The 72,089-nt window shown below is 39.1% G+C and overlaps 1 protein-coding gene across 1 annotated transcript; it reads left to right on the forward strand.

Annotated features, from left to right (window-relative positions):
- The first annotated feature begins 15,951 nt into the window (after positions 1–15,951).
- Positions 15,952–21,145, forward strand: LOC107830800 (F-box protein PP2-A15-like). The gene is made up of 3 exons (XM_016658451.2): positions 15,952–16,435; positions 18,185–18,303; positions 20,146–21,145. Exons 1-3 carry the CDS (start codon positions 16,127–16,129, stop codon positions 20,612–20,614), a joined length of 897 nt encoding a protein of 298 aa, XP_016513937.1. The 5' UTR covers positions 15,952–16,126; the 3' UTR covers positions 20,615–21,145.
- Positions 21,146–72,089: the final 50,944 nt, after the last annotated feature.

The following is a 72,089-nucleotide window of genomic DNA, read 5'->3' on the forward strand; positions in this document are numbered from 1 at the left end:
TCTACCAAGGTCGGATCCACAACCAATAGTCCACAACAACATAAAGCAAATAATATCAGATGTAATTCAGAGATAAAATGCTCAGGCAAATCAAATAATAGTTCTTCATTTCAAATACATCAGTGAAAACTCAAATCGTTTGCCGAAGTTGCCAAAAAAAATATGAATAGTTTGAAAACAATAATGTCTCCTAAAAATCTTTTCAATAATAAATAAGATATTTCATTTTTATTCCGGATAACCCGTGTAAAACAAATGCATCACTATGCCCATCTGTAAAAATGTGTGAGAAATCATGAATGATGTGATGTTGTACAACATGAAGAAAATACATCTCTATGCCTGTATGTCATGTGTGCATGCCAATGCGATGCAACTCAGTGATAAAATCATAAACAGCCCCTCGGGCAAACCTCACATTCACTCATTCCACTCGGGCATACCTCACAATCTCTCTTGCCACTCGGGCATACCTCACAACCACTCTTGCCACTCGGGCATACCTCACAATCACTCATGCCTCCCAGTCACTCAGCACTCGGCACTCGGTACTCGCACTCAGTAGGTAACTGCGCTCACTAGGGGTGTGTACAGACTCCGGAGGGGCTTCTTTAGCCCAAGTACTATAATCTGCACGGACAACTCACGTGCTATAATAATAAAGTATGCTGCAGGCTGGCAGCCTCGATCCACACTCATCTTCACAATCAGGCCCTCGCCCGATATGCAACATGTCGCGGCGTGCAGCCCGATCCCATAAATATCCTCACAAATCAGGCCATCGGCCTCACTCAGTCATCAATCTCTCCAGTCTCTCGGGCTCACAATATCATGAAAAATAGCCCAAAATGATGATACGATGTATCAATAAATAACAACAGAGACTAAGATATGACATGAAATGAAATGAATATGACTGAGTATGAATTTTTAATTTAACACAATAATTCACAGTAATATGACCTCTGTGGGTCCCAATAATACTGGCACATAGCCTCAACATGATTTTTAATATATTTTTCAGCTCAATTTTTTTAACACATAAAATCGCATGGAAAATGCCAAGATTATTTAACTATAAAATTCAACAGAAACAATTATGTCACAATTTTTATAGGGCACGCCCACACGCCCGTCACCTAGCATGTGCGTCACCTCCCAACAATTTCACAAAATACATATATTCAGGGTTCATACCCTCAACTCCAAGATTAGAAGAGTTACTTACCTCGAACAAGCCGAATCCAATGTCGAGCAAGCTAAACAATTCTCCAAAAATCCCATTATGCGCGTATTAACTCCCGAACGGCTCGAATCTAGTAACAATTAATTTGATTTAGTCCACACAATTTATAGGAATTAATTCCATATCAAAATGCTAATATTTTCCAAAATCCGAAATTACGCCCCAAAAATTACCCTTGGGGCCCACGTCTCGAAATCTATTGAAACTCACAAAATACGACAACCCATTCAATTATAAGTTCAACCATACTAATTTCACTCAAATCCGACTCCAAATCGGTATTCAAACTTAAAAAATTTATTTTGTGACATTATAGAAATTTCCTTCTATTTCTCTTGAAGATTCAACAATCTTACACCAAACATGAAGATTAATTCATGGAATATAATCACAAGGGAGTTAAGAACACTTACCCCAAGTTGTGTGGAAAATTATTTCTCCAAAATCGCCCAACCCGAGCTCCAAAATCCGAAAAATGGGTGAAAATGTCGAACCCTCAAATTTAAGGTTCTGCTCCAGCGATTTTCGCATATGCGGACAAGATTTGCGCACCTGCGCATCCGCTTGTGCGAGCAAAATGTCGCATTTGCGGACTCCACTCGCCTGCCCAGTTTCCTCTTCTGCGCGCATCCGTCCGCATCTGTGCTCACGCAGGTGCAGAATTTTCCCTCGCACCTGCGACCAATGCCTCACAACCCTCTGCCCGCATCTGCTCTCCTTCAAGCGCAGGTGTGATTCCACACCTGCGAAGCACCCTCCGCACCTGCGCATCTTGCTTCAGCGCACCCTTTCTCGCACTTGCGAGCTCGCACCTGCGACTACTTTTCCGCAGGTGCGATTACACCAGAAGGCTTCAGTTCCATTAGTCTTCCAAATTCAAAAACCAATCCGTTAACCATCCGAAACTCACCTGAGGCCCTCGGGTCCCCGTCCGAACATATCAACAAGTTCCATAACATATCACGGACCTACTCGAGGCCTCAAATCATACCTAACAACCTCAAAAATACGAACTACACACGGATTCAAGCCTAATAAATTTCCAAATTTCCAAATTCTACAAACGACACCGAAACCTATCAAATCACGTCCGATTGACCTCAAAATTTGCACACAAGCCAAATTTCACATTACAAACCTATTCAAATTTTCGGAATCAGATTTCGACCCCGATATCAAAAAGTCAAACCCCCGGTCAAACTTTCCAAAAATTCAACTTTCGGCAATTCAAGCCAAATACTATTACGGACCTCCAAAAAAAATTTCGGACATGCTCCGAAGTCCAAAATCACCATATAGAGTTATTGGAATCATCAAAATTCGAATCCGAGGTCGTTTACACATAAGTCTGCATCCGGTCACTATTTTAACTCAAACTTTAAACCTTGGAACTAAGTATTCCAATTCCTTCCAAAACCTCACTGGACCCCGAACCAATTACCCCGGCAATTCACACAACAACTATAAAGTACAATTTGAGAAGTAAATGGGGAAACGGGGTTGTAATACTCAAAATGACCGGTCGGGTCGTAACATTCTCCCCAACCATCAAATCACTGTTCCATCTTACCACACACGTACCCGGGGGTGAACCCACGTCACCCTATCCCACACAGGCTTGAGTACACAAAGCAACTGAAAATCATTAATTTAACCTTAGCGCATAAACCTTGGATTTTAATTTCCAACCTTTAAAATTTCTTTCAAGACACAAATCTTACATTTACACACCGTATAAGTCCGAACAAGTTGCATCGAGCTATAACTATAACCACAGATATAATCAACCAACATATTACACAACTCGCATGCTCGTAGCACTATTCCTGATCATAGTGACTACTCCAAAACCAACCGCATACTAGTATTAAACCCATATCGAACCAAACCCCATCCCTAAACCTTCGTACACTATTGATACTAAAAGAAACACGTGAAATTTCATGACCACTTACCAGATCAACAAGTCATGGAGCCCTCTCGCCCTAACCAGAACCATAATCCCTTTCTGAGCCGACTTTCAATATTATACTCCCGAATATACCAAAATCAAACCTAATAGTACACATTCTAGGTCCAATGACCTTATATTACTAAGCACAACTATTCTATAGACATGCCTCACCAATATAACTCAGAGCCAAAACCCGTGCCATCCGTGCACCAATACGCAACAATTCAAATGTGCCCAATCATGGAAAATGACTCAAATGAGAGAACTGCCCTGCCAGATTAACAAGTACCTCCACAACGAAATGCTAAAAATTCATCATACACTGTAGAACCATCACCCGATTCTAACACGAGGTTCATGTTATATACTCCGAGCCACCCTGCTCCAAATTAATAACGACGGAGAGGCAAATGACAAAACAATACCGCACAAAACCTGAAAGGACATAACCATTACGCTATCGATCATGCAATACCCAAGTACTCATCACACTCAAATTTCGCTATAAAGCTAAATAGAACCGCACCATCTGTGCACATAACCAATGAATCACAACTCCTCGTAGCATAAAGGAGTAACTCACAGATCATTTAAGAATACGAATAAGTTCAACATCAACCGAATGATACATCCCTCAATAATAGCAGTATGGAGCCAACCATTCCGGCTCGGTGTAGAATACACATCTTAATTGGGCCTACCTATAGACCCCCAAATCAACTCGGGTTACCCACAAATAGATTTAAAAAAAGCCCTCTGAAAATCCATAATGACTAAATCATAATACATTTTATCATCTGGCTAGCTCCGGCCACAACTTCACAGTCCACAACCATGAAATAATCTGCTCCTAGGAACTCCCAATCTCCAAATCCATAGAACACGTGAATCATCATATTTGATTCCATCTCCACCGCCCGAATGCCTAACACCTCTCTTATACACGATTATCCCATGAGAAATACTTTAAAAGTTCTTCCGTGCCACTTGACAAAATTTAAATATCAACAGTCTATCAACCATGTGAGTACCACAATACTAATTTATATATCCGTAAGTCAAAATACAATGTGCCTTCTGAAGTCCGCCCCTTTCTCATACAACACCAAGTAGTAATAGTATTCATCTAGTTATTTGAAACCGTCCATGTTGTCCAACATTCGTTACCTTCTTTTCAAGACTGTACTACCACCTTGTACATGAAAATCTAGCTTTCGTACAACACGTAACATCTATCTTGCCATCATGTTAAAAGCACAAGAATCTTATTATCAACTTTGAATCACCAATAATTTACATACCATTTTAGTTAGAAACCTTTCTCTTGCTTCTTTCTAGGAGGAAACCACAATTCACAACACGTTCTCCACACCGGTAGAAACCATCAAGAATACTTTGGAATCCATTTTCACATAATCAAGCCCTTAAAACTAAATTCCTCTAACTCGACCAAGCCACGCAGGTCGCCAAGTCCAAGTGTATTGCCACAAAGTACCTGTAGAAAACCCCCCACATCATAAGCACCCAAAGAACCGATCATATCCATTACCATACTGATCCAACCTACTACCCAGTTGTCCTATTTTCTCCGAGTCCCTTCCGAATTAGTCTTCAGATTGATATTTCTTCTTGCTAAAATACCATGATTTTGAACCACAACTCACCCTACAAACCTTAGCATAGAACCACAATGCCCTACGGCCCATAAGCAACTGTATTCTTCTTAAGCACCTTCAAAAATACCACAACTATAACACTCACTCTGAGAATACCTTATGTGAATTTGAAATTGTTCTTCTTACCTTCCTTATACAAAAATGTAGAATCCATAGTCATATAGAATTTCTGCAAGTCCAAGCACCATCAAACGCAAATCTCGGATTTTATCCGTACACATGTCCGGAAACATTCTCAATTGCTATATATAATTCTCAAACCCACTGAAATTGTTTTCGGGAGTCACCCACTTTGCTCAAATCTAATTGCACCGCCCAAATGGGCCAAAAGACACGTGCCCCATTAGCACCACAACACTCAAAGAAGTAACTCTACTTTAACATCACATATCAAATTCATACTCCGTGCGTACTACATCATTCACCGATCACAACTCACTCATCCCGCAAATTTCATTTACTCATACGTGCAATATAATCCTTAACCAGGAATTTTCTTATTCGAGTCATCCTCGATCTCAACTTTTGCAAGTCATAGCTAACCCACAAGTATGCCTATTACCAAAATTAAAATTTAACACCTAACCATGAAATCAAATTGTTAATAGCAGACTCCCCCACTTGGCTTAAAGTCATAGATTAAAACATTCCATAACTCACAATACCAATACTCTCTTACTGCCATAATGCCACAGTCAGTCCAATGAAACTTCTTCCCAAGTCCATACAACGCCAACCATAAAAATACCTCAATCATCCGCTAAGCTTGTATTCATCCTCTTAACACATAAGTCAACTTTCTCAACTAAATTTAGATTCAAACCTCCACCCATACACCCCGTCGGCAGAAAAGAAACTCTCTACTCACATCATAAGGAATACTCCTACGTAGATTACTCCGCAGGGAATAATCCACCTGCTTAGCCTCAATCTGGTATCTTGCTATACCCTTTCGCATTCACAATTACTATGCAATCACTTAGTCTATATGAGTCCAAATTCATTAACCAGACATGAGAATTTAGTTTTTACCCCAAAATTTAACAATGTGAAAGATCCTTCAAAACATTCATACTGGAGACTGTACGCCACATTAATTCGAAAATCAAGCACCCAATGGCCTTTCCTTTACATTTCAAGGAAACACTTCTCGTCATATTCAAATCGTCTTAATACATCCCGCATTTACATTATACTCATCACAAAGCCATTCCACCGCTCATCTAGCCACAACTTCCACTCATAGGGATATTATCAGACATATGAGTCCAAATGTACAGGTTAAAACTGAAGCTACCGAGCCTAAGTTGCGGTCTAAACCTGGCTTCAAGTCCTCTAGACTGGCCCATCACCAAAACACAGAATACACATCTTGAACCTCGTTCATAAAATCATAAGCCAACAATGCACAGCTGATACCGAGCGCTCATGTGCGCATACGAATACGTGGAAGGAATTCAAAAAGTTATATTTCAAGTTGATTCAATTCCACACAATAAGGAAGGAAAGATGGGAAGTATATATCCTAAATGCCCTGTAGCCTCTCGAAGAAAAGTATGGACGTCATCATACCGATCCGCAAGACTCTACTAGACACTTGCTCATGATTTGTAGAACCTATGAACCTAGTGCTCTGATACCACCTTGTCACGACCCACAATCAAACTAGTCGTGATGGCACCTAACCCAACCCGCTAGGTAAGCCAACTTCCAACTATCCAATTCCAATAATAATTATTAAAGTAATTTAAGTGAATAAACATCTTAATCTTATACATCCCCCAAGAACTGGTAGTACAAATCATGAGCTTCTAAGAATAGAGTATACAAAGCGGAAATGAAATAAATACATAGTCTATTTGAATAATACATAAACAGAGCTTTTATAAATCTAAGACTACCCTGAACAAGAGGCAGCTACAACAGGAACGTAGGTACATCTTCAAGTCCCGCAACCATCAAGCACAACAATAACATCAGCCAACATCTGTACGCAATGTGCAGAAGTGTAGTATCAGTACAACCGACCCCATGTACTAAGTAAGTAACAAACCTAGTCGCAGGTTGAAAGTAGTGAGGAGCTTCTACCAAGGTTGGATCCACAACCAATAGTCCACAACAACATAAAGCAAATAATATCAGATGTAATTCAAAGATAAAATGCTCAAGCAAATCATGATTTCAAAAATAATAGTTCTTCATTTCAAATACATCAGTGAAAACCCAAATCGTTTGCCGAAGTTGCCAAAAAAAATATGAATAGTTTGAAAACAATAATGTCTCCCAAAAATCTTTTCAATAATAAATAAGATATTTTATTTTCCTTCCGGATAACCCGTGTAAAATAAATGCATCACTATGCCCATCTGTAAAAATGTGTGAGAAATCATGAATGATGTGATGTTGTACAACATGAGGAAAATATATCTATATGCCTGTATGTCATGTGTGCATGTCAATGCGATGCAACTCAGTGATAAAATTATTAACAGCCCATCGGGCAGAACATCACTCATATACATCCCCTCGGGAAAACCTCACAGTCACTCATGCTACTCGGGCATACCTCACAATCACTCTTGCCACTCGGGCATACCTCACAATCACTCTTGCCACTCGGGCATACTTCACAATCACTCATGCCTCCCAGTCACTCAGCACTCGGCACTCGCACTCAGTAGGTACCTGCGCCCACTGGGGGTGTGTATAGACTCCGGAGGGGTTCCTCCAGCCCAAGCGCTATAATCTGCACGGACAACTCACGTGCTGCATGGACAACTCACATGCTATAATAATAAAGTATGCTGCAGGAGGGCAGCTCCGATCCACACTCATCCTCACAATCAGGCCCTTGGCCAATATCAAACATGCTGCGGCGTGCAGCCCGATCCCATAAATATGCAACATGCTGCGGCATGCAGCCCGATCCCATAAATATACAACATGCTGCGACATGTAGCCCGATCCCATAAATATCCTCACAAATCAGGCCCTCGGCCTCACTCAGTCATCAATCTTTCTAGTCTCTCGGGCTCACAATGTCATGAAAAATAACCCAAAATGATGATATGATGTATCAATAAATAACAACAGAGACTGAGATATGATATGAAATGAAATAAATATAACTGAGTATGAATTTTCAATTTAACACAATAATTCACAGCAATATGACCTTTGTGGGTCCCAATAATACTGGCACATAGCCTCAACATGAGTTTTAATATGCTTTTCAGCTCAATTTCTTTAACACATAAAACCACATGGAAAATGCCAAAATTATTTAACTATAAAATTCCATAGAAACAATTATGTCACAATTTCTATAGTGCACGCCCACACGCCCGTCACCTAGCATGTGTGTCACCTCCCAACAATTCACAAAATACATATATTCAGGGTTCATACCCTCAACTCCAAGATTAAAAGAGTTACTTACCTCGAACAAGCTGAATCCAGTGTCGAGCAAGCTAAACAATGCTCTAGAAATCCCATTATGCACGTATTAACTCGCGAACGGCTCGAATCTAGTAACAATTAATTTGATTCAGTCCACACAATTTATAGGAATTAATTCCATATCAAAATGCTAATATTTTTCACAAAATCCGAAATTATGCCCCAAAAATTACCCGTGGGGCCCACATCTCGAAATCCGACGAAACTAACAAAATACGACAACCCATCCAATTACAAGTTCAACCATACTAATTTCACTCAAATTCGACTCCAAATCGGTATTCAAACTTGAAAAATTCATTTTGTGACATTATAGAAATTTCCTTCTATTTCTCTTGAAGATTCAATAATCTTACACGAAAAATGAAGATTAATTCATGGAATATAATCACAAGGGAGTTAAGAACACTTACCCCAAGTTATGTGGAAAATTTTCTCTCCAAAATCGCCCAATCTGAGCTCCAATATCTGAAAAATGGGTGAAAATGTCGAACGCTCGAATTTAAGGTTCTGCCCCAACGATTTCTGCATCTGCGGACAAGATTTGCGCACCTGCGCATCCACTTGTGCGAGCAAAACATCGCATTTGCGGACTCCACCCACCTGTCCAGTTTCCGCTTCTGCGCGCATCCGTCTGCATATGCGCTCACGCAGGTGCGGAATTTTCCCTCGCACCTGCGACTAATGCCTCACAGCTCTCTGCCCGCATCTGCGCTCCTACTCGCGCAGGTGCGATTCCGCACTTGTGAAGCACCTTCCGTACCTGCGCATCTTGCTTCAGCGCATCCCTGCTCGCACTTGCGAGCTCGCACCTGCGACTACTTTTCCGCAGGTGCAATTACACCAGAAGGCTTCAGTTCCAACAGTCTTCCAAATTCAAAAAAAATCAATCCGTTAACCATCCGAAACTCACCCGAGGCCCTCGGGTCCCCGTCCGAACATTCCAACAAATTCCATAACATAACACGGACCTACTCGAGGCCTCAAATCATACCTAACAACCTCAAAAATACGAACTACACACGAATTCAAGCCTAATAAATTTCTAAATTTCCAAATTCTACAAACGACGCCGAAACCTATCAAATCACGTCCGATTGACCTCAAATTTTGCACACAAGTCACATTTCACATTACATACCTATTCCAATTTCCGGAATCGAATTCCGATTCCGATATCAAAAAGTCAAACCCCCGGTCAAACTTCCCAAAAATTCAACTTTCGGCAATTCAAGCTAAAGTCCACTACGGACCTCTAAAAATTTTTTCGTACACGCTCCTAAGTCCAAAATCACCATACAGTACTATTGGAATCATCAAAATTTGAATCCGAGGTCGTTTACATATAAGTCCGCGTCCGGTCACTATTTTAACTTAAACTTTAAACCTTGAAAATAAGTGTTCCAATTCCTTCCAAAACCTCACTGGACCTGAACCAATTACCCTGACAATTCACACAACAACTGTAAAGTATAATTTGAGAAGTAAATGGGGAAACTGGGTTGTAATACTCAAAATAATCGACCGGGTCATTACACGCGCTCGGGGGAAAAGACTTTTGTACGAATATTTTGGAATCCAAGCCCTTCAATACCGATGGTGCCCCCGGGATTTGATCAAACCTGGAGTTATAAATTTTTACTTTTTTGTTGTTTGCTTCAATCCTCTTTTCTCATGACTCAATTCGTTTTGTTAGTTCCTCGAGCATCCTAATGATTTCGGGATTAGTCCCCGATTCTTGTTCATTTGATCTTACTATAGCTGGTCCCGTTTTGTGGGTGACTTCTCGGGGTGGATCGGGCTCGGCCCTGCTTGGTGCCTGGGTTTGGCTCTGCAACTAAGCTATTGCTACCTGTTAAGCTTGCAACATTTCAAAAATCATACGCAGGCTGATCCCGTCTTCTCCAACATTTTGGGTATTTCGAACTACAAGTCGAGTTCCACATGAATGCTATTTTCGGGGTCAGAACGTTGGTTCGCCTCGATGGCTACATGTGAATTAACGTCGATTGGATCTGCGGCCCGAGTTGTAATGGGATCGACAAGTGGCCTTTCATCCCCGGTCGTCAGGTTGTTGTTCTTATCTTGAATGCCAGATTCGTTGTCGATAGGTAGGACCATTAATTGAGAGTTCGTCGTTTTTAACCTGAAATCAAAGACACTTTCAAGAGCAAGTGTAAAATGGTATGTTTTGCAGAGATTCGTACCAAATAACCATTGTTATCCTCGGCCCCACGGTGGGTGCCAAACTGTTTACCCAAAAAACGGATAGAGTTGAATTTATACGTGGTTCTAAGGATACGTAGCATAACTTGGTACAAATCGAAAAAATAAGTAGAAATATATCGAATATTGACCGTAAAAAGGAACGAATACAAACCCAAATTGAGTAGAGAATGGTTTATAAATGAACAAGATAAATCTATATCACAAGCCCAAAAAGGATATTTTTTGCTAGATGCTATGTAAATCTCAATAATGTCTGAATATGAGAGTGTATGAATATATGAATGAATATGTGAATGAATGTAATTCAGTCCCCTGAATCAATGATAACATACTCTTAATATAGTCGAGGAATCCTACTTTGGATATAATTAAAAATACATAGTGGGGATCCCATGATAGATTAATTAATTGGCTTTTTCTTGATTTCTGCCAAGATTCTCTCCCCAAATGCGATTATAACGGTTCTTTTGTCCCTTGGCTCGAGCCCCAACTCGGCCGCTCTCGACCGTGATCGGCCTCTATTCGCCCGACCTCTATCTGGGCTCGATCTCGGTCTCGGCTGATTTCGGTCTCGATCGGTCTCTATTTGCTCGACCTCTATCTAGGCTCGATATCGATCTAGGCTGATCCCGACCTTGGTCGGTTTCTAGGGCTCGAACTCAGCAGCCCGACTTCACATCAGCTCGATATTACAATGACGAATCTCGGTCCATCATGCCCCAATCTCGATTAATCACACAAAGGGCAAGCTCGGTTTAGACCGTATACAATATGTTGTGAGAATTACCTAGATTAAATTGTGTGGATATATATATATATAAAATTGTTCTGAGAATTACTATCATTTTCTTGGATCTGTTCGTAGGTAAGCCTATGTGTGATAGCAACAAACCAAATAATATCAGCTGCCTTAGTTTAAATAATTTCAAAACACTAGTTCTAAAAGTCCAATCCTAGGAAAGATATACATTGGAGGATCCACAATAAACGATACGATTACAAAGTCACAATCAAAAATATTTCACTTACCTAATACATTAAAATATAATTTTGGTAGACTATCATCGAAGAACAACCGAGGGTCTATCGGAAATAGAGGCGTAGTCAATATTTGAAACTTATGAGTTCGGAATTCTAATCATTTTTAAGTTGATGAGTTCTAAATTAATAATTTGTACATGTTTAATAAATTTTATTAAACCAATACAGAGTTTGAACCCCAAAGTTACTAGGTTCGGCCGAACCCGTAACTCGCTCTCTAGCTTCGCCCCTAATCGGAAACAACTTCTCTTCCTTTACAAGATAGGAATAAGATCTACGTACACGCTACCCGCCCCAAACCCCACTTGTGAGATTACACTGAATTTGTTGTAGTTGTTGTATTATCGAAGAAACATGTACAATGAGTTTTATGATATCGCGTGCACATACAAAATTATTTTTGTGAAATAAGAGTAAAAGGTGCATATATACTTGATAAATATTTTACTTCTTTTTCTTTTTTCATTTTTGATTTCTCATAAGCTAGCGTAACGTACTGGTGGGTGATGTGAATGTAATTGTATGACTATAAGAAAACGAGTTTAATGAAAGTGATTTTTCCAGTCTTGGCAAAATATAATTGGAACAGGTGAAGTAACATTTCTCCTATAATCAGTTTTGTCATATGATAATAAGTTTCATGTTTACATAGAATGTCATGTCTTTTGATTTTTTTGGAGAGTTGATAATGAAGAATTATTATTACTAGCTGAGGCAGATTCAGGATTGAATGTGACGGGGTATATGAGCGAACTATTTAACCAGTGCCTCATTAAACTTTGAAGATTTTAAGAGTTTCAAGTAAAATATATGACCACCACCAACAACAGAAAACCCAGCTTAATCTTATACGTGGGGTTTGGAAGCAAAATATTGACCGTTTTAAATATATATGTGATAGACGACTTATTAGTCCTTTCCAATTACTGTTATATTTAGTTTGTGAGAGCTACCTCACAAATCATGAATTTTCTTTATACATTTTTTGCACTATTGTCGACAATATCATAGTAATTAGAAAATAAGGTAATATTTTTTCGGTTTCACCGAAGACATGACCTTAAATAGGAAAATATGGAGGTCGAGAATTATGATGGAGGGTTAGTAGGCCAAGTCAAGCAATTTCTCTCTTTACTATGAGAGGGCATAATTCTAGTTTAGAGCATATTATTATTATTATTATTATTATTATCATTATTATTATTATTATTATTATTATTATTATTATTATTATTATTATTATTATTATTATTATTATTATTATTATTATTGTTCTATTATTATCTTATTTTTTAATTGTATTACTACTGTTTCTTTTACTTGGGGTTATCTCTACTATTTGTGTTATTAATACTTTTCTTTTCTACAATATTTTCACTATAGCTTTTTACCCTTGTATTGGTTAAATATGTTTTGAAAACACTTTTATTTAACCGAGAGTTTATCAGAAACAATATATCTCTACGATCACACAATGTAGAGGTAAGGTTAAGGGTGTTTACCGAACGGGGTAGACCGGGCTGGACATGGAAAAAAATAGCCCGTCCGATTAGTGAGGCGGGCTGGTTACGTTAGTGGGCTGGGGTTCTAGGCTGGTAGTGGGCTGAGATATTTTGGGTTTTGTTGTGCTCGTCTGGGTGAAGGCTTATCGGGTTTGTACCGGGCCGAGTTAATTTTTTTTTTTTAGTGTATTATGTTTCCTTATTCAATGTAATTGATACTTTAGTATTTGCAAACTTTTAAATAATAAAATAAGTATTTTAAGGCATAAAATTAAACTTTTAAACTTCAAAGTTTGAAATTTGAAATTTGAATTTTAAAATTTGAAAATTAAAATTAAGTGGCTACATAAAATTATTCAATAAGAACAATATGTAGGGTAAACTTCAAAGGCTTTCATTTTATATTTTTATTGCATAATAATACTTTAAATTAACTTGATTAATAAACTAACACACTAGCTTAAATAAGTCTAATAAATTCAAAATGACACAAATTGTCTCAAATCAACTTAAATACGAATTCCTAGAGGACGCTTAAGAAAACCCTTGATATGCCTCCTTAAACAAGTTGTGCCCTCCCACTTTCGACGAACATTAAAGACTCGACCACAGTTCTTGCACTCTACTTTGCGAACCTTTTCATTTTCTTCTACCACCTCAAAGTGTTTCCAAACATATGAGCGCACTCTATAAGCACAAGGCATGGTTTAACTTGAACCTAACAAAAATAGTAACCATACTTCACTTGATAATTGTAATTTTGTAGTTGCTACCGTAAATAATTGATAAAACTTAAAATATTAATTAATTGAGAACCTGAGAGCAATAAGCAATTCAATAATCAAGAGGGAATTGAGAGAGAATTAGAGTAGAAGAAGAGAGCAAGTTGTGAGAAAAAAATGAAGAAGATGGGGGCTATTTATAGTTTTTAAAAGGCTAAAAATATAATTTATTAAATATTAGGGACGAAGGGGCTATTTTAGTAAGGGGATATGTATGACTAAAAGTGCAAAATATGGCTGTTGCCCAACAGTCATTTTTTTATTTTGATAGTTGGCAACCGTCAAATTTTTTTTTAAAAAAGTTTACAACTTAAACCGGGCTGGACCGCGGTTAAAACCCTTGAACGGGTTACCAAGCTAGCCGGGTCCCGATGTACCGGTAGCCAAAAAAGGCCTGACCCCGTCTGGCACAACCCCTACCCTAGCCAACCCGTCCCACCCCTTACCGGACCAGGCTGGCCCGGGTCGAACCGGGTTGTTAGTGGGCCGGCTCGGTCCGATTAACACCTTTAGTTTGCATACACTTCACCCCTCCTCAGTAGTAGTATAACCACATACATTAAATGGTGGTCACCCAAACACCCTTTATCGAAAAATTATATTGTGTATATAGGTCAAAAATTATTTTTTATATTTGTATATTAAATTTTGAACACCTTTTATGAAATTTCTGAATTTGATACTGCTGCTTAGATCATATTTGTGGAATCACACTGAATATATTGTTATTGTTAGTTTCTCCCGTGAAACCATATAATTAGATGTAACCCTTTCCAATAACATGAGATCTTTAATTTGCACCACCATACTCAATAAATGTTTTCGACTAGATGGAATGTGGCCTTACATCCAATAAGGCTGAATAGTACATAAGCCGCCCATTCTTTTTTGGTCGAAACATAATCCGCCCATTTTTTTTTTTGGTCGAAACATAATCCGCCCATAGTTTGCCAAAAGTCATACTTAGCTGGAAGACAGAAGGATATATCCACCTTAAATTTGTAGACATCCAACTTATCCATTTCTATTTATACCATGGAATAAAAGAAAAAGCTTAGTGAGTCCACATTTTTGACTAATTGTGATATCCACGCCAGTTTACATGTAATTTGATAAATTTCACATGATATTTATTTCCTCCCAATAAGTATTAAGTAACTTTATTAACAAGACTTAAATATATGAAAATAAATCGCTTAGTATTTTTATATTCTCAAGAATTTAATTGTCAACCGTTACGATCACTTAGCTTCTAGACACCAACTTCTTGCAGCATCATAATCTTAGGATTCAAGGATGTGATCTAACAGTTAAAATAGATGTACGGTTTGGAGATTATATTTTAAATTCTACAAAAAGTAATGAGTGGTTTCTTCATTTTAAGTTACTTATATTTTAAATTTAAGTAACTTTGTCTTGATTGACAAAGTTATTGATACGTGCGCAGATGAAAAATAGCAATATTTGAACGAATAATCAAAACGTGTACAAGTTGAGAAGTATAAAGTTAATCTTTTTCAAATTAAGTGTATTATTATTTTTTAAAACGGACTAAAAAGAAATATGTGCCACACCAATTAAATCAGATGAAGTAATTGTTAAAGACTAATGAGATCGTTTAAAGTAATTACTACCTATTTAGATTAATTTATCATATACACTTAGACCTCTCTATAGTAGCATCCGATCTCTATATAACGTCCAATTACTATAAAAGTCAAGTTTTTCTCGGAACTGATTTTTATGTTATATTATAGAATGTCCTCTATAACAGTACTTCACTATAAAAACCAATAAATATTGGAACGAATGAGACTGTTATAAAGAGATTTGACTGTACTAATTATCTCACGCCGATACATGACTCAAACTCCCTACAATCTTTTTCGATAGTCAATTAAGATATTCAATTAACATGGTAGAACATAAAAATACATAAAAAGTTTTTTCTTTCCTTTGAAAATTGAGTCATACTACAATACAAAAGTCTACTTAACAAATTGTCAATAAAAAAATTATAAACAAATAGAAGAACAAGAAAAAAGAGGAAAACCAAACCAAAATGTGGCAAGCTTGACAAATATAATAACAAAACCGGGTCCTTCCCTTTATTAATATCTGCCCCCTCTCCAACTCTCAACTCACCGGCACCGGCGACAAATATGAATTGACCAAATTACCCCTCTTCTGCTACAACAATAACCCCGCAAAATCGAAGGACTAGTTGGTAACTTCGTATGGGCGCATCATTGTCGAGCTTAACGGAGAACGAAACGACGGGACCAGGACTCGGTGACATACCGGAAAATTGCGTGGCATGCGTTTTTATGTACCTTACCCCACCGGAAATTTGTAATTTAGCTAGGCTTAACCGCGCGTTTCGTGGCGCCGCATCTTCTGATGCCGTTTGGAATTCTAAACTTCCGTCTAATTACCACCACCTGCTCGACCTTTTGCCTCTGAGGGAAAAAATAAACGAGGGTCTTTCAAAGAAAGACATATTTGCCCTCCTATCTCGTCCTGTTCCATTTGATGATGGCAATAAGGTAATATATAGATTTTTGGGGTGTTACTGTTATTTTCATTTTTTGATTGTAAATGATTAAGAATTTAAGTTTTTATGCACGGATGGTATTTACACAATCCGGTCACTTAAAAGATAGCAGTTAACTTTGTTTAATATCATTGATTGGTAACCTAGAATTAATGGTAAGTAACAAGTTATAACAGGTTAAATTACTTTGACAGTGTAAACATTCCATTTGATGATGGAAATAAGATAATATATAGATTCTTCTTGGGGATTTTAGTGTTATTCACCTTGTTTTGATTGTAAATGATTAAGAAATTAAGTTTTATGCACCGACAACGTAAAAAATATTTATAGAATCGGGTCGCTTAAAAGGTAATTGCAGTAAACTTTATTTAATGTAATTGATTGGTAACCTAAAATAAATAGTTACTAATTAATATGTTATAACATGTTAATTTACACTGATCTACACTGTGAGTGTATATTACTTAAATCCAATGGTTAATTGGGTTTCTAGGTCAGAATTGATTTTGGGAATTTTAGTTGGGTGATGTTTGATATAATGTTTCTTTATGTTCTAATAACGAAGTGTGCAAATTTCAAGTCGATTGATAGTAGAATTGAAGTGGGAATCTGAATTCAGCTGTTTGACATTGATTATTATGCTGTGTTATCTGTGTGATTACAGGCACCAAATAAAGCTTCATATTGAGTTGGTTTTTTTTAAGTGTTTTATTTTATTGTGTTAGAAGTCTCTCCATTCCAAAAAAGAATGGTGTTTGGAGTATGAGGATCGACTTATCCAATTATCTGTGTGAACACAGACACTATATTCTGTTCTTTTTTACAAAAAGGTTTATATTTAGAAACTACATAGGACACTTTTATCATTACAGATACATCTGAGGAATAGGCTCCAATTCTTTGTTATTTTTTGGCTAAGTTGCTCGGACTCGGGTGCGGGTATCCGGTACGGGCGCGGATCTAGAGGCCGGATCATTCATGAAATAAATTTTAAGATTCGGGGATACGGATACGGGTGGGGATTCGACTGAAAATAATTAAAATATTTAAAATAGAGCTATAAAAATATGCCTAATTATGAAACATTATGTGGAAGACTTACATGTAGCTTGTATAGTGCACCCACTTTTCCCATGTCTTCAAATTTACACTAGCTTTTGTCTTGAGAAATCAAAATGCCAAATCTTATGTCAAATTTTCCATAGTTTGTGGTCAAAGTATCCAATATTGATTAACCGGATCCGGTACGTATCCCACACCCATACTAGTGTCAGCGTCGTGTCGATACGGGTGCGGCACCATGAAGTTAATATTTGTAGAGAAGATTGGGTGACATTGTTATAGAACCATAAAGTTGTGTAGATTCTCTATGGGAGTTTTTCCCATATAATAAAATTATTTACCTTATCAAAGAAAAAGTTTTATGAATTACAAATTGTTGTAGTTGAGAATATTTAAAAAGTTTTTGAAGAAATCGTAGTCTAAGAATAAACGGCTACACTTTCCAAATAGTAATAGTGTCAAATAATTGGGAAAGAAGAAATATTATGAAGATTCTACTTCCTGGGCACCTGATTGGCAGGAAGAGGAAGTTTGAGTAATTTGTAGAGCTTCTTGTGTCATTGAATTTCATTTGTGGTTTGGTTTTTCTTTTTGGCTTAAGATTGTTTGGATAAAGTATAAGTGACGCTTTGTTTTGCTAACATGTACTTTTCTTTTGATGTGGGAGAAATTGCAGGAAGTATGGTTGGATAGAATTTGTGGAAGGATTTGCATGTCTATCTCAACGAAAGCAATGCTGATAACTGGTGTTGAAGACAGGAGACATTGGAACTGGTTTCCCACAGAAGAGTCAAGGTTAAGATTATTATGTTCAAACTATATGCAATAAATGTCTTAACTAATTATTTAGATCACTCGATTAGAGTACCCATAATAAAAAGGATTGCTAGATTAGAGTAGTTGTTTATTTGGCATTAGCTTTCAGTTTATCTTCTTTTCCTCCTGCGAACCACAGACGGTTTGGACCAGGTTGGTTCCACTTTCAAATGGAACTTCTCTGATCTCATTGCTGGTAAATGGTGAAGACAATGTCTGAGATTAATAGCCTCTAGTTTCTTTACCATTGAGGGTTATCAGTGCATTGCTTTGCATCTTTTTCTGCCCAACGAAATCTACCTTGTGCTGAGTTTCAAGGAAGGAGAAAATTTAAGTTGAGTATCTGTTTTACTTATTTTCAGTGATACGGTGCTGACACTGTTAAAAAAAAACAAAGTTAGGTGCTGATTATAGAGAATAGCTACCAGTGTCAGTAAAGTAGGATTTGAACCTCCATAGGATACATTTTAGGCCCTTCGCAAAACTGTCAAAGCAGAAATCTCCTGGATATGTGGAAGTGTTCCTTTTCGTTTTCATGTTCTTTTGCTTTTTCTTAGTTTTGGTGCCTGAGGGTAGAATAGAAGATGAGGAAACCGTGCTTTTCTTCCTCCCTCTTTGAGAGGTCTTGAAGACTTGAACCCTTTATTATTAGAGCATGTACTTGGGATTTTTTTTGCAGTGTATAATATGGGCCAGTAAGATTTGGATAAATTTGTGGACAGTCTGTCTATGTCGATGTGCCTTTGCTAGACAGTATTCCTATTTGTGAACAAGGAAGAAGATGCACGGACAACTTATTGGTTATAGCCAATTTGTGAATTGTAATTAGGATTTTGGTCAGAAGTATAAATCTTATTCTTTTGGGATCAATACAGAAGTTACTACTTGGATAATTATGATTGGTTATATTAATGGATTGAGTGTTGGAAACGGGTGATTCTTCATTTTCTGACTCAGCCACTTGGACCAATGAACTTACTTTATAGAGTTTATAAGACCAAATCATTTGTTCCAGAATTAAAACACATATTTCCTTGACATATCTTGTAAATTAATTTAACAGATTTGCAGTAATTTTCCATATCTGTAAAGATGAGAAATTACGGATGTTAAAACTTAGAATCCTGCCTATCAGGCAACTAAAGATTAATATTATATGAGACCTCTAAAAGACGATTAACATGCAGTTTTAGACAATGTTATCACCAGTCACTAATTCCCTAGTTCACAAAGACGATGGTTAGATTAAACCTTTTCATTGCAATATCTGATCATTCATGAGCTTCGGGATTTATTCTGTTGGTTAACCATCCATGGCTTGACAAGAGTGGGTTGCTCTAGTGGTAAGCATTCTCCACTTCCAAACAGGTTGTCTCTTCGAGTCACCCCAAGAGCAAGGTGGAGAGTTCTTGGAGGGAGGGAGCCGGGGGTCTATCGGAAACATCCTCTCTACCCCAGGGCAGGGGTAAGGTCTGCGTACACACTACCCTCTCCAGACCCCACTAGTGGGATTATACTGGGTTGTTGTTGTTGTTGTAACCATCCATGGCTTATGGGAGGTGGACGAGGGTCCTTTGCACGGCCATTATTTCTTCTTCTCAGTCATTGGATTTATACTGACTCAGAGAGCACCTGTGTTTTTCCTCCTCATTCTTTTGTAATTGACTTTTTTATTTTGTATCCTCATCCTCTTGTCTGACCACATATAATGCTTTCAGCTGCTTGGAAACTGCTAGCGTGCATTCTGCTTTTCGTTTGGGGAAAAACCAAATTGTTAAGGATATCTTAAACATTGACATTCTAATATTTCTAATGCCACAGGTTCCATGTTGTGGCGTATTGCCAGCAAGTATGGTGGTTTGAAGTAAGCGGTTCAGTGAAGTTTCCATTTCCACCGGATGTATACATGCTAACATTCAGGGTCCACCTTGGGAAATTTTACAAGAGACTTGGTCGACGTGTTTGCAACTTTGAGCACACTCATGGATGGGATTTAGGGCCAGTGCGATATGAACTGACTACATCTGATGGACAGCATGCAGTGAGTGAGTACTTCATACATGATATCGAGCAAGATGATACAAATGGAAATATAAAACGTGGCAAATGGATAGAGTACCAGGTGGGTGAATTTATAGTCAGTAGGTCAGACCCTGCAACTGAAGTTAGATTTTCAATGAAACAGATCGATTGCACACATTCCAAAGGCGGGCTTTGTGTAGATTCTGTATCAATTGCCCCAAGTGATCTGAAAGGGTGTCGAAGAAAAGGGGTCTTCAAGTATCAGTAAGTCATCTGTTTCTAGTTTTACCACTGCTCCCAGAAAGTTTTGGTTGGGATTCCGTTATACGGCTTATACTCCTAAAAACATTGGTATCGCGGAGGATGGTCATCTGGTATTTTCCTCTGTACGTGTAAATGTTACTATGTCGTATTTGGTCCAGTTTTGTTGCATAGAATGTCATCTGCGGAAGATTAAGAAAATATACTTTGCTCGTCTGTCATGAGAAAAGGTTCAACTTCTTTAACTCTCTTCATGTACATATAAATACTATACAAATTCTTTTCAAATGTCTTTAGTGCCACCTCTATTGTCGTGTTTGCCTTCAGTGCTTGAAGTCTGCTTTGCTAGAATCCACCCTCCTTGTAAAGGGCACCCTGCTGAGTTTCTATTCCTTTAATTGCTTTCTTTGATGCACTTGTATATTTATGGTACTTTTGAAGGCAAAGATGTTATGATGTTATCATAACTAAACAACCTTCTTTGTCTTTCTTTACTTTCATGTTGTCTTAAACCATAATATAAGTGTTTCAGTTCACATTCTTGCTTTATAGTCACCTTTTCTTTTCTTGCATGTCTCTTGGTGGGTATTTCTTTTGTTAATGATGGTGGTATCAGCCTAACTTGCGGGCACCTCGACTATTTCACCGTGTATTAAGTTTTCCAAACTGCTTCAGCTTATGTCACGAACATCCTCGTTTTCGTATTGGCAGCATTTAGTTGTCTTGCATTTTCCTAGGGCTCAAACCTTATTTATGATGTTTAACTTTTCTACTTCAGTAAGTAAAACCTAGTCTTGTATGGGCTGGCTTTGTCCTGGATCTCACTTCAATTTGGATATTCTTACTCGAACAAGAAGTCCTATAGCTTACAATTTTAAGGATAATCTACGTGGTGTACCTATTAAAAACACCTGTTAACTCTATATATTTTTAAAAATATTTATTTTACATTCTATACCTACTTTATAAAATTTTATATACTTCTTAAATCTTTAATATCATTATATGCTATTAAACATATCCCACCTTTTAAGGGATTAGATTTTCTCCCCCATATTCTTTTAGGATATCTTCAATCAACATTTAAGAGGAAAAAACATAATTAGGCAATATTCAAGAAAAAATTTCAGAATCCTAGCAGGAATTACTAATTAACAAACTAGCACCTAATTAATTACCGTCCTGGCTAAAACATATAATGCTGGACCAAAAATCAAGTTTTCACATGTGTGAACAGATTCTAATCAAACAAAGGACCGAAAATCAGTCCTATTAATTACCTAAAATTAGTCCTATTAATTCTCATCTCTACCAAAATATTTGATCAGATTATACAACCCATTTAATTACCTTCAACACACATCTCTCTTCTAACATTAATGTCACAACCAAAAACCATATATGTACGATTCCTCCAAAGGAAAGTAGCACTTATTTTAATTTTTTAGTTGTTATTTTCGTATATAGTAATAAAAATATAATTAGATTAATGAAATATTATAAGTATTTTATGGTGTAAACTTAAAGTTATTTTCATAGTAAATGTGTTTGTTTCAATATCCTAATAGTATATTTATAAACTTATATGTTATTGTTTGTACAAAATGTACATCAAATATAAATTTAAAATATATCATATATACGGAGTATATATTTCAAATGTCAAATATACTTAAACTATATATTGATCTCATCAAGTATATATAATTATACATTAAATATACATAATACATATATTGAATATGTATATTTGTTTATACGTTATGTATACAAAATTATACGTTGCATTGACATAAAACGAGTTCGGTATAGGCAATATACATAATATATTTATTACATATGTAAAATATTTAAAATTACATTATAAAAAAATATCACATATGTATATATACACCTTCGAACATGGAATAAAAATGTGAATTTACTTAGACATATAATAATGAAAAAGGGGATTCTAAGAGTGGAAACTTTCACAAAAATAGTAAGTATAGATTAATGATGGGAGAGAAATATGGATAAATTAATATGATTCAAAATTAATTCCTTAAATTGTGGACTATGTTTAAAAATTTGAAGAGTACTAAGCGTACATGACTTTGAAAAAAATGATGTAATTGTAAATGAATGTGCTCTTTTTGGAATAAAATAAAAGTAATGATCTTTATTTAAATATTATTTAATAAGTAACTGACAATGTAAAAAAATTTATTTAATTGGGATAAAACAATGTATCTTTCTCATTTTATATTAAGCATCGTATACCTAAAAATAGGGGGGGGGTATACCCACACAATCTCTTCTTTCAAGGTTTTCCTCTCAAGCACCACATTCTTTTTTACTGGGGTTTTCACTAATCACACAATCTCTTCCTTCAAGATTTTTCTCTAAAGCAATTAGCAATCGACAAGTGGAGGAAAGGATGAAGAGGAAATTGGCTTTCCATAACACTGAAAAAATACTCAGAAAAGGAGATAATGTTTCTTTTCTCATTGAAATTCAATCGGGAGAAGTGAAATTATTGGAAGAAACTCCACATGCAATCTATGAATCAACTTCCAAAAGGGATGATTATGTTAGATTTGCGACAATACGATCTCAAAATTCTAAAGTTCGAGCATCCAAAAAGGATGATGGCATTAATGCTAGTAGGAAAAAAAATGACATGGTAAAAACTAGGGTCCCGGGTCCGAAAAGACGAAAGGTTGGTGACAACAATGGTGGAAAGAAGCTTTCAGATATGGATTTGGAGGTATTTTATAAATTTCTCACATTAGTATACCTTTCTCATCTAATTAGAATACTGATGAGTTTTAAATTTTATTTGAATAATAGAATACTTCTAGAAATCGATTAGAATACTGTCTAATACTTTTATTATATTTATTTGCATTATTATATGTCTTTTTTTAAATACTACTAGTGTGTGTAATTTAGCTGATTTGGAATATTCCATTATATATGGGTGTATTCATAATATATGATAAAAAATGTACATCATTATTGTCATGACCCAAAACTCTAACATGTCGTGATGACGCCAATTGATGGTATTAGGCAAGCCGACCTTTCAAAATACTTCAATATTTCATAAAAAGGATAATTCAAAACTTTTTCATACCAGAAAATTTTACAAAAACCAGAGTTGAATTCAAAATATAATGCGGAAAGATAGCCCCAAATATCGGGGTGTCACCAAGTCATGAGTATCTAGATATCCAATCTAATAAAAATAGTGTCTAAGTATCAATACAGAAAAGAAAGAAAACATAGAAAGAGAGACAAGGTCTGCGGACGCCGGCAGCTACCTCGTAGTCTCTGGTACTCGATCGCGCACGAACTCAACGACCTCCGAGATCAAACACACCTAGATATGTACCTGAAGTGCAGGGTGTAACATGAGTACAACCAACTTAGCAAGTAACAAAAATAAATAAGGAACTGAGAAGCAGCGACGAGCTATACAATTACAGTTCATTTTCAATAATTCCAGCAAAGAATAGATATGCTTTCACATCCGGCAGTTTAAGTCTAATAAGTTTTATACAGTTAAAGTTAAGGTACTCCAGATATATAATCTTTCAGGAATTTCACAATAATGACAGATAGCAACTAAGTGCATCAACAATTGAAAATGCAAGTACGACCTCTTAGGGAAACAGTCACTAAACTCGTCACAACAACTCAAATCACTCGGCTCTCAGCCCTCAGTACTCACACTCAATAGGTACCTGCGCTCACTAGGGGTGTACAGACTCCGGAGGGGCTCCTTCATCCTAAGCGCTATATCGCTGCGGCGTGCAACCCGATCCAATCATATAAGTATCCATAAGGCTCGTTGCGGCGTGCAACCCGATCCACAATCCATAAATAGCCATAAGGCTCGTTACGGCGTGCAACCCGATCCATATACATTCAGCCCTCACGCTCGTTGCGGCGTGCAACCCGATCTATATACCTCACATAGCTCACAGCTCGACACTCAGGCCTATATCAGTCACTAACCTCTCCACCTCTCAGGCTCTCAGAAATCATACAAATCAGCCCAAAAGAGATGATAACAAGTATCAACAAGAAAAACAAGAGGAAACAGAGATATGACACGCAAGTAAAACTGTGACTGAGTACAAAACAACAAATAGCAGCTAGTTCAACAAGTACCCGACTGTTGCGTGTCCCAACAATGATATCATATGGCCTAAGCATGGTTTCTAATATGAATGGCAGTCAAATTTCTAGAAGACAGAGGGAACATGTAATTAACAATAAGCTATTCGACTTTACAGTCTCACAGGACGGACCAAGTCACAATCCCCCACGGTGCACACCCACACGCCCGTCATCTAGCATGTGCGTCACCTCCAAAATAATCACATCATACCAAAATCCGAGATTTCATACCTTTAGGACCATATTTAAGACTGTTACTTACATCAATCCGAGCAAAACTCTACTCCAATATGCCTTTGCCTCGCGAATCCGCCTCCGAACGTCTCGAATCTAGCCATAAACAATACAATACAATTAATACAGACTAAAGGAATCAATTCCACAAGAAAAATACGAAATTACAAGACAAAATCCGAAATTGGTCAAAAGTTTCCCCGTGCCCACGTCTCGAAATCCGACAAAAGTAACAAAACCCGAAAGCCCATTCACTCATAAGTTCACTCGTACTAAAATTATCCCAATCTGATATCAAAATTTTAGTTGAAGAACTTCTTCCCATTTCCCCCAATTTTTTCACCCAAATGTGAAATTAAAAGATGAAATTAGAGATAGATTAGTGGGATATAACCAAAATCAAGTGAAGAATCGTTACCCAATTAATGTCTATGAAAATCCCTCAAAATCTCGCCCCCCAAATCCGAGCTCTCAAACTCAAGTTTTGATAAAAATGGCCAAACCCTCATTTTTGAAATCTTATATTCTGCCCAGGCAAGACCTTCTTAGTGAACGCGGCCACAACCTCGCGTTCGCGTATAACAAAATCCCACCGACCAAAATTCCTCCTTCACGAACGCGAGGGACCTCTCGCGAACGCGTACCTTTCACTTCCTGATACTTCGCGAACGTGACATCCGCTACGCGAACGCGTAGAACAAATCCTTGAGGTTCCCAGCTGCTCCACGTCCTCTACGCGAACGCGATGTCCTTCTCGCGTTTGCAATGCACTGATCCTCAAACCTTCGCGAACACGTCCCCATCTTCGCGAACGCGAAGAACAACTCTAGCTGGCCTCTCAAATGCCTTACGCGATCGCGAGACCTCATACGCGAACGCAATGAAGAAAAGTCTGCAACAAAACTACTAGAAAATCTGCTATTTCTCCTAAGTCCGAAATGATCCGTTAACCACCCGAAATCAACCCGAGCCCCCCGGGACTTCAACCAAACATACCTACAAGTCCTAAAATACCATACGAACTTAGGCGAGCATTCAAATCACTTCAAACAATGCTAAAAACACGATCACCCTCTAATTTAAACTTAATGAACTTTGAAACTTCAAACTTCTACAACTGATGCCGAAACATATCAAACCACGTCCGATTGACCTCAAATTTTGCTCACAAGTCATATTCAACATACGGACCTACACCAACTTTCGGAATCAGAATCAGACCCCGATATCAAAAAGTCCACTTCCGGTCAAAATCTCCAAAAATTCGACTTTTGCCATTTCAAGCCTAATTCTACTACGGACCTCCAAATCACATTCCAAACGCGCTCCTAAGTCCAAAATCACCCAACGGAGCTAAAAGAACTAACGAAACTCCATTCCGGAGTCGTCTTCACATAGGTTTGACTATGGTCAAAATCCTAAGACTTAAAGCTTCCGTTTTAGGGACTACGTGTCCCAAAACACTCCGAAACCAAAAACAAGACCTCCCGGCAAGTCACATAAGCAGAAATAGATACAGAGAAAGCAGTAAATAGGGGATCGAGTCTAATACACTCAAAATGATCGGCCGAGTCGTTACAACCTCCCCCTCTTAAAACAATCATTTGTCCTCGAACTAGCATAGAAAAGATTAGGATAACAGCTGCACATATCATGCTCGGTCTCCCAAGTCGCCTCCTCGATCGGTTGACCCCTCCACTGAACCTTCACGGAAGCAATGTTCTTTGACCTTAGCTTTTGTACCTGCCTATCCAAGATCGCCATCTGATCCTCAACATAATATCCTTGTCCAACTGGACTGAGCTGAAATCCAACACGTGAGACAGATCGCCGTGATACTTCCGGAGCATAGAAATATGGAATATTGGGTGAACTCCCGCTAGACTGGGGAGGTAAAGCAAGCTCATAAGCAACCTCCCCAACTCAACGCAACACCTCAAAGGGACCAATGAACCTTAGGCTCAGCTTGCCCTTCTTCTCGAACCTCATAACGCCCTTCATAGGCGAAACCCGAAGCAAGACCCGCTCTCTAACCATGAATGCAATATCGCAAACTTTCCGATCCGTATAACTCTTCTGTATGGACTGGGCTGTGCGTAGCCTATCCTGAATCACCTTAACCTTCTCCAGAGCATCCTAAACCAAGTCTGTACCCAATAATCTAGCCTCACCCGGCTCGAACCAACCCACTAGAGACCTACACTGCCTACCTTAAAGAGCCTCATACAGCACTATCTGGATGCTCGACTGATAACTGTTATTGTAGGCAAACTCTGCTAGTTCCAAGAACTGATCCCACGAACCCCCAAACTCCATCACACATGCACAAAGCATATCCTCTAATATCTGAATAGTGCGCTCGGACTGTCCGTCCGTCTGAGGGTGAAATGCTGTGCTCAACTCCACTCGAGTCCCCAACTCATTTCTGCACGTCCCTCCAGAACTGTGATGTAAACTGCGTACCCCGGTCAGAGATGATAGATCCTGACACGCCATGGAGCTTGACGATCTCGCGGATATACACTCGAGCCAGCTGCTCGGAAGAATAGGTAGTCATCACAAGAATGAAATGAGCTGACTTGATCAGCTTATCTACAATCACCCAAACTGCATCAAACTTCCGCTGAGTCCTTGGAAGCCCAAAAACGAAATCCATAGTGATTCGCTCCCATTTCCACTCCAGAATCTCTAACTTCTGAAGCAACCCACCTGGTCGTTGATGCTCATACTTCACCTACTGGAAATTTAGGCACCAAGAAACATACTCCACTATGTTCTTGTTCATCCTCCTTCACCAGTAATGCTGTCTTAAGTCCTGATACATCTTTGTGACACCAGGATGAATAGAATATCGCGAATTGTAAGCCTCTTGGAGAATAAGCTCACACAAACTATTTACATTGGGCACACATAGCCTGCCCTGCATCCTCAATGCACCATCATCCCCAATAGTGACCTTCTTAGGATCATCATACTGGACCGTGTCCTTAAGGACAAGCAGATGTGGGTCATCACACTGACGCTCCCTGATACGATCATAAAGAGAAGACCGAGAGACAACACAAGCCAATACTCGACTCGGCTCAGAAATATCCAATCTAACAAACTGGCTGGCTAAGGCCTACACATCCAATGCGAATGGCCTCTCTGCTGCTGGAAGATATGCTAAGCTCCCCAAACTCTCCGCCCGACGACTCAAGGCATCGTCCACCACATTGGCCTTCCCGGGATGGTACAAAATAGTGATATTATAGTCTTTAAGAAGCTCCAACCACCTCCGCTGACGCAAGTTAAGATTCTTCTATTTGAATAGATGCTGCAAACTTCAATGATTAGTGTAAATCTCACAATGGACTCCATACAAATAATGCCGCCAAATCTTCAAGGCGTGAACAATAGCTGCTAACTCGAGGTCGTGGACAAGATAGTACTTCTCATATGGCTTCAACTATCGCGAAGCATAAGCAATCACTCTACCCTCCCGCATTAGGACATACCCAATACCTATCCGTGAGGCATCATAATACACTGTGTAAGAACCAGAAACTGATGGCAGAACTAGAACTGGAGCCGTGGTAAAAGCAGTCTTGAGCTTCCGAAAGCTCTCCTCGCACTCATCTGACCACCTGAAAGGAGCACCCTTTTGGGTCAATTTAGTCAAGCGCGATGCAATAGATGAGAAACCCTCCACAAATCGACGGTAATAACCAGCCAACCGAGAAAGCTCCGAATCTCCGTGGCTGAGGAAGGTTTGGGCCAACTCCAAACCGCCTCTATCTTCTTCGGATCCACCTGAATACCCTCACTGGACACCACGTGCCCCAAGAACACCACTGAAATGAGCCAAAACTCACACTTGAAGAACTTTGCATAAAACTTCTCCTCCCTCAACCGCTGCAACACGTTCCTCAAATGCTGGTATAACGATCCGACTGTTCGTTTTGAGAGTTATGGCCCCGATCCCCTATTTAACTGCTTCTTCCATAATTATTTCTGCTATTGTGACTTGCCGAGAGGTTTCGTTTTGGTTTTAGAGTGTTTTGGGACACTTAGTCCCTAAAATAGGAGCTTAGGTCTTAAGATTTTGACCGTAGTTGGAACTATGTGAAGACGACTCTGAAATGGAGTTCCGTCGGTTCCGTTAGCCCAGTTAGGTAATTTGGGACTTAGGGGCGTGTCTGTATTGTGTTTTGGAGGTCCGTAGCTTATTTAGGCTTGAATTGGCGAAAATCGATTTTTTGGAGTTTAGGACCGATAGTGAAATTTTTGATATCGGGGTCAAAATCCGATTTCGGAAGTTGGAGTAGGTCTGAAATGTTGAATATGACTTGTGTGAAAAATCTGGGGTCAATCAGACGTGGTTTGATAGATTTCATCATCGGTTGTGGAAATTTTAAGTTTCAAGTTCATTAAGTTTGAATTGGAGGGTGATTCGTGATTTTAGCGTTGTTTGATGTGGTTTGAGGGATCGACTAAGTTCGTATGGTATTTTAGGACTTGTTGGTATGTTTGTTTGAGGTCCCGGGGGCCTCGGGTGTGTTCCGAATGCTTAACGGATTGAATTTGAACTTAGGCTAGTTGCTGAAGATTTTTTGATTTCTGGTGTTTTCGCACCTGCGGAAGGGAGACCGCAGGTGCGGGATCACATGTGCGACGGAGGAGCCATAGATTCGGCCATGAAGGAGCTGGGTAGGAACCGCAGGTGCGAAGATTTTTCCCGCACCTGCGAGAGTCGCAGATGCGGGCAGTTGGGCGCAGGTGCGAGGGGAAGCCGCAGGTGCAATGCATTTCCGCACCTGCGATAGTCGCAGATGCGGTCGCATAGCCACATGAGCGGAACCTGGGATTCTAAGTGGAATCTGAACCTGCGATGGCATTTCCGCAGGTGCGGCATCGCAGATGCGAGAGAGAGTCCGCAGGTGCGAGATTTCTGGATAGAACACTTAAATGCAAATGTTCGCGATTTTTGCTCATTTTCAACATTTTGAGCAACGGTTTGGCGATTTCTTGAGAGCATTTTTGAGGGGTTTCTTGAGGTAAGTCCCTTGTGATTATTTTTGATCAATAATCTTGCTTCCCCATTTATTTTTCCACCTAGTTAGTGTATATTTCAGGTGAAAATTGGGAATTGGAGGCTAGGGATTTGAAAATTTGATTTGTGGAGTTGGAGGACCATTTGATGTCGGATTTTAGTAAATTTGATATGGTTAGACTCGTGAGTGAACGAGCTTTCGTATTTTTTGACTTTTATCCAAATCCGAGACGTTGGCCCCCCGGATGATTTTTGAGTTAATTTCGGAAATTTTGTTAAAGTGTTGATTTCATTAATTAGATGAGTCTATTATTGTTGTATTTATGATATGTAATTGCTTTTGGCTAGATCTGGGCCATTCAGAGCTGGATATTCTTGGGAAAGGCATTGTGACCGATTGATTGAGCTTGGTTCGTGGTAAGTGTCTTGCCTAACTTTGTATGGGGAAAATCCCCTTAAGATTTGGAACTATTGTGATATGTGAGCGCCGTGTGCGTGAGGTGACGAGTACGTACATGTGCTAGTTGTGGAAAAACACGATTTTCTTACTGAGCAGCAACCTGTTTTCCTTCTATTTTTAGTTATACCATTTTTATGAGTATTAATCTATTTTCATTCTTAATTGAGTTATTCCCATCTGCGTATCTATCCTGTTTAGTCTAATACAACATGTCTACATGTCGTATTTTCCTATGTGAACTATGTGCAGCTTGCTTAGTGAATTTTCTACTTCTTCCTTGACTGGTACTTAGTCTAAATCGTAAGATTTCGTGATGTAGTTGCATTTCTATTGTTTGCGCTGCATATTTACCTTGGGACTACAGAACGGTATTCTGGGAGATCCCCCTGTACTACATATTTACTTTGGGACTACGGAACGGTATTCCGGTAGATCCCCCTGTATTGCATATTTACTTTGGGACTACAGAACGGTATTCCGAGAGATCCCCCTATCTTGCGCATATTTACTTTGGGACTACGGAACGATATTCTGGGAGATCCCCCTGAACATTTACTTTGGGACTGCGGAACGGTATTCCGGGAGATCCCCCCTACACATTTACTTTGGGACTATGGAACGGTATTCCGGGAGATCCCCTAGCATATTTATGTTTGGGACTACGAGACGGTATGTCGGGAGATCCCCTATTGTGTTTCTGTGTACTGAGCTGTTACCTTCTATGATTTCATTATTGTTAAATTTCAGCCTTTATTTTATTGCGGTATTACACTCTATATTATTTTTATTAGATATTTGCTAGTAGGGCCCTGACCTGACCTCGTCACTACTAGACCGAGGTTAGGCTTGGCACTTACTGGGTACCAATTGTGGTGTACTCATGCTACTCTCTGCATATGTTTTTCGTGTGCAGATCCAGGTGCACCTTTTCAGCCGCACTATTAGTGAGCCGGGACAGCTTTGGAGACTTCAAGGTATATCTTCCGCGTCCGCAGACCTCAGAGTCCCCTTATACTCTTTCTCATGTCCATTATCTTCTGTATTTTTCCTTTTTAGACTCTGATGTATAGAGACACTAGATTTTTTCTCCTGTAGTTTGTGATTCACGATATTCCGAGTTTTGGGATTTGTTGTGTATTTTGAATAGTTGGTTAAATTTATATTTTTATTTCATTATTATGCAAAATGTTAGGCTTACCTAGTTGTAGAGACTAGGTGCCGTCACGACGTCACACGGAAGGGAAATTGGGCCGTGACAGCTGGGCATGCTCCTCCTGGCTACGAGAGTACACCAGGATATCATCAATGAATACAATAACGAACGAGTCAAGATAAGGCCGAAACACACTGTTCATCAGATGCATGAACGCTGCTGGGGCGTTGGTCAGACCAAAAGACATCACAAGGAACTCATAATAGCCATATCAGGTCCTGAAAGGTGTCTTAAGAATATCTGAGTCCTGAATCTTCAGCTGGTGATACCCTGACCTCAAATCAATCTTGGAGAACACCGTCGCTCCCTGAAGCTGGTCAAATAGATCATCAATATGTGGCAAAGGATACTTGTTCTTGATTATGACCTTGTTGAACTGCCTATAATCAATGCACATTCTCATAGTACCATGAACAGATGATACTAGAGACTCACAGGGCATATCTAGATAATGAGCGAAATACGAGTACACATATTAATAAGTGGAACCAGGGTCAAATAATACAGAAGCATCTCTATGGCATACTGAGACAATACCTGTAATCACAGCATCCGAAGAAATGATATCTGGTTTGGCAGGAAGAGCATAGAAACGGGTTAGACCGCCCCCTGATCGGCCTCCCCCTCTCGGGCGGCACCTAGCTGACTGAGCTCCACCCCGAGATGGCTGAGCAAGTGGTGAAGAAACTGGTGCTGATGTCATAGACTGGCTCCTCTACTGAGTTGGACCTCCTATTAGGCGGGGACACTACCTCCTCATGTGACCAAACTCTCCACACTCATAGCAACTCCCCGATGCTGGTGCTGGGGACTGAAGGGATCCTCGAGCATCGGGATAACTGGTAGAAGGACCCGGAATAGACGAGCCCTGACCCAATGGAGCACGAGACGAACTCTGAGATGGGAGAGCACTGAGAGATGAATGGCCCTGCTGATAGCTGTGTGAACCATGGCCAGATGATGCACCACGATGAACTGGGCGAGCCGTCTGAGCATGTATGAAAGGACGACCCATACAGTGGTGGAACTGACCCCCAGAAGGAACACCGCTAAATCCACACTGTCCACGAGGCCTCTTGGCCTCCATCTCAACCCGCTCCTGGTTGTGAACCATCTCAATCTGACGAGCAATGTCGACAACCTCATCAAAAGTAGCACCAAACACTCTCTCTATGGTCATAAGAAATCACAACTGAAAAGTGAGGCCATCTATGAATCTCCTGATCCTCTCCCTGTCTGTGGGAACCAACCAGATAACATGACGGGCCAACTCAGAAAATCTCATCTCATACCGCATCACAGACATACCACCCTGACGAAGCTGCTTAAACTGCCTGCGCAGCTCCTCTCTGCGGGAGTGAGGCACGAACTTCTCCAGGAATAGACTCGTGTTGGAGGACCATTTGGTGTCGGATTTTAGTAAATTTTATATGGTTAGACTCGTGAGTGAACGAGATTTCGTATTTTTTTGACTTTTACCCGAATCCGAGATGTTGGCCCCACGGGCGATGTTTGAGTTAATTTCGGAAATTTTGTTAAAGTGTTGATTTCATTAATTAGATGAGTCTATTATTGTTGTATTTATGATATGTAATTGATTTTGGCTAGATATGGGCCATTTAGAGCCGGATATTCGTGGGAAAGGCATTGTGACCGATTGATTGAGCTTGGTTCGAGGCAAGTGGTTTGCCTAACTTTGTGTGGGAAAAATCCCCTTAAGATTTGGAACTATTGTGATATGTGAGCACCGTGTACATGAGGTGATGAGTACGTACACGTGCTAGTTGTGGAAAAACACGATTTTCTTACTGAGCAGCAACCTGTTTTCCTTCTATTTTTAGTTATACCATTTTTATGAGTATTAATCTATTTTCATTCTTAATTGAGTTATTCCCATCTGCGTAGCTATCCTGTTTAATTTAATACAACATGTCTACGTGTCTTATTTTCCTATGTGAACTATGTGCAACATGCTTAGTGAATTTCCTACTTCTTCCTTGACTGGTACTTAGTCTAAATCGTAAGATTTCGTGATGTAGTTACATTTCTATTGTTTGCGCTGCATATTTACCTTGGGACTATTGAACGGTATTCCGGGAGATCCCCCTGTACTGCATATTTACTTTGGGACTACGGAACGGTATTTCGGGAGATCCCCCTATCTTGCACATTTACTTTGGGACTACAAAATGATATTCCGGGAGATCCCCTACATATTTACTTTGGGACTGCGAAACGGTATTCCGGGAGATTCCCCCTGCACATTTACTTTGGGACTACAGAACGGTATTCCGGGAGATCCCCCTGCACATTTACGTTTGGGACTACGAGACAGTATCTCGGGAGACCCCCTGTTGTGTTTCTGTGTACTAAGCTGTTACCTTCTATGATTTTATTGTTATTAAATTTCAGCCTTTATTTTATTACGGTATTACACTCTATATTGTTTCATTATATATTTACCAGCAGGGCCCTGACCTGACCTCGTCACTACTAGATCGAGGTTAGGCTTGGCATTTACTAGGTACCGATTGTGGTGTACTCATGCTACTCTCTGCATATGTTTTTCGTGTGCAGATCCAGGTGTACCTTATCTGCCGCACTATCAGTGAGCCGGGATAACTTTAGAGACTTCAAGGTATATCTGACGCGTCCGCAGACCCCGGAGTCCCCTTATACTCTTTCTCATATCCATTATCTTCTGTATTTTTTCTTTTTAGACTCTGATGTATAGAGACACTAGATTTTTCCTCCTGTAGTTTGTGATTCACGATGTTCCGGATTTTGGGATTTGTTGTGTATTTTGAATAGTTGGTTAAATTTATATTTTTATTTTATTATTCCGTAAAATATTAGGCTTACCTAGTTGTAAAGACTAGGTGCCGTCACGATGTCACACGGAGGGGAAATTGGGTTGTGACAGCCGGGCATGCTCCTCTTGGCTACGAGAGTACACCAGGATATCATCAATGAATACAATAACGAACGAGTCAAGATAAGGCCGAAACACACTGTTCATCAGATGCATGAACGCTGCTGGGGCATTGGTCAGCCCAAAAGACATCACAAGGAACTCATAATGGCCATATCGGGTCCTGAAAGCTATCTTAAGAATATATGAGTCCCGAATCTTCAGCTGGTGATACGCTAACCTCAAATCAATCTTAGAGAACACCATCGCTCCCTGAAGCTGGTCAAATAGATCATCAATACGTGGCAAAGGATACTTGTTCTTGATTGTGACCTTGTTGAACTGCCTGTAATCAATGCACATTCTCATAGTACCATCCTTTTTCTTTACAAATAGAACTGGTGCACCCCAAGGTGATACACTAGGCCGGATAAACCCCTTATCAAGGAGTTCATGAAGCTGTTCCTTCAATTTTTTCAACTCCGTCGGTGCCATACGATACGGTGGAATAGAAATGGGCTGAGTGCCTGGCACCAAATCAATACCGAAATCAATATCCATGTCAGGCGGCATGCCCGACAGGTCTGCAGGAAACACATTCGGGAAATCTCGCACCACCAGAACAGAATCAATATCAGGGATCTCTGCACTAACATCCCTCACAAAGGCCATATAAGATAAATAACCCTTCTCAACCATCCGCCGAGCCTTCAAGTATGAAATCACTCTACTGGGAACATAGTCTATAGAGCCGCTCCACTCAACCCTTGGCAACCCCTCCATCACCAACGTCACGGTCTTAGCGTGACAATCTAGAATAGCATAACATGGAAACAACCAATTCATACCCAAAATCACATCATAATAGACCATACTAAGCAACAAGAGATCTACTCTGGTCTCTAGACTCCCAATAGTTACCACACATGACCGATATACACGGTCCACAATAATAGTATCACCCACTGGAGTGGATACATGAATAGATGAAACTAGAGACTCACAGGGCATATCTAGATAATGAGCGAAATACGAGGACACATATTAATAAGTGGAACCAGATTCAAATAATACAGAGATATCTCTATGGCAAACTGAGACAATACCTGTAATATCTGGTCTGGCAGGAAGAGCATAGAAACGGGTTAAGTCGCCCCCTGATCGGCCTCCCCCTCTCGAGCGGCCCCTATATAACTGAGCTCCACCCCGAGCTGGCTAAGCAGGTGGTGAAGAAACTGGAGCTGATGTCATAGACTGGCTTCTCTACTGAGCTGGACCTCCCACTAGGCGGGGAAACGACCTCCTCATGTGACCAAACTCTCCACACTCATAGCAACTCCCCGATGCTGGTGCTGGTGTTGGGGACTGAAGGGAGCCTCGAGCACCGGGATAACTGGTAGAAGGACCTGGAATAGATGAGCCCTGACCCAATGGAGCACGAGACGAACTCTGAGATGGGAGAGCACTGAGAGATGAATGGCCCTGCTGATAGCTGTGTGAACTATGGCCAGATGATGTACCACGATGAACTGGGCGAGCCGTCTGAGCATGTATGAAAGGACGACCCATACAGTGGTGGAACTGACCCCCAGAAGGAACACCGCTAAATCCACACTGTCCATGAGGCCTCTTGGACTCCATCTCAACCCGTTCCTGGTTGTGAACCATCTCAATCTGACGAGCAATGTCGACAACCTCATCAAAAGTAGCACCAAACACTCTCTCTCTGGTCATAAGAAATCACAACTAAAAAGTGAGGCCATCTATGAACCTCCTAATCCTCTCCCTGTCTGTGGGAACCAACCAAATAGCATGACGGTCCAACTCAGAAAATCTCATCTCATACCGTGTCACAGACATATCACCCTGACAAAGCTGCTCGAACTGCATGCGCAGCTCCTTTCTGCGGGACTGAGGCACGAACTTCTCCAGGAATAGACCAGAGAACTGTTGCCAGGTAAGGGGTGTTCCGCCGACCGACCTACATCTCTCGTAAGCCTCCTACCAACTGAAGGCAGCCCCAGAGAACTAAAAAATAGTGAACGAGACCCCATTGGTCTCTAGCATACCTGCTGTACGGAGTATCCTCTGATACCTGTCCAAGAAGCCCTGTGCATCCTCTCCCTCGGTACCACTGAAAGATGGAGGCTGGAGTCTCACAAACCTCTCCAATCGACGCCGCTCATCATCGGGCATGAAATAAACCACATAGTCCTGAACAGCTGCAACCGGCTGGGTTGGTGGTGCCCCCGGTGTTTGGAATCCCTGTACCACCTGCTCCGGTGTGCGGGCGGAGGGAATCTGAGCATCTCCCCTGGCCTGAGAAGTGGTTGCTGTGGACGGAACAAAGACCGCCTGAGCAAGACTGGTACACGCGGTCATGATCTGAGCTAAGGCCTCCTGAAGTCCTGGAATCACAATAGGCACAGGTGGTGCCTGAGCTGGCCCCACAGGCTCGTCCATAAATGGAGCCTGCTCCTGAACTGGGGCAACTGGTGGATCTGCAGGTGCTGCCCTAGCTGCAGTGCGAGCTGCACCTCTGCCCCTACCGCGACCTCGGCCTCTCACGGCCCTGACTGGTGGTACTGGTGGCTGTCCATCCTGCCTCGTAGTATGCGTCCTCACCATCTGTGAGAGAATTAGAACAACAAAAATTTAGTTACCAGAATCAAAAGATTCGCACGACAAGAATTCAAGAATGTGAAATTTCCTAAGGGTTTGGAAACCTCTCGAAGATAAGTACAGACATCTCCGTACCGATCCGCAAGACTCTACTAAACCTGCTCATGACTTGTGAGACCTATGTAACCTAGGATCTGATACCAACTTATCACGAACCAACACTCTAACCTGTCGTGATGGCGCCTATCGATGGTACTAGGCAATGCGACCTTTCAAAATACTTCAATATTTCATAAAAAGGATAATCCAAAGCTTTTTCATACCAGAAAGGTTTACAAAAACCGGAGATAAATTCAAAATATAATGCGCAAAGATAGCCCCAAACATCGGAGTTTCACCAAATCATAAGCATCTAGCTATCCAGTCTAATAAAAATAGTGTCTAAGTATCAATACAGAAAAGAAAGAAAACATAGAAGGAGAGACAAGGTCTGCGGACGCCGGCAACTACCTCGTAGTCTCCGGTACTTGATCGCGCACGAACTCAACGACCTCCGTGATCAAACACACATGGATCTGCACATGAAGTGTAGGGTGTAGCATGAGTACAACCAACTCAGCAAGTAACAAAAATAAATAAGGAACTGAGAAGCAGTGACGAGTTATACAATTATAGTTCATTTTCAATAATTCCAGCAAAGAATAGACATGCTTTCACATCCGATACTTTAAGTCCAATCAGTTTTATACAGTTAAAGTTCAGGTAATCCAGATATAGAATCTTTCAGGAATTCACAACAATGACAACCTCTCAGGGCAACAGTCACTCAACTCGTCACAACAGCTCAAATCACTCAGCTCTCAGCCCTCAGTGCTCACATTCAATGGGTACCTGCGCTCACTGGGGTGTACAGACTCCGGAGGGGCTCCTTCATCCCAAGCGCTATATCGCTGCGGCGTGCAGCCTGACCCAATCATATAAGTAGCCATAAGGCTCATTGCGACGTACAACCCGATCCACAATCCATAAATAACCATAAGACTCGTTGCGGCATGCAACTCGATCCATATACCTCACATAGCTCACAGCTCGGCACTCAGGCCCTATCTCAGTTACTAACCTCTCCGACCTCTCGGGCTCTCAGAAATCATACAAATCAGCCCAAAAGAAATGATAACAAGTATCAACATGAAAAACAAGAGGAAGCGGAGATATGACACGCAAGTAAAACTGTGACTGAGTACAAGACAACAAATAGCAGCTAGTTTAACAAGTACCTGACCGCTGCGGGTCCCAACAGTGATATCATATGTCCTAAGCATGGTTTCTAACATGAATGACAGTCAAATTTCTAGAATACAGAGGGAACATGTAATTAAAAATAAGCTATTCGACTTTACAGTCTCACGGGACAGACCAAGTCAAAATTCCCCACGGTGCACGCCTACACGCCCGTCACCTAGCATGTGCGTCACCTCCAAAATAATCATATCATACCAAAATCCAAGGTTTGATACCCTCAGGACCAGATTTAAGACTGTTACTTACCTCAATCCGAGCAAAACTCTACTCCAATATGCCTTTGTCTCGCGAGTTGGCCTCAGAACGTCTCGAATCTAGCTACAAGCAGTACAATACAATCAATACGGACTAAAAGAATCAATTTCACAAGAAAAATATAAAATTACAAGCCAAAATCCAAAATTGGTCAAAAGTCTGCCCCGGGCCCATGTCTCGAAATCCGACAAAAGTCACAAAACCCGAAAGCCCATTCACTCACGAGTTCACTCGTGCCAAAATTTTTTGAATCCGATATCAAAATCTCAATCAAAACCCAAAATCTTAGTTGAAGAACTTCTCCCCATTTTTCCCAAAATTTCCTCCCAAATGCGAAATTAAAAGATGAAATTAAGGATAGATTAGTGGGATATAACCAAAATCAAGTGAAGAATCGTTACCCAATTGATGTCTATGAAAATCCCTCAAAATCTCGCCTTCAAATCCGAGCTCTCAAACTCAAGTTTTGATAAAAATGGCCAAACCCTCGTTTCTGAAATCTTATATTCTGCCCAGGCAAAACCTTCTTCGCGAATGTGGCCACAACCTCGCGTTTGCGTATAACAAAATTTCACTGACCAAAATTCCTCCTTAGTGAACGTGAGGGACCTCTCGCGAACGCGTACCTTTCACTTCCTGATACTTCGCGAACGCGACACCCGCTATGCGAACGCGTAGAACAAATCCTTGGGGTTCCCAGCTGCTCCACTTCCTCTACGCGAATGCGATGTCCTTCTCGCGTTCGCAATGCAATGATCCTCAAACCTTCGCGAACGCGTCCCTATCTTCGCGAACGCGAAGAACAACTCCTGCTGGCCTCTCAAATGCCTTACGCGATCGCGAGACCTCATACGCGAACACCATGCAGAAAAGTCTGCAACAAAAATACTAGAAAATATGCTATTTCTCCTAAATCCGAAATGATCCGTTAACCACCCGAAATCAACCCGAGACCCCCGGGACCTCAACCAAACATACCTACAAGTCCTTAAATACCATAAAAACTTAGTCGAGCCTTTAAATCACATCAAATAACATTAAAAACACGAATCACCCTCCAATTTAAACATAATAAACTTTGAAACTTCAAACTTCTACAACCGATGCCGAAACATATCAAACCACATTGAACTCAAATTTTGCTCACAAGTTATATTCAACATTACGAAACTACTCTAACTTCCGTAATCGGAATCCGACCCTGATATGAAAAAGTCCACTTCCGGTCAAAATTTTCAAAAATTCGACTTTCGCCATTTCAAGCCTAATTCTACCACAGACCTCCAAATCACATTCCAGACGTGCTCATAAGTCCAAAATCACTCAACGGAGCTAATGGAACCGACAGAAGTGTATTCCGGAGTCGTCTTCACACATTTCCAACTACTGTCAAAATCCTAACACTTAAGCTTCCGTTTTAGGGACTACGTGTCCCAAAACACTCCGAAACTAAAAACAAGACCTCCCGGCAAGTTACATAAGCATAAACAGATACGAAGAAAGCAATAAATAGGGGATAAGAGCTAGTATCGTCAAAACGACCGGCCGAGTTGTTACAATTATTCATGTATAAACTAGCAATATTCCATTTGTATTCAAATTATATATTCAACATAAATATTATTAACGACTAAGGAGTATGTTTCCGATGTAAAACAATATTCTAACGTCTAGCAATATTCAAACAAAATACAATAATATTCATATCATATATATTGACGAATATTCACGTTGAACATGAAATAAACATCCAACAGAAGAGTACTACATTTGTGAGTGAAGAACAGAAAGACTTCCACATACCTCTTGGAACAAGACGTTTTAACCATGAATTAGAATTTCTTGTGTATTGCATAGTGGTTCATCGCAACATAAAATATTTCTTTGTCTTGGCATAATTATCCTTCTTCAATTTCTTGATGTAAAGGGTCACTTATTATACCTTCATAAAGTACACCAATATCATTATGATAATTTTCATCTCCGATCATCAACATAGTCTCGTCACATACCATTTCGGGTATATCTAATCCTAGATAATCATCACATAAAGTTCCTTTAGGTTTTGCATCTGAGCAACTCAACCCAGTATTCTTCTCCTTTATTGCTATGCATAGCAGAATCTCTGTGAACTCTGTGTTCCTCCTTTTCAATTCAAGGTAAAGCCGAACGCTCATGTCGTTAACCACTTCGATTAGTGTATACCCTTCCTTAACCTTGTACCTAATATCAATCAAGTTTGTATCATTGTGAATCCCTATATGCTTTGCAATTACCTGCACCAATTCATCGTATTTGCAACCAAAATGGATAACAACTCCGTTAATAGAATATTTCACATAATTGTCGCTATCCCATACTCCGCCATGTTGAATTATGATTGGTATATCTTCCATTGCAACTGATGAAGTTTATTGAATTACATAAAACTTGTACGCTGAAAAAAAGAAATATGGTGGAGAAGCGGAATAGATTTTGATTAGGAGAGAGGTGAATCTTAATATTCTGTACATACACGTTTAAATAGCCATGGCTACATTTAAGGGATATTATCACCTAAATATTGATAGTTACGATTCTGTATATCAGTAAATGGGATATATGGAGTAATTAATTAAGGATTTCCTATGTAATTTCCAAACTTAGGCATATAGAGAAAAGAGAATCTATTGGTGGGTATACTGTATTTTTCCCCTTCTTCTTGATATAGTAATTTGGCCTGTTGTTTTGCATCCCCCTTCAGTTGACCAAAAAGATAAAAATAGAAAAGATGGAACTACCTGCTCATTATTCGGAGGTGAATCATAAAATACCAAAAGCTATAGATTTCACGAAGGAATGGATGCTATGAAGTGATATCAACATACATTCCATTGGATTCCCACTTCCCAAATGAAAAATATGTGAAAATTGGAGTGGTTTCACCATTTTGTCTTTCCATGTTTCCCTTAACATAATTTTGTTTCTTTTCCAACAAATACATCTTATTACTCGTACCAATAAACTTGCATACTTGATAGCAAAGTGAAACTATAAAACCATCGATGACTTATTAGTTTATTTGTCTGCCGAATTATATATCGTTTAAGCTTAAGTTTCTTTACTCTGCCCCAAACTAGTTGGTCACATTCTACTGGCATATTTTTTGGTGTGTGTAATATCGAAATAGTAAAATTGCTTAGTTTGTCATAAACACTCTGTGCAGATAAATACTTACCATATGACAACTATGACTAGATCTTTTTCCTTGCTCTAAATAGAGCTTTCAATCATTGATCTATCACTCAAATGTGGAACTTTGAGATTGACATAGGTCTACTCCATCTACATAAAAAGGGTATTGATACTTTCATCTGGACAAGAAAAGGGTCTCTTTTTTTATCTTTACATTCAATCTCTAACAACCCTTTCCACATGTGATCTAGATTTCAGAAAATGTATAGTGTCACCTAAAACAGTACTGATTGTTAAGTAGCTGTCTATTTTAATGCGGCTGGAACTTTGCTGTTCAATGTAAAAGTATCTGCCCCTGCATCCAAGGTGTGGTTTAGGTCAATTTATTTCGAAAAACTTAGTGGTCAATAAATTAGGTGAGAATTATATAAAATCAAGGTTCGAATACTAGTAAAGATCGAAAAAAATGCTGGGTGATTTGTATCCATTTGCTTGAGATCTTGGTGTGCGGAGTTGACTCGCACCACAAGTTGGTATGAGAAGTAGGTACCCAATTAACTAGTCGAAGTCAGAGGCAGATTTAGGCCGTTTTATAGTGCATATGAACCCATGGTTTTTCCACAAAAGTATGTATTTTATATATGCTCCAACAAGGTTGAGTGGTGCAACTGGTTGAATGTTGTGTTATTTACTCGAAGGAATATGGACTGGTTCCCACTTCGTACTTTTTTTCTCTCGCTTTTTTAGTGGTGCACCCATGTTCTAAAAAATCTAAATCCGTCTCTGTTTGAGATATTAGTAAGCTGATTTGAATACCGTCATCTTGGTGTGCAAAATTATCTGGTATGTATATCAGTGTGGGAAGTAGATACTCAATTAAATAGTTGAGATATAAGTAAGCCGATAAGCACGAGTGAAATTCAAAAATAGTCAGATTTACAAGTGGTAATTGAAAAATAGCCACAGTTTCAAAAGTAATCGAAATTTAGCCACTTTTCATGTAAAGATAAATCAGAACGAAAACACTATTTAAAATCCGAAAAATATTCTAGCATAATATACTGGAGTTCGAATTTTTTACATGTGAACTTCCAGCATAATATACTGGAAGTTCATACACAAGTGCTCCAATCTCCAGCATATTATGTTAAAACTTTTCGTGTGCTGGAGTTCCAACATAATATGCTGGAAGTTCATACACAAGTGCTCCAATCTCCAATATATTATGCTGGAACTTTCCGTGTGCTGGAGTTCCAGCATAATATGCTGGAAGTTCATACACAGGTGCACCAATCTCCATATATTATGCTAGAATTTTTCATGTTGTAGCAAAATAGTGGCTATTTTTAATGACTTTGTAAATACTGACTATTTTTTAATTATCAATCCGAAAATTGACTAGCCCATACTATTTTCACGATTGGGAAACCACCTATTATAAAGAGAATGTATCTGTCGTTGGACGAAGGACCAAGCTATAGTACCACATATGTAGCAGGCCTACATGGCTTTGATGGCTACATTATTAATGTGGAAGTATTGTATGTGCAGAAGAGGTATGCATTCTCATCATTTAGTGCTTGATAAATATTCTTAAAGAACCATAGAAATTAAGAGAAGTAGAAAAAACAAAGATTGTATTAAATTTGTACGTGAAGTGTTCATCATTAGGCGCCGCCTGTCCTTGGATCGTAAGGTATCATTGCACATGTTAAAACTTCAAGAATTACCTAAATGCGAGGAGCTAAGGCCAATACAACTTGCACTATAGTGCAGCTAAAGTTTCTTGATAGCTATTAGAGTTTTAGTTCCATTCACTTGATATTTTAAAAAATATATATTTATACAATCTGTTGCCTATAAGGTGATTATAGATAGGTAAATGAATTTAAGTTACACGAACCGATAATATAACAATTTTTTACAATTATTAGTGTACTTTAACAGTGATAGAAGGATAGTTATAGTTATTCCCGTATCTAGTGTAGAGGCTATCGGTTCATCTTAACCCATAGCTTTCACTCATATATTGTATTTTCGTCCAAAAAATTATTAAATATATACAAATAATTTTAAAATTAATTAAATTAGATGGGATGTGGTAGATTTGCTAATTTGAACACATGAAGTTCAAACCTTGGATCCGCCTCGGCCTTATTATCAAGTTACATTACATAAAGATTTATTTGTTATAAGTGATGGAGCCATAATTTTTATTAAGGAACGTCAAAATATAAAGAAGTCAACCCATGAAAAAATTAAGGGGTATCAACATATAGTGTATATTCATATATTTTTTTTAACCTAGCTACACAATGTAATTTTCTAACGAAGGGATGTCGGTGGCACCCCTTGATGAGTACCTACGGCTCCACCACTGCTTGTAAATCCCTTATTAATTTGTAAATATTTTACAAATTTAATACATAAAACTTAAACTCTAGATAAATCTATGGCCAATATTAATAACTTCTACTATCGCATATACCAACCACATATTCAACATATTGCTATACTGTTTGAAATATAGTACACGTTATATCTCGGAGATGGATTTATGAACTCATGATATATAACTATAATTTGTGGCTGTTCTGACCATTGCTGCAAGTTTGAGGCGCATCATAATATCTCATTAATAGAACATACAGTTAAAAGTTGATGATCAGAAGCTTTAAATTTGAACCTTTTTAATAAATAGCAGAAACTCCAGTGAAGTAAATTAACAAAAAATGTACTTTGTTAAATGCTTAATTTTGGTGGTTGATGAACTCTTAAATTAAGTTGCATGGACCATTTTTTGTATTAGGTTTTGAAACCTAAGTTAGGGAAACACGTGTTAGATTTTTGTCCCTGTCGTTTGGTTCCTTAGCTGGATAATTTGAATTTGAATTATTATATGGTCCCAAATATTTTATATTAATTGGTTCGCTAAGATTTGTCATTTCACGATTAATTCCTGGAATTTTAAAAAATAGAAAATAATAAAAGTTATATGAGGAAAAAGTACAAACTATAGTTAAAATTTTGATTCTATCTTTCACTGTGTGCAAATAAAAATATTTACGACCTGTTTCGACTTTCGAGTATGGGGTATTACGTTTTCGGTTGAATTCATGACAAGGTGAGTAATAGTTTGAAACCCTTGATGTCACGACCCGACATTCTCACCTCCGGACAGTGACGACGTCTATCATTTCACTTGCTATGCAAGTTAATATTAGAATAATATTAACCAATTTTTAAATTATTAATAATCAAAGAAACAAATGCGGAAGCAAAGTTTGAAATATAGTGAATAATCCATAAAAATAACGGTGTCTAAATACCATCCCAGAATTGGTATCACAAGTGCACGAGCTTCTAGAATAAATACAAATAAAGGTCTGAATAAAATAAAGCTGTCTGAAAATAAACACATAGCTAAAGTAAAATAGATGGGGACTTCAGAACTATGGACGCCATGCAGTTATACCTCAAGTCTCCTCTGGTAGCTGAAATCAGAGCAAGTCTAAGGTATGCCGCTGGGACCAACTCCAAAATCTGCACAAGAAGTGCAGAGTCTAGTATCAGTACAACCGATCCCATGTACTGGTAAGTACTGAGCCTAACCTCGACGAAGTAGTGACGAGGCTAAGGCGGTTCACTTACATTAACCTGTACGCAATATTAATAACAACAACAAATAATAGAAATAAATCAGGTAACTCATTTATAATAATTGAAGCCAACTCAGCAGTCATAATCCATTATTATTTCAACCAATTCTGTTGCAGCGTGCAACCCACTCTCACAATATATTCACATTCAATTCTGTTGCAACGTACAACCCGCTCTCCCAATATATTCCTTTTAATCAAGTCTGTCATATATGTATTTCAATCAAGTATATATAGACTTTTTAATAAGTCTGTTGCGGCGTACAACCCGATCCTCCAATATTGATTTTTTAATAATTCTGTTGCGACGTGCAACCGATGCTCCAATATGGACTTTTTAATAAGTCTATTGCGGTGTGCAACCCGATCCTCCAATATTGACTTTTTAATAAGTCTGTTGCGGCGTGCAACCCAATCCTCCAATATGAATTTTTTAATAAGTCTGTTGCGGCGTGCAACCCGATCCTCCAATATTGACTTTTTAATAAGTCTGTTACAGCGTACAACTCGATCCTCCAATATGGATTTTTAATAAGTCTGTTGCTGCATACAACCCGATCCTCCAATATATTTATTTCACTCAATTCTTATAGAAGAAATGTCACGACCCGAAATTCCCACTTTCGGACCGTGATGACGCCTAACATATCACTTGCTAGGCAAGCCAACGTTAGAATAATATTATCCATTTTAAAATAATTTTTAAATGTATTAATAATAAGGAAACATATGCGGAAGCAAAGTTTGAAGTATAGTGAAATAATCCATCAAACAACGATGTCTAAATACCATCCTAGAATTGGTGTCACAAGTACACGAGCATCTAGAATAAATACAAATAAAGGTCTGAATAAAGTAAAACTGTCTGGAAATAAACACACAGCTAAAGTGAAATAAACGGGAATTTCAGAACTGCGGACGCCATACAGTTATACCTCAAGTCTCCTTCGAGTAGCTGAAATCCGAGCAAAACTATGGCACGCCGCTGGGACAAACTGCAAAATCTGCACAAGAAATGCAGAGTGTAGTATCAGTACAACCGACCCCATGTACTGATAAGTACTGAGCCTAACCTCGACGAAGTAGTGACGAGGCTAAGGCGGGTCACTTACATTACCTGTACGCAATATTAAATACAACAACAATAATAGAAATAAATAAAGTAACTCATTTATAATAATTGAAGCCAACTCAACAGTCATAACCAATTATCATTTCTATCAATTCAGTTGCAGCGTGCAACCCGCTCTCACAATATATTCACATTCAATTCTGTTGCAGCGTGCAACCCGCTCTCATAATATATTCCTTTTAATCAAGTCTGTTGCGGCGTGCAACCCGATCCTCAAATATGGACTTTTAATAAGTCTGTTGCGGCGTGCAACCCGATCCTCCAATATTGACTTTTAATAAGTCTGTTGCGGCGTGCAAACCGATCCTCCAATATATTCATTATAATCAATCTTGTTGCGGCGTGCAACCCGCTCTTCCTATATATTTATTTACCAATCAATTCTTATAGAAGAAATTCTCCAATAAACGCAACAACTAATATAAAATCGTAAGACAACAAGCATACAACAATTATAATTTAATTATGAAACAAACAATGATAATTAGCAATTTATTATCGAAATCAGGGAGAAAATAGACAGTTTAATATTTAATATGCTAAATGTCAAATAACAATTAAAACACATAATTCAAATAGCATGTAACAATTAATGCAGGAATTCAAAAATTAATATTTTGACAAAGAATAAGAGAGAAACAATTATTATAATAATTAATTTATGATTAAAAATAATTAATGATTTTCAAGTAAACATGCAAACAATTAATTTGACGACGTATAGACATTCGTTACCTCGCCTATACGTCGTTCACATGCAATTCACATAACAAATAATTTTAGGGTTCTATTCCCTCAAGTTAAGGTTAACCACGACACTTACCTCACTTTGCAAATTCCAATCAATTACTCAATCAACGCTTTTTCTTTTAAATTTGTCTCCAAAAGCTTTAAATCTATTCACAAATAATTTAATATACTCAATACGAAACATAAGAATTAATTCCATATGAATTTATAAATTTTCCGGATAAAAATTTGAAATACATTAAAATATTCAGCAGTGGAACCCACGTCTCAAATCTCGAAAAAACTTACGAAATTCGAACACCCATTCCGAGGCGAGTCCAACCATACAAAAATTGTCCAATTCCGATATCAAATAGACCTTCAAATCTTAAATTTTTGTTTTTGGAAAATTTTAGAAAAATCTGATTTTTCCTCCATAAATTCACGGATTCATGATATAAATAAGTATGAAATCATGAAATATAATCAATATAGGATAAGGAACACTTACCCCAATGTTTTCCCGTGAAAATCGCCCAAAAGTCACCTATTGAGGTTTTAAGTTTTGAAGATTTGGGAAATGAATCAAAAATCCCGTCCAAAAGTTATTTCGTTCAGCTGCAGGTGTGGAAATCCCGTCCATACCTGCTTGGTTCGCATTTGCGATGCCTGATCTCGCAATTGCGAGATCAGAGGCCTGCAACAGGTTCAGTTATACCAGCAAAATTTTCTAAGTTCAAAACATCCCGTGGCCTATCCGAAACTCACTCGAGCCCCCCGTGACCTTATCCAAATATCCCAACAAGTCCCGTAACATCATACGAACTTACTCGGGGTCTCAAATCATATCAAATAATATCGAAATTGCAATTCACACATCGATTCAGACTTTGAGTTTTTAAACTTTTCAATTTGCGAACCTCATGCCAAAACACATTAAATGAATCCGGAATGACTTCAAATTTGCCACACAAGTCATAAATGACATAATGGAGCTGTTTAAATTTTCAGAATCGGATTCCGGCTCCGATATCAAAAAGTCAACCCCGTGGTTAAACTTGGAATCTTTAGCCTTAAATTGTTGGTTCCGTTAAATGGTCATAATTTGAGCTAGGCATCTCCAAATTAAATTTCGGGCATACGCCCCAGTCCTAAATCACGATACGGAGCTACCAGAACTTTCAAAACACTGATCCCATCTGTTTGCTAAAAATGATGACCAAAGTCAACTCAATTGAGTTTTAAAGCTCTATTTTATATTTTAATCCATTTTTTCACATGAAAACTTTCTGGAAAATTTTACGGACTGCACACGCAAGTCGAGGAATGATAAATGCTGCTTTTTGAGGTCTTAGAACATAGAATTACTTATTAAATTTAAAGATGACAATTTGGGTTATCACAAGAAATACCTTTAAAACAAACGTTCGTCCTCGAACGGAGTTAGAAAGAAGTACCTGAGCTTTTGAATAAGTGTGGATATTTACTCCGCATGTTCAACTCGGACTCCTAGGTAGATGCCTCTACCGGCTGACCTCTCCATTGAACCCGAACTAAAGGATAACTCTTAGACCTCAACTGTCAGACATGCCGGGCTAGAATAGCCACCGGCTCCTCCTCGTAAGTCAAATCTTTGTCCAATTGGACTGAGCTGAAATCTAACACATGGGACTGATCACCATGATATTTTCGGAGCATAGACACATGGAACACCGGATGAATTGCTGATAAACTAGGTGGTAATGCAAGCGTGTAGGCTACTTCACCCACCCTTTCAAGAATTTCAAGGGTCCGATATACCTAGGGCTTAACTTTTCCTTCTTTCCGAACCTAATTACACCTTTCATAGGTGAAATCCGGAGCAATATTCTTTCTCCCATCATTAATGCAATATCACAAACTTTACGGTCGGCATAACTCTTTTGCCTAGACTGAGCTGTGCGAAGTCAATCCTGAATAATCTTGACCTTATCCAAGGCATCCTGTACCAAATCGATACCCAACAACCGAAAGTCTCCCAGTTCAAACCAACCAACCAGCGATCGGCACCGCCTTCCGTATAACGCCTCATATGGAGCCATCTGAATGCTCTACTGGTAGCTATTATTATAAGCAAACTCCGCAAGTGGCAAGAAATGATCCCAAGAACCTCCAAAGTCTATAACACAAGCGTGGAGCATATCTTCCAATATCTGAATAGTGCGCTCTGACTGTCCGTCTGTCTGTGGATAAAATGCTGTACTCAACTCCACCCGCGTGCCTAACTCATGCTGTACAGCCCTCCAAAAATGTAAGGTAAACTGCGTACCTCGATCTGAAATAAAAGACACGGGCACACCGTGAAGGCGGACAATCTCATGAATGTAAATTTCAGTTAACCTCTTTGAAGAATAGGCAATTGCCACTGGAATGAAATGTGCTGACTTGATCAACCTGTCCACAATGACCCAAACTGCGTCAATTTTTATCTGAGTCCGTGGGAGTCGAACAACAAAATCCATAGTGATATGCTCCCACTTCCACTCATGAATTTCTAACTTCTGAAGCAAACCACCAGGTCTCTGATGCTCGTACTTAACTTGCTGACAATTCAGACACCAAGCTACATATGCAACTATATCCTTTTTCATTCTCCTCCACCAATAATGTTGCCGCAAATCTTGATACATTTTGGCGGTACCTGTATGAATAGAATACCTGGAACTGTGTGCTTCTTCAAGAATTAATTCACAAATTCCATTCACATTAGGCACACAAATACGACCCTGCATTCGCAGAACCCCATCTTCCCCCACAGCAACCTGTTTGGCATCACCGTGCCGCACCATGTCCTTAAGGACAAGTAAGTGAGGATCATCATACTGCCTCTCTCTGATGCGCTCATATAAAGAAGACCGAGCGACTGTGCAAGCTAGAACCCGACTGGGTTCTGAAACATCTAACCTTACAAACAGATTAGCCAAAGTCTGAACATCTGCAGCTAATGGCCTCTCACTAACCGGAATATACGCAAGACTGCCCATACTCACAGCCTTTCTACTCAAAGGATCGGCTACCACATTGGCCTTTACGGGGTTGATACAAAATGGTGATATCATAGTCTTTCAACAACTCCATCCATCTTCTTTGCCTCAAATTAAGATCCTTTTGTTTGAACAGATACTGGAGGCTACGATGATCAGTAAATACCTCACACGAGACACCGTAGCGGTAATGCCTCCAAATCTTCAGCGCATGAACAATGGATGCCAATTCTAAGTTATGAACATGATAATTCTTCTCGTGAACTTTTAACTAACGCGACGCATATGCAATTACCTTGCCATCTTGCATTAATACTACACCAAGCCCAATGTGAGATGCGTTACAATATACCGTATACGATCCTAAACCTGTGGGTAATACCAATACTGGCGTCATAGTTAAAGCGGTCTTGAGCTTCTGAAAGCTCAACTCACACTTATCTGACCATCTGAATGGGACACCCTTCTGGGTTAGTCTGGTCAATGGGCTTGCTATAGATGAAAACCCTTCCACGAACCGACGATAATAACCTGCTAAACCCAGGAAACTCCGGATCTCTGTAATTGAAGTAGGTCTAGGCCAATTCTGAACAACCTCAATCTTCTTAGGATCCACCTTTATGCCTTCTGCCGATATAACATGCCCCAAAAAAAGCAACTGACTCTAACCAAAACTCGCATATTGAAAATTTGGCATATAACTGATTATTCTTCAAGATGCGGGGCACACTTCGAAGATGCTGCTCATGCTCCTCTCGACTGCTGGAGTAAATCAAGATATCATCAATGAATACAACCATAAAAGAATCCAAATAAGGCTTGAACACTCGATTAATCAAATCCATAAATGCTGCTGGAGCATTTGTCAACCCAAATGACATCACTAGGAACTCGTAATGCCCGTACCGAGTATGAAAAGCTGTCTTAGGGACATCAGATGCCCTAATTTTCAACTGATGGTAACCAGATCTCAAATCAATATTCGAAAATACCTTGGCACCCTGAAGCTGATCAAATAAGTTATCAATTCTTGGCAGCGAATATTTGTTTTTGATAGTGGCCTTGTTCAACTGCCGATAATCTATACACATCCGCATCGAGCCATCTTTCTTCTTTACAAATAATACTGGTGCACCCCAGGGCGAGACACTGGGTCTAATGAATCCCTGATCAAGCAAGGCTTGTAACTGCTCTTTCAATTCTTTCAACTCTGGCGGGGCCATACGGTATGGTGGAATAGAAATGGGCTGAGTGCCTGGATCCAAATCAATACAAAAGTCAATATCTCTGTCGGCTGGCATCCCTGGCAGATCTGCAGGAAATACTTCTGAAAATTCACGAATTACTGGTACTGAGTCCATAGAAGGGACATCCGCACTGGGATCGCTAATATAAGCCAAATAGGCTAGACACCCTTTCTCTACTATACGCCGAACTTTCATATAAGAAATAACCCTCCTGGCAGAATGGCCAGGAGTTCCTTTCCACTATAACCGAGGTAAACCCGGCATAGCTAGGGTCACTGTCTTGGCATGACAGTCCAATATAACATAATAAGGAGACTGCCAATCCATACCCAAGATGACATCAAAATCTACCATATCAAGAAGTAGAAGATCCACACTAGTCTCAAGATTACCAATAGTAACCACACACGAACGATAGACATGATCTACTACAACAGAGTCTCCCACCGGTGTAGATACACACACAGAAGCACTCAGAGAATCATAAGGCACAACCAAATATGAAGCAAAATAGGAGGACACATAGGAATAAGTAGATCCTGGATCAAATAGAACTGAAACATCTCTATGGTAAACTGGAATAATACCTGTGATCACAACATCAGATGACTCGGCCTCAGGCCTAGCTGGAAAAGCATAAAATTGGGGCTGGGCCCCACCACTCTGAACTGCATCCCTGGGATGGTCTCTGACTGGATGGCCTCCACCTCTAATGGTCTAACCTCCACCTTTAATGGCCTGACCTCCACCTCTAGCTGCCTGACCCCTGCCTGTAGCTGGCTGAGCAGGCAGTGAAGCAACCGGTGTCGGTATGATGGCACGAGAATCCTGCCGAGATCTATTACTCACCAATCTAAGGCAATACCTCCTGATGTGACCAATGCTCCCACACTCATAACACCCATCCTGATGCCGTGGCTGCTGAAGCTGAAGCTGACCCAAATGGGCCGGATAACCACTGTAGTAACTCTAGAGTGGTGGTGCACTGATATGAGCTGAATGTTCACTGAATACTGGCTGCCTAGAGTAAGGCATAATAGGACGGTGACTCCCTAAAGCACCGAGAGATGCATGTAGTGCTGAATGAAACGGTCTGGGAGGATGACCCCTACCAAAATTACCCTTGCCTCCAGACGAGGCCCCACTGAAACCACCGAACTGACGAGGCCTCTTATTAGACCTCTGCCCTCTCTCCTGTGCAAGAACCATCTCGATCCTCCTGGCGACATTAGCAGCCGCCTGAAAAGAAATCTCACTTCCAGTTTCCTTGGCCATCTGAAGTCTGATGGGGTGAGTGAGTCCCTGAATAAACCTCCTCACTCTCTCTCCCTCCGTAGGCAGTAAAGGGAGAGCATAACGGGCCAAATACACAAAACGAGACTCATACTGAGTAACAGTCATATTGCCCTGCTATAGATGCTCAAATTGCTTGCGGAATTCCTCTCTTAGTGTGATAGGAACTTCTCCAGAAATAGCTAAGAGAACTACTCTCAGGTAAGTGCAGGTGATCCGACTGGTCGGGTCAATGTATAATCTCTCCACCACCTCTTAGCGGAACCCGTCATCTGGAATACCGCAAAATTAACTCCATTGGTCTCAACTATACCCATGTTCCACAGCACCTCATGGCAACGTTCAAGATAATCTTGTGGGTCCTCAGAAGGAGTACCACTGAAATGAACTGGAAAGAGTTTAGTGAACTTATCCAGTCTTAATAAGGCCTCAAAAGACTTGGCGGGCCTATCACAGATCTGTGCCGCAACAACTAGCTGAACTACCTCAACTGGCGGGGCTGCTGGAGCCTGATTCTGGGGAGCCATCTGCTTCGGAGCGGGAGTAGTGGGAGTTTGTGCTCCTTCCCCAGCCTGTGAGACGGCTGGTGACACTGGAAATGTACCATTCTGGGCCACGTCCTCTATGAGACTTACCTAACAGACTAGAGCATCCTGAAGTACTGGAGTGGCTATGAATCCTTCCGGGATCGGAACTGGTCCAACTAGTACATTCTGAACTGGAACCTCCTCCTGAAGGTCCACCCGAGGTTCTACAACAAGTACAGCTACTCGAGCTCTGGACTAAGCTCTACCTATGCCTCTGCCTCGACCTCTAGCATTACCTCGGCCTCGACTTCTACCCCTGGCCATAGTTGCCACCGGGGGTTCTGCTCCCTGTCCATCGGTAGAGGTATTATGTGTTCTCACCATCTACGAGAGAATAAGAGTAGAATGGTTCAATCATCGATGATAGAATAAAATCTCACGACAGAATAAGAAAGAAGTGATATTGTTCCTAAACTTCATAGCCTCTGAGAGACAAGTACAGACATCTCCGTACCGATCCTTCAGACTCTACTAAGCTTGCTCGTGACTCGTGAGACCTATGTAACCTAGTGCTTTGATACTAACTATCACGACCCGAAATTCCCACATTCAGACTGTGATGGTGCCTAACATTTCACTTGTTAGGAAAGCCAACGTTAGAATAATATTATCCATTTAAAAATAATTTTTAAATGTATTAATAATCAAAGAAACAAATGCGGAAGTAAAGTTTGAAATATAGTGAATAATCTATAAAAACAACGGTGTCTAAATACCATCCTAGAATTGGTGTCACAAGTGCACGAGCTTCTAGAATAAATACAAATAAAGGTCTGAATAAAATAAAGCTGTCTGGAAATAAACACACAACTAAAGTAAAATAGATGGGGACTTGAGAACTGCGGACGCCATGCAGTTATACCTCAAGTCTCCTCAAAGTAGCTGAAATCCGAGCAAAACTATGGCACGCCGCTGGGACCAACTCCAAAATTTGCACAAGAAGTGCAAAGTGTAGTATCAGTACAATCAACCCCATGTACTGGTAAGTGCTGAGCCTAACCTCGACGAAGTAGTGACGTAGCTAAGGCGGGTCACTTACATTACCTGTGCGCAATATCAGATATGACAACAATAATAGAAATAAATCAAGTAACTCATTTATAATAATTGAAGCCAACTAGACAGTCATAACCAATTATCATTTTCATCTATTCAGTTGCAGCGTGCAACCCACTCTCACAATATATTTACATTCAATTCTGTTGCAGCGTGCAACCCGCTCTCACAATATATTCACATTCAATTCTGTTGCAGCGTGCAACCCGCTCTCACAATATATTCCTTTTTATCAAGTCTGTTGTGGCGTGCAACCCGATCCTCCAATATGGATTTTTAATAAGTCTGTTACGGCGTGCAACCCGATCCTCCAATATTGACTTTTAATAAGTCTGTTGCGGCGTGCAACCCGATCCTCCAATATTGACTTTTAATAAGTCTGTTGCGGCGTGCAATCCGATCCTCCAATATATTCATTATAATCAATCCTGTTGCGGCGTGCAACTCGCTCCTCCAATATATTCATTTACCAATCAATTCTTATAGAAGAAATTCTCCAATAAACGCAACAATTAATATAAAATCGTAAGACAACAAGCATACAATAATTATAATTTAATTATGAAACAAACAATGACAATTAGCAATTTATTATAGAAATCAGAGAGAAAATAGATAGTTTAATATTTAATATGCTAAATGTCAAATAACAACTAAAACACATAATTCAAATAGCATGTAACAATTAATGCAGGAATTCAAAAATTAATATTTTGACAAAGAATAAGAGAGAAACAATCATTATAATAATTAATTTATGATTAAAAATAATTAATAATTTTTAAGTAAACATGCAAACAATTAATTTGACGACGTATAGACATTCGTCACCTCGCCTATACGTCGTTCACATACAATTCATATAACAAATAATTTTAGGGTTCTATTCCCTCAAGTTAAGGTTAATTACGACACTTATCTCGCTTTGCAAATTCCAATCAATTACTCAGCCATAACTTTTCCTTTTAAATTTGTCTCTGAACGCTTCAAATCTATTCACAAATAATTTAATATACTCAATACAAATCATAGGAATTAATTCCATATGAATTTACAAATTTTTCGGATAAAAATCTAAAATTCATTAAAATATTCGGCAGTGAGACCCACGCCTCAAATCTCGAAAAAACTTACGAAATCCGAACACCCATTCCGAGACGAGTCAAACCATACAAAAATTATCCAATTCCGATATCAAATGGACTTTCAAATCTTAAATTTTCATTTTTGGAAGATTTTAGAAAAATCTGATTTTTCCTTCATAAATTCACGGATTCATGATATAAATGAGTATGAAATCATGAAATATAATTAATATAGGATAAGGAATACTTACCCCAATGTTTTTCCGTGAAAATCGCCCAAAAATCGCCTCTTGAGGTTTTAGGTTTTGAAGATTCGGGAAATGAATCAAAAATCCCGTCCAAAAGTTATTTCGTTCAGCTGCAGGTGTCGCAATCCCGTCCATACCTGCTTGGTTCGCATTCACGATGCCTAATCTCGCAATTGCGAGATTAGAGGCCTGCAACAGGTTCAGTTATACCAGCAAAATTTTCTAAGTTCAAAACATCCCGTGACCTATCCGAAACTCACTCGAGCCCCTCGGGACCTTATCCAAATATCCCAACAAGTCCCGTAACATCATACGAACTTACTAGGGGTCTCAAATCACATCAAATAACATCGAAATTGCAATTCACACCTCGATTCAGACTTTGAGTTTTTAAACTTTTTAATTTGCAAACCTCGTGTCAAAACATATTAAATGAATCCGGAAAGACTTCAAATTTGGCACACAAGTCATAAATGACATAACAGGGCTATTCAAATTTCCAGAATCGGATTCCGGCTCCGATATCAAAAAGTCAACCCCGTGGTCAAACTTGGAATCTTTAGCCTTAAATTGCTGGTTCCGTTAAATGGTCATAATTTGAGCTAGGGACCTCCAAATTAAATTTCGGGCATACGCCCAAGTCCCAAATTATGATACGGAGCTACTGGAACTATCAAAATACTGATCCAGATCTGTTTGCTAAAACTATTGACCAAAGTCAACTCAATTGAGTTTTAAAGCTCTATTTCACATTTTAATCCATTTTTTCACATGAAAACTTTTCGAAAAATTTTACGGACTGCGCACGCAAGTCGAGAAATAATATATGGTTCTTTTCAAGGTCTTAGAATATAGAATTACTTATTAAATTTAAAGATGACAATTTGGGTCATCACAAAATATTTTCCCAATAAATGCAATAATTAATATAAAATTATAAGACAACAAGCATACAATAATTATGATTTGAATATGAAATAAATAATGACAAATAAAAAATTATTATGAAAATCAGGGAGAAAATAAGCAGTTTAATATTTAATATGCTATATGTCAAATAACAATTAAAACACATAATTCAAATAGCATGTAACAATTAATGCAGGAATTAAAGAATTAATATTTGGCAAAGAATATGAGAGAAATAATTATTATAATAATTAATTTATGATTTAAAATAATTTATGGTTTTTCAAGTAAGCAAGCAAATAAATATTTGGCAAAGAATGGGAGAGAAATAATTATTATAATAATTAATTTATGATTTAAAATAATTTATGATTTTTCAAGTAAGCAAGCAAACAATTAATTTCACAACGTATAGACACTCGTCACCTCGCCTATACGTCGTTCACATGCATTTCACATAAAAAATAATTTAAGGATTCTATTCCCTGAAGTCAAGGTTAACCACGACACTTACCTCGCTTTGGAAATTCCAATAAATTATTCGACCACAATTTTTCCTTTTGAATTTGTCTCCAAAAGCGTCAAATCTATTCACAAATAATTCGATATACTCAATACGAATCATAGTAATTAATATCATATGAATTTACTAATTTTCCGGATAAAAATCTAAAATTTATTAAAATATTCGGCAGTTGGACCCACGTCTCAAATCTTAAAAAAACTCATGAAATTCGAATACCCGTTCCGATACGAGTTCAACCATGCAAAAATTGTCCAATTCCGATATCAAATAGACCTTCAAATCTTTACTTTATATTTTTGAAAGATTTTATAAAAGTCTCAATTTCATCCATCTAAATCTGAAATAAATGATGAATACACATATAGATTTGTGAATTATAAACTCTTTTGGTTAAAGAACACTTACCCAATTCAAATTCGTGAAAATCCCCCTTGAAATTGCCCAAATCCGAGACTTGAAACTCAAAAATGAGTGAAAATGGCGACATTCGAATTTATGGGCTCTGCCTAGTCATTTCGCATCTGCAGATAAAAGTTCGGCATTTGCGAACTCGCATTTGCGAGACAAAGCTCGGATTTGCGATGCCAGGCTGCCAGGTGAAGTTCCGCATCTGCGGACACTCCTGTCGTACCTGTGACATCCATTTCTGCACAAAAAGGCCGCACTTACGACGACCCCAGGATAGCCCAGTCCCGCATCTGCGTTATTTGGTGCGAATATGCGGACAAGCTTCTGCGATCGAAGCCTGGACACGCCTGGGCACATCTGCGATGGAAGTCTCGCTTCTGCGAGCTCGCACATGCGGCCAAAAATCCCATGGTGCGATTACAACAGAAGGTAAAAATACAGATTTTGCTTAAGTCTAGTTCTTGATCCGATTTCAATCCGTATCACTCTCGGGGTACTCGGGACCCCGTACGAATATACCAACAAGTCCAATAACATAATACAGACTTACTCGAGGTCTCGTATTACGTCAAACAACGCTGGAATTACAATTCACACCCGATTCAAACTTTGAGTTTTAAACTTTTCAATTTGTAAATCTCGTGCCAAAACATATTAAATAAATTCGGAATGACTTCAAATTTGGCACATAAGTCATAAATGACATATGTTCAAGTTTCCAGAATCGGATTCCGGCTCCGATATCAAAAAGTCAACCCCGTGGTTAAACTTGAAAGTGTTTGGCCTTTAAATTGCTAGTTCCGTTAAATGGTCATAACTTGAGCTAGGGACCTCCAAATTAAATTCCGGGAATACACCCAAGTCCCAAATCACGATACGGAGTTACCAGAAATGTCAAAACACTGATCTGGGTCTGTTTGCTAAAAACGTTGACCAAAGTCAACTTAGTTGAGTTTTAAATCTCTATTTCACATTTTAATCCATTTTTCACATAAACACTTTTCGGAAAATTGTACGTACTGCGCACGCAAGTCGAGGAATAATACATGGTGCTTTTCAAGGTCTTAAAACACATAATTACTTATTAAATTTAAAGATGACATTTTAGGTCATCATATTCTCCACCTCTAAACCAAATGTTCATCCTCGAACGGAGTTAGAAAAAGTACCTGAGCTGGAGAAAAGGTGTGGATATTTACTCCGCATGTCCGACTCGGACTCCCAGGTAGATGCCTCTACCGGTTGACCTCTCCATTGCACCCGAACTGAAGGGTAACTCTTAGACCTTAACTGTCGAACCTATCGGGCTAGAATAGCCACCGGCTCCTCCTCGTAAGTCAAATCTCTGTCCAATTGGACTGAGCTGAAATCTAACACATGGGACAGATCACCATGATATTTTCGGAGCATAGACACATGGAACACCGGATCGACCGCTGATAAACTAGGTGGTAATGCAAGTCTGTAGGCTACTTCACCCACCCTTTCCAGAATTTGAAAGGGTCCGATATACCTAGGGCTCAACTTGCCCTTCTTTCCGAACCTCATTACACCTTTCATAGGTGAAAATCGGAGCAATATTCTTTCTCCAACCATGAATGCAATATCACGAACTTTACAGTCGGCATAACTATTTTGCCTAGACTGAGCTGTGCGAAGTCGATCCTGAATAATCTTGACCTTATCCAAGGCATCCTGTACCAAATCGGTACCCAACAACCGAAACTCTCCCGGTTCAAACCAACCAACTAGCGATCGGCACCGCCTTCCGTATAACGCCTCATATGGAGCCATCTGAATGCTCTACCGGTAGCTATTATTATAACCAAACTCTGCAAGTGGCAAGAAATGATCCCAAGAACCTCCAAAGTCTATAACACAAGCGCGGAGTATATCTTCCAATATCTGAATAGTGCGCTATGACTGTTTGTCTGTCTGTGGATGAAATGTTGTACTCAACTCCACCCGCGTGCCTAAATCATGCTATACAGCCCTTCAGAAATGTGAGGTAAACTGCGTACCTCGATATGAAATAATAGACACTGGCACACCGTGAAGGCGAACAATTTCACGAATGTAAATTTCAGCTAACCTCTTTGAAGAATAGGTAGCTGCCACTGGAATGAAATATGCTGATTTGGTCAACCTGTCCACATTGACCCAAACTGCATCAAGTTTTCTCTGAGTCCGTGGGAGCCCAACAACAAAATCCATAGTGATACACTCCTACTTCCATTCAGGAATTTCTAACTTCTAAAGCAAACCACCAGGTCTCTGATGCTCGTACTTAACTTGCTGACAATTCAGACACCGAGCTACATATGCAACTATATCCTTTTTCATTCTCCTCCACCAATAATGTTGCCGCAAATCTTGATACATTTTAGCGGTACCTGGATGAATAGAATACCTGGAACTGTGTGCCTCTTCAAGAATTAATTCACGAAGCCCATCCACATTAGGTACACAAATACGGCCCTGCATTCGCAGAACTCCATCTTTCCCTACAGTAACCTGTTTGGCATCACTGTGCCGCACCTTTTCCTTAAGGACAAGTAAATGAGGATCATCATACTGCCTCTCTCTGATACGCTCATATAAAGAAGACCAAGGGCCTGTGCAAGCTAGAACCCGACTGGGTTCTAAAACATCTAACCTCACGAACTGATTAGCCAAAGTATGAACATCTGCAGCTAATGGCCTCTCATCAACCGGAATATACGCAAGACTGCCCATACTCAAAACCTTTCTACTCAAAGCATCGGCCACCACATTGGCCTTTCTGGGGTGATACAAAATAGTGATATCATAGTCTTTCAACAACTCCAACCATATTCTCTGCCTCAAATTAAGATCTTTTTGTTTGAACAAATATTAAAGGCTACGATGATCAGTAAATACCTCATACGAGACACCGTAGAGGTAATGCCTCCAAATCTTAAAAGCATGAACAATGGCTGCCAATTCTAAGTCATGAACATGATAATTCTTCTCGTGAACTTTCAACTGTCGCGACGCATATGCAATTACCTTGCCATCTTGTATTACTACTGCACCAAGCCCAATGTGAGATGCATCACAATATACCGTATACGATCCTGAACCTGTGGGTAATACCAACACTGACATCGTAGTCAAAGCATCTTGAGCTTCTGAAAGCTCATCTCACACTCGTCTGACCATCTGAATGGGATACCTTTCTGGGTCTATCTAGTCAATGGGCTTGCAATAGATGAAAACCCTTCCACGAACCGACGATAATAACCTGCTAAACCCAGAAAACTCCGGATCTCTGTAACTGAAGTAGGTCTAAGACAATTCTGAACATCCTCAATCTTCTTAGGATCCACCTTTATGCCTTCTTCCGATACAACATGCCGCAAAAAGGCAACTGAGTCTAACCAAAACTCACATTTTGAAAACTTGGCATATAACTGATTATTCTTCAAAGTGTGAAGCATACTTCGAAGATGCTGCTCATGCTCCTCTCGAGTGCTGGAGTAAATTACGATATCATCAATGAATATAACCACAAAAGAATCTAAATAGGGCTTGAACACCCGATTCATCAAATCCATAAATGCTGTTGGGGCATTTGTCAACCCAAATAACATCACTAGAAATTCATAATGCCCGTACCGAGTTCGAAAAGCTGTTTTAGGGACATCAGATGCCCTAATCTTCAACTGATGGTAACCAGACCTCAAATCGATCTTCGATAATACCTTGGCGCCCTGAAGCTGATCAAATAAGTCATCAATTATTGGCAACAAATATTTTTTTTTGATAGTGGCTTTGTTCAACTACCGATAATCTATACAAATCCACATATAGCCATCTTTCTTCTTTACAAATAATACTGGTGCACCCTAGGGCGAGACACTGGTCTAATGAATCCCTGATCAAGCAAGTATTGTAACTGTTCTTTCAATTCTTTCAACTATGGTAGGGCCATACGATATGATGGAATAGAAATGGGCTGAGTGCCCAAAGCCAAGTCAATATCTCTGTCGGGTGGTATCCCCGACAAATAAGTAGGAAATACTTCTGGAAATTCACGAACAGCTGGTACTGAGTCCATAGAAGGAACATCCGCACTCAGATCGCGAATATAAGCCAAATAGTTTAGATACCCTTTCTCTACCATACGCCGAGCTTTCATATAAGAAATAACCCTGTTGGCAGAATGGCCAGGAGTTCTTTTCCACTCTAACCGAGGTAACCCCATCATAGCTAGTGTCACTGTCTTGGCATGACAATCTAATATAGCATGATAAAGGGACAACCAATCCATACCCAAGATGACATCAAAATCTACCATGTCAAGAAGTAGAAGATCCACACTAGTCTCAAGATCACCAATAGTAACCACACACGAATGATAGACATGATCTACTACCACAGAGTATCCCACTGGTGTAGATACACACACAGAAGCACTCAGAGAATTACAAGGCACAACCAAATATAAAGCAAAATAGGAGGACACATAGGAATAAGTAGATCCTGGATCAAATAGAACTGAAGCATCTCTATGGCAAACTGGAATAATACCTGTGATCACAATATCAGATGACTCGGCCTCAGGCCTAGCTGGAAAAGCAGAAAATCGGGGTTGGGCCCCACCACTATGAACTGTGTCCCTGGGACGGCCTCTAACTGGCTGGCCTCCACCTCTAACGGCTTGACCTCCACCTCTAATGGCGTGACCTCCACCTCTAGCTGCCTGACCCCTACCTCTAATTGGCTGAACAAGCGGTGAAGCAACTGGTGCAGGTATGATGGCACCAGAATCTTGTCGAGATCTGTTACTCGCCAATCTAGGGCAATATCTCCTGATGTGACCAATATTCCCACACTCATAACGCCCATCCTGATGCCGTGGCTGCTTAAACTGACCCAAATGGGCCAGATAACCGCTGTAGTAACTCTCGGGTGGTGGTGCACTAATAGGAGCTGAATGTGCACTGAATGTTGGCTGCCCATAGTAAGGCATAATAGGACCTTGACTCCCTGAAGCACCGGGAGATACATGAAGTGCTGAATGAAACGGTCTGGGAGGATGACCCCTACCAAAATTACCTCTGCCTCCAGACGAGGCACCACTGAAACCACCGAACTGACGAGGCCTCTTATCGGACCTCTGCCCTCTCTCCTGTGGAAGAACCATCTCGATCCTCCTTGCAACATTAGCAGCCGCCTGAAAAGAAATCTCATTTACGGTCTCCTTGTCCATCTGAAGTCTGATGGGGTGAGTGAGTCCCTCAATAAACCTCCTCACTCTCTCTCCCTCCGTAGGTAGTAAAAGGAGAGCATGATGGGCCAAATCCACAAAACGGGACTCATACTTAGTAACAGTAATACTGCCCTGTTGTAGACGCTCAAATTGCTTGCGAAATTCCTCTCTTAGTGTTATAGGGAGGAACTTTTCCAGAAATAGCTGAGAGAACTGTTCCCATGTAAGTGTAGGCGATACGACTGGTCGGGTCAATGTATAATCTCTCCACCACCTCTTGGCAGAACCCGTCATCTGAAATACAGCAAAATTAATCCCATTGGTCTCAATTATACCCATGTTCCGCAGCACGTCATGGCAACGTTCAAGATAATCCCGTGGGTCCTCAGAAGGTGTAGCACTGAAGTGAACTGGAAAGAGCTTGGTAAACTTATCCAGTCTCAATAAGGCCTCAAACGACATGACGGGCCTATCACCGGTCTGTGCCGCAACAACTGGCTGAACTACCCCAACTGGAGGGGCTGCTGGAGCTTGATTCTGGGGAGCCATCTGCTCCGGAGCGAGAGTAGTGGGAGTTTGTGCTCCTCCCCCAGCCTGTGAGACGGCTGGTGCCACTAGAAATATACCATTATGGGCGACGCCCTCCATAAGACTTACCAGACGGACTATAGCGTCCTGAAGTACTGGAGTGGCTATGAATCCTTCTGGAACCTGAATTGGTCCAGCTGGTACATTCTGAACTGGAACCTTCTCCTGAAGGTCCACCTGAGGTTCTATAACAGGTGCAACTGCTCGAGCTTTGGACTAAGCTCTACCTCGGCCTCTAGCACGACCTCGACCTCTACCCCTGGCCATAGTTGCTACCCGGGGTTCTGGTCCCTGTCCATCAGTAGAGGTATTACGTGTTCTCACCATCTGCGAGAGAATAAGAGTATAATGGTTCAATCATCGATGATAGAATAAAATCGCATGACAGAATAAGAAAGAGGTGATATTGTTCCTAAACTTCATAGCCTCTGAGAGACAAGTACATGCGTCTCCATACAGATCCTTCAGACTCTACTAAGCTTGCTCGTGACTCGTGAGACCTATGTAAACTAGTGCTCTTATACCAACTGTCACGATCCGAAATTCCCACCTTCGGACCGTGATGGCGCCTATCATTTCACTTGCAAGGCAATCCAACGTTAGAATAATATTAACTAATTTTTAAAAAAAATTTAAATTATTAATAATCAAAGAAACAAATGCGGAAGCAAAGTTTGAAATATAGTGAATAATCCATAAAAACAACGGTGTCTAAATACCATCCTAGAATTGGTGTCACAAGTGCACGAGCTTCTAGAATAAATACAAATAAAGGTCTGAATAAACTAAAGCTGTCTGGAAATAAACACACAACTAAAGTAAAATAGACGGGGACTTCAGAACTGCGGACGCCATGCAGTTATACCCTAAGTCTTCTCTGGTAGCTGAAATCCGAACAAGTCTATGGTACGCCGCTGGGACCAACTCCAAAATCTGCACAAAAAGTGCAGAGTGTAGTATCAGTATAACCGACCCCATGTACTGGTAAGTACTGAACCTAACCTCGACGAAGTAGTGACGAGGCTAAGGCGGTTCACTTACATTAACCTATATGCATTATTAATAACAACAACAAATAATAGAAATAAATGAGGTAACTCATTTATAATAATTGAAGCCAACTCAGCAGTCATAATCCATTATTATTTCAACCAATTCTGTTGCAGCGTGCAACCCGCTCTCACAATATATTCACATTCAATTCTATTGCAGCGTGCAACCCGCTCTCCCAATATATTCCTTTTAATCAAGTCTGTCGTATATGTATTTCAATCAAGTATATATAGACTTTTTAATAAGTCTGTTGCGGCGTGCAACCCGATCCTCCAATATTGACTTTTTAATAAGTCTGTTGCGGCGTGCAACCCGATCCTCCAATATGGACTTTTTAATAAGTCTGTTGCGGCGTGCAACTCGATCCTCCAATATTGACTTTTTAATAAGTCTAATGCGGCGTGCAACCCGATCCTCCAATATGGAATTTTTAATAAGTCTGTTGCGGCGTGCAACCCGATCCTCCAATATATCCATTTCAATCAATTCTTATAAAAGACATTTCCCCAATAAAAGCAACAATTAATATAAAATTATAAGACAACAAGCATACAATAATTATGATTTAATTATGAAACAAGCAATGACAAATAGCAAATTATTATGGAAATCAGAGAGAAAATAAGCAGTTTAATATTTAATATGCTAAATGTTAAATCACAATTAAAACACATAATTCAAATAGCATGTAACAATTAATGCAGGAATTAAAGAATTAATATTTGGTAAAGAATAGGAGAGAAAAAAAATATTATAATAATTAATTTATGATTTAAAATAATTTATGATTTTTCAAGTAAGCATGCAAACAATTAATTTCACGACGTATAGACACTCGTCACTTCTCCTATATGTCGTTCACATACATTTCACATAACAAATAATTTAAGGGTTCTATTCCCTCAAGTCAAGGTTAACCACAACACTTAGCTCGCTTTGCAAATCCCAATCAATTACTCGATCACTGCTTTTCCTTTTAAATTTGTGTCCAAAAGCTTCAAATCTATTCACAAATAATTCGATATACTCAATAAGAATCATAGTAATTAATTCCATATGAATTTACTAATTTTTCGGATAAAAATCTGAAATTCATTAAAAATATTTGGCAGTTGGACCCACGTCTCAAATTTTAAAAAAAATTGAAAAATTATCCGATATAATATGAGTTCCGATACGAGTTCAACCATTTAAAAATTGTCTAATTCCGTTATCAAATGGATCTTCAAATCTTAGCTTTTCGTTTTTGAAAGATTTTATAAAAATCCCAATTTCATCCATCTAAATCCGAAATAAATGATGAATACAGATATGGATTTGTGAAATATAATCACTTTTGGTTAAAGAACACTTACCCAATTTAAAGTCGTGAAAATTCCCCTTGAAATCGCCCAAATCCGAGACTTGAAACTAAAACATGAGTGAAAATGGCGACTTCTGAATTTTTGGGCTCTTCCCAGTCATTTTGCATCTGCGGATAAAAGTTCCGTATTTGCGAGACAAAGCTCGCATTTGTGATGCTAGGCTGCCAGGTGAAGTTCCGCATCTCCGGACACTCCTATCGTACCTGCGACATCCGCTTCTGCGTAAAAAGGCCGCACCTGCGAAGACCCCAGGCCAGCACAGTCTAGCATCTGCGTTATTTGGTGCGCATATGCGGTCACGCTTCTGCGAGAAGTTGTTCGCTTCTGTGATCGAATCCTGGACACGCCTGGGCGCATCTGCGATGGAAGTCTCGCTTCTGCAAGCTCGTACCTGCGATAAAAAAATCCCCAGGTGCGATAACAATAGAAGGTAAAAATACAGATTTTGCTTAAGTCCAGTTCTTGATACGATTTCAATCAGTATTACTCTCAGGGTACTCAGGACCCCGTGCGAATATACCAACAAGTCCAATAACATAATACGGACTTACTCGGGGTCTCGTATCACGTCAAACAACGCTGGACTTACAATTCACACCTCGATTCAAACTTTGAGTTTTAAACTTTTTAATTTGCAAATCTCGTGCCAAAACATATTAAATGAATTCGGAATGACTTCAAATTTGGCACACAAGTCATAAATGACATAACAGAGCTGTTCAAGTTTCCAGAATTGGATTCCGGCTCTGATATCAAAAAGTCAACCCCGTGGTCAAACTTGGAAGTTTTTAGCCTATAAATTGCTAGTTCCGTTAAATGGTCATAACTTGAGTTAGGGACCTCCAAATTAAATTTCGGGAATGCGCCCAAATCCAAAATTATGATACGAAGCTACCGAAAATGTCAAAATACTGATCCGGGTCTGTTTGCTTAATATGTTAACCAAAGTCAACTCAGTTGAGTTTTAAGGCTCTATTTCACATTTTAATCCATTTTTCACATAAAAAACATTCGAAAAATTGTACGGACTGCGCACATAAGTCGAGGAATGATACATAGTGCTTTTTGAGGCCTTAAAATACAGAATTGCTTATTAAATTTAAAGATGACATTTTAGGTCATCACACTTGACTTGGAACCTACATTTATAAAAGTCAATTTAGCTATTTTTGGTAAGTGCCTACAATTACTAAAGACACGAATAAATGCTTTTATGAGTATCTATATTCAGAGGCGGATTCAGAATTTGAAGTTTATGGGTTCCTACCGTAATTTCAGATTAATATACAATAATAATTGTGCTCACAATTATACATTTATAAATATTTAGAGGATTTCTTATTAGAAATACAGGGTCTATGCAAAAGTTACTGGATTCCGGGGAACCCAGTAACAACACTCTAGATCCGCCACTGCCTCGACTTATTGATGAGTATGATATGTTCGGCATGTATCAATAATTTGATAATTAATCTTTAAGAGAGTCAATAAATAAATTAAAATATATTATTTATAACTATTACTCCCTCTGTTTCATATTATTAGTCATGGTTACTAAAAATTGTCTCAAATATTTGTCATTTTAGAAGTTCAAGACACAATTAATTATTTTTTTTCTTTTTATCCTTAGTAATAGTTATCCTTGAAGACTAAAAGCACCTCAATTATGGATAACTTTGTTCAAATTTCAATGAAGAAAGATTAAATATTAAGATATGAACAATGGTAAAATAGTCAAAATTTTATCCTAATTAATTTTTCTTAAGGGGGGCGTATACAAGAAAATTATGACAGATAATATGAGACGGAGGAAGTAGTTTTGTAATACAACATCATCCAAGTTATTCCAACTATATGTAATAGTTTTAAAACAAAAACATATTACTTCACTCATATTTTTGTTTGAACTACGTATTATTAAAAATTATTGTATCTAAGCCTTGGACTGCCTTGTGTCGGTTGTTTTGCCAATTTTGAAAAGTCAACGTAAAAAATAGGGGACCAAACATAATTGTTAAAATTGCATAGAGAACTTTAATATTTTTGTTAGTTATATATCCTTATTGGATCATTGTTACCCATAGTTTATAATGTATTGTATTATATTGCATTGTTTTATGGATATAATATTTGGATAGATTGTATTATTTGTTGTTGTTAAATAATATTTTATTATTTGATTTGACTGTATCGTATTGTACTGTAACTGATAAGTTTACTAAAATATCCTCAATTGTTTTAAATATTAAATTTATAAAAATTACACATAAAATATATGAAAGTAAGAATATAATTGAACCTTAAATAGGAAAAAAATAGTTTGAAAACTAACTTGTGGCAGATATTTGCAAATTACTGACGTTATTGTAATGGCTTCCAAAGCTAAGAACAAATCACAACTTGGAGTGAGAACGACGGCAGATATAATACATAATACGTATTTGGGTGGAGTAAGTATAAAATATGATAAAAAACAAAAAGAATTATGGAGTAATAAGTAAGGGCACAATTGGAATTAAACAAATATATGATACAATCCCACCACACCGATTCAGTTGTTTAAAAAATGGAGCTTTTCATTGCTACAGAACAATGTATTTAACAATACAATACAATCCATTTTAAATAAACAATCAAAACAAACATTGTTCTCGAAAAACAATACAATACAATACAATACAACACAACACAATAACATCCAAACAAGCTGTTAGTCCTTACCTTTGGACTTTGTTAATCATACTTATACAGTAAAAACTTACCCGCATCGGATGTTTACACCTCACCAACAAATAAATAACACATGTCACTTTAGTTAACTATACTTATTAGTATTAAATAATAGGTAACTATTATATGTGTTTTTCACTTGAATTTTTAATATAAAAAGCATTTAATAATCTTGCTATTTTTTGTTATATTCCTAATGTCATTAGAAACTTACAGCTACTGGTTTACAGAAAACCCAAAGACCAATTGGGAAACTCAAGCCTTTTAGCTATCTGTAGACATTCATTTATGTGTTAAAAATTATTTCACACGTTAGACGATAAAACAATTGCAGATTACTAGGAAATATTCACTACAACAAATGTGATATTTAGCTACGAAATTATTAGCGACAACACAAAATTCGTCATTAATTGTTCAATTTTTGTGACAAAAAATATAATTCGTCTTTAAATACATGAACCACATACTTTTAGTGACGAAACACAAAATTTCGTAGCGCAGTTTCGTCCACTAAAATTTCCCACCAAAAAATGAGTTGGCGCCATTTATTGAGTAATATTAGCGACAAAATTTAAAGTTATTAGTGACACATTAGTTTGTCACTAATGATGTACCCAATTAGCGACGAACCATTATTTGTCTTAGAATTAGGTAAAGTTTCAGACAAAAAAGTTTCGTCACAAAAAATATGTTGTTACAATAGCGACGAATTAGAATTAGTAGTTAAAAATTGTTAACTTTAGCCATAAAATTTTACATTTAATTGTGACCTTCATTTTTGTCACTAATAGTGCAAACAATTAGTGACAATTATTTTACTGTCTCTAATTACCCTACAATTTAGTTACAACAAAATTTTGTCACAAAATGTACAATTTTAAATGGTGACGACTTAACTTTGTAGTTGAATCATGCTATTATTGGCGACGGAAAAGATTTATAGTTAAAAACTAAATGATCATACTTTATGTTCAACTATGAATCTGTAGTTTTGTTCATGCAAGATAAACATACTTACTTTTAGACTAATTGAACTTGTGATTAAAACAACCATCTTTTGAAAAAACTATCGAGCTCGAGAAACTAAAATCTCATTTTCACTTATATTAGAAATTTTAGGAATATTTTTCTTTCTACTTAGCTTTGAGCACAATTCACTTTCTTATTGAAAAGTATTAAGTTTATTTATTTTCGTGTCGGAGACGAACCACTTAATTTGGTTCTTTACAAAATTATTTATGCCATAAATTTGATGCTAAGTGTAACGATCCGACTTATCGTTTTGAGTAATTACTCTTTTTTCTACTATTTGAAGTCTTGAATAGCTTCATATGATGTATTATGACTTGTGTGCAAAATTTGAGGTCAATCAAACTTGATTTGCTATGTTTCGGCATCGAACCTAGGATATTTCGACGTCACTTCTTCGAGTATATGTGGTATCATATTAAGAAAACGAGCTCCAAATTCAGTTTTGATTGAAGTATTAGATCCGTATTGAAATTACGGAACCATAGCAAAAAGAATCATCGAATTCGGACATCGTATGAGAGAGTTATGCCTGTTTCCGTGTCAGGAAAAATAATTTCCCGTCGCCAGCGCCCAGGGAAGCATGGGGCGCTATCCCTGTCGTTGGGATTTCTATTAGGTACTAGAACCAGCGCCACAGGTAGCCCCCCGGTGCAACTTGTGGCGCCCGAAACGCTATATACTCATTCGGAGCCCCCCGACGCCACCTGTGGTGCCCGAAACGCTATATACTCATTCGGGGTTCACTTTACCCCATTTTTCTTGGCCGAGCTTTGGGATTTTCCTCCACTCTCTCAAGACCTCCAACTCCCCCCATCTTCAAGGTGAGTAATCCCTACTAATTTGGTGTTTCATTCCATCAATTCCACTCTAGAACTAACTCAATCTGCCATGAAATCCTTAGATCTTCAAGAAATTTCTTCAAGAATTCAAAAAAGGGTTTTGCAAGATTTCTTCCAAAAGGTAACTATACACCCTTATAATTACATGTATGGATATATTATAGGAATATGAGTATGAACTAGGTATTTGAACTTATGGTATGGTGATTAGAAGACATAAGTTCCCAATTTAAATGTATAACCATTGTAGAGATTGAAAGGTGATTAGTTGATGTAATTTTGTTGGTTGGGTGTGGATGAATGGTCACACATGTGATGATTGGAAGTTATAAATTATTGGTAAATAGTGTTAGTTAGATGAACTAATTCCATGGTTAAGAGATGTAGAGATTTATGCACTCTAGGTATTTGATATTGCGACGCTTCACGCGTCAGGTGAAACCCCACGAGAAGAATTATCCGGTACATGATTTGGAGGCATTATCTGTATGGATTGTCTTGTGAATTTACACTGATCATCGCAGCTTGCAGCATTTGTTCAAGCAGAAGGACCTAAATTTGAGACAGTGTAGATGGCTTGAGTTACTGAAAGATTTTGATATTACTATCCTATATCATCCGAGCAAGGCAAATGTGGTTGTAGACGTAGAAAGGCGGAGAGTATGGGTAGTTTGGCTTTCATTTCAGCAGAGAAGAGGCCATTGGCTTCAGATATTCAGTCCTTGACCAACAGACTTGTGCGGCTGGATATTTCAAAGCCTAGCCGAGTTCTTGCATGTGTTGTAGCTCAGTCTTCACTATTTGAACAGATCAAGGCTTGTCGGTATGATGATCCACACTTAATGGTTCTTCGAGAAACGATACTACGGGGTGGTGCCAAGGAAGTTACTATTGGCGCGGATGGTGTTCTGCGACTCCAGGATCGTCTATGTGTTCCTAATGTGGATGTACTGAGGAAAAAGATCCTAGAGGAAGCACACAGTTCCTGGTATTCTATTCATACAGGTGCTGCGAAGTTGTATCGTGATTTGAGGCAGCATTATTGGTGGAGACGAATGAAAAAGGACATACTTGAGTATGTAGCTAGGTGTCCAAATTGTCAGCAAGTTAAATATGAGCACCAGAGGCCAGACGGCCTACTTCAGCAGATGACTATACCAGAGTGGAAATGGGAACGCATCACTATAGACTTTGTAGTTGGGTTGCCGCGGACCTTGCAGAAGTTTGATGCAGTTTGGGTCATTGTCGATGGGTTGACCAACTCGGCACACTTTATTCCTATTGTGACTACGTATACTTCAGAGAGGTTGGTCCAGATATATATTCAGGAGATAGTTCGGTTGCATGACGTGCCAGTTTCCATCA

The sequence above is a fragment of the Nicotiana tabacum genome, chromosome 2, assembly GCF_000715075.1.
Source record: "Nicotiana tabacum cultivar K326 chromosome 2, ASM71507v2, whole genome shotgun sequence".
Taxonomy (NCBI): Eukaryota; Viridiplantae; Streptophyta; class Magnoliopsida; order Solanales; family Solanaceae; genus Nicotiana; species Nicotiana tabacum.

What these genes read in the sequence shown, in the direction of transcription:
- LOC107830800 (XM_016658451.2), top strand. Translation starts at nt 16,127, where the DNA reads ATGGGCGCATCATTGTCGAGCTTAACGGAGAACGAAACGACGGGACCA. An exon ending in CATTTGATGATGGCAATAAG is followed by an intron (nt 16,436 to 18,184) that starts GTAATATATAGA and finishes GAGAAATTGCAG; the next exon opens with GAAGTATGGTTGGATAGAAT. An exon ending in TTTCCCACAGAAGAGTCAAG is followed by an intron (nt 18,304 to 20,145) that starts GTTAAGATTATT and finishes CTAATGCCACAG; the next exon opens with GTTCCATGTTGTGGCGTATT.